We start from the raw sequence: 72,089 nt of genomic DNA on the forward strand, positions 1-72,089 counted from the left end.
AGATGTGGCCACGTGATTCATTCTGGCCAATGAAATGTGAGCAGAAATTATATGTTTCTTCCATGTGGCAGCTTTAAGAGCCAGTGTATGATTTCATGTGCTCCCTTTCCATTTGCTACACTGCTGGATAGGGTTGCTGGTTTAGTCGGGTACCAGAGTGAGCCCCCCAGCCAAACCTCAGTGGTCAGTTAGTTCCAACAAAAAATAACCATTTCTTGTCATAAGCCACTGAGATTTTAGGGTTGTTTATAATCACAGCCTAATCTGCTGGTTCTCACTTGTTCAGATACTCTCATTTATCTTTCCATAGTTATAGCTCTGGTTTCCTTATGGGTTTTATATCTTGGAAAGTATATGCAGTAGCTCACATGAAGTTCCCACTGTATTTTCTAGCTGGACCTCAAGTTTAATGGTACTGTACTGGGTAAATTGTTTTCTTTACAAAAGATTAGTTTGTTTTCTTATTCTAGAAGAGGAAGAAGAAAGAAGGAGGAGGAGGAGGAAGAGGAGGAGGAAGAGATAGGGAAGGGAGGGGAGAGGGGGAAGAAGAAGAAGAGGAGGAAGGAGAAGAAGAAGCCTACCAACAGATTATTAAGAAGGGGTAGTATTTTGTGGAGTCTGACATACTTCATTTTTACATCTGCATCTGCCATAGAAAGAGTTAACTCTTCCTAGTCTTTGTTGTTGGCTTACCAACTTTCAGAGCCTCTTCAATAAACATCTTAAGTTCAGTGAGTCTTTATCATACTACTTTTTTAAAATTACAATTGACATCTGATATTATTTTATATTAGTTTCAGGTATACAGCATAGTGGTTAGGCAATCATATATTTACAAAGTGTTCCCCCTGGTACATAGTTGAAAGGTTAACATAGTTATTACAATATTTTTTAAATGTTTTTATTTATTGATTTTAGAAAGAGGAAGTGAAAGAGAAACAATGAGAGAGAAAAACATCAATTTATTGTTTCACTTATTCTCAAGCAATCATTGCTTGCTTTTTGTATGTGTCCTGACCAGAGATTGAACCTGAAACCTTGGTATATGGGATAATGCTCTAACCAAGTGAGCTACCTGGCCAGGGTGAATATTATTGACTATATTCCCTATGCTGTACTTTACATCCTCATGACTATTTTTTATCTACCAATTTATACTCCTTAATCCTTCATCTTTTTACACCCAGCCCACAATCCCCTCCACCCCACCCCCCAATTCATCAGTTTTTTCTCTTATCTATGAGTCTGTTTCTGTTTTGTTTGGTTGGGGGGGGGGGGGGCGTTGTTCTTCAGATTCCACATGTAAGTGAAATCATATGGTATTTGTTTTTCTCTGTCTGACTGATTTCACTTAGCATAATACCCTCTAGGTCCATCCATGTTGTCACAAATGGTAAGATTTCATTCTATTTTATGGTCGAGTAATATTCCATTGTATATATGTACCACATCTTCTTTATCCAATTGTCTCTTGATGAACACTTAGGTTGCTTCCATGTCTTGGCTATTGTAAATAACACTGCAATAAACATAGGGGTGCATATATCTTGTTAAATTAGTTGTTTGGATTTCTTCAAATAAATACCCAGAAGTGGAATAGCAGGGTCACAAGGTAGTTCTATTTTTAATTTTTGAGGAAACTCCACACTGTTTCCCACAGTGGCTGCTCCAATTTGCGATCCCACCAGCAGTGCATAAGGCTCCCTTTTCTCCACATCCTCCCCACACTTGTTTGTTGTGTCATACTACATTTTAAACTAGATTTCTGTGGACAAGACACCTTACCTTTGGTGAAGTTTTTTTTATTGGTTTTGCTTACCTAATACAACTGAGATGTCATCACCTACTTCATAGGATTGTTATGGGGATTAAATGAGATACAAAATAAAGTCCTTAATCAAAGGGATAGACATGATAATGGCTGCCATTCAATTTCAAATACTTCATAGTTTTCCTAACAATTTCTCCGGTCGAAACATTAGTAAGGAGACTTGCCTGTTTTGAAAGTGTTTTTATTAATGTCCAAGCAATAATCAATATTTTATAAAAAAGTTAAATAGAGCAAACAGCTCATCTTTTTTATATCTGGAAAGTTAAATCCTGTTTTATTTCTAAGCCCTACTGATGACTGGTTTTCTTTGTACTCTTATTGTTGCTCCTGTTACTGTTTCTAATTATTTCAATTTTCTAGGGTAACATTCAATCTCCATAATGAGCATATAGGGTCCTCTAACTACATAAAGTCTCCCCTCCTCCCTCTCACTCTGTATTTCCCATCAATCTGACTCACACTATACACACTGACAACAATAAACTGTTTGTAGCAATGCTCTCACACTCATGGGCTTTTACTCATGCTGTTCTCTCTGAAAATATTTGTCCCACCTTTTCCTGTTTCTAACTCTTACTCACTTTTCAGATCCTTCTACCACATCGTGTTCAGTAGGCAGTGCTTCCAGAATCCACAGGTTGGACTAGTGTCCCTCCTGAGTCCCACTGCCTACCTCTATCCTCAGGAGGCAGTGCAATTTTTTAATGAAGAATGTGTATTTTGGAATCCTCAGCTTGGTATCACCTGGGTCTGCCACTCACTAGCTCTGTGACTGTAATCAAGTCACTTCACCTTTCTTACTTCAGTTACCACCTCTAGAACAACACAACACTATCTGCATCACCAGATTGTATGGATAAAATGCCATCAAACACGTGAATTGCTTAGCATGTGAGCCTGACAATAATAAAAACTGTGAGTACCTTCGGTATTAAGTGCTTATTATATCTAGTAGGTATAAAGAAAGTTAAAATAGTAGATGATAACTTTCATTTTGATTCTCAGTGATAAAGGATTGAAACGTCAGGCCCTGACTGGGTAGCTCAGTTGGTTAGAGTATCATCCCCGTATGCCAAGGTTGTGGGTTCTATCACCAGTCAGGGCACATACAAGAATCAATCAATGAATGTATAAACAAGTGGAACAACAAATGTTTCTCTCTCTCTCTCTCTCTCTCTCTCTCTTAAATATGTTTTTATCAATTTCAGAGGGAGAGACAGAAACATCAATGATGAGAGAGAATCATTGATCAGCTGCCTCCTGCACACCCCACCCCAACTGAGGATCAAGCCCTGCAACCTGGGCCTGTGCCCTGACTGGGAATTGAACCATGACCTCCTGGTTAATGGGTCGATGCTCAACCACTTAGCCACATGGGGCGGGTGCTTGCTCCTGTGCTCTCTCCTTCTCTCTCTCTGTCTCTCTCTCTGTCTCTCTCTCTCTCTCTCTCTCCCCCCCCCCTTCCCTCTCTGTCTCTCCCTTCCTCTTTCTAAAATCAATTTTAAAAATTAAAAAAAAAAAAAAGGATTGGAACTTCAGGAAATAATCTTCCTTAAGGTTGATGGACACTGAAAACAAACTCCCAAGAGAAAACCGCGGCACTATAGAAGTTATACCAGAAACTAGGTTTCCTGGTCAACAGCCCTTCAGTCTTTGTTCAATATATATAGGCCACAGCAGACCATCAGAAGGTTCCGAAAGAGCAAGGAATCTAATGTATTCAGTCCAATGCATGGTGTTTAATCAGGCTACAATGGAGTGTGAGGACCTCTCTCTGCCCTATGTACTGTATGTGACTGAGTAATATAAGGTAACCCCCATTTTGCCAATAAGATATTTTTTTAATATATTTTATTGATTTTTACAGAGAGGAAAGGAGAGGGAGAGAGAGTTAGAAGCATCGATGAGAGAGAAACACCAATCAGCTGCCTCCTGCACAACCCCCACTGGGGATGTGCCCGCAACCAAGGTACATGCCCTTGACCGGAATCAAACCCGGGACCCTTCAGTCCGCAGGCCGATGCTCTGTCCACTGAGCCAAACTGGTTAGGGCCAATAAGATTTTTTAGAAAGTTTTTTACCAACTTGAATAGACACACTTTTAGTTCATATGTCTGCTTATTGAATATGGTTACATATTTTAGTCACATTAATAAATTTAGAAAGAATAATTTGGAAATATTTCTTATTTCTTTCCTCTCTCTCTCTTTCTCTCTCTCTCTCTTTTTTTGCCATTCACAGTTCATGAAACCATTTTGTTTTCTCTTCACATTCACCTTTGTAAACACCATAGCCAATATGGTTCACTTATCTCCCTTTATCAGAGCCCATCATCTTTATTTCTATTTAAATTATTTAAAGCATAGCTCCTCTTGAGCACAATGATACTGACTCTGGAAATTTTATCCCAACCCACAAATAATCATTCACATAACATTAAAATCATTCATCCTATAGCTGTACAGCTGTGCTGGTGACAATACCACACTTGGTTTACCTTTAAAAAATGTATTTACAAAGACAGCAAAACTTGGGGATTATGAAATAATATTCTCAGGAAACAAATTCTTTTTCAAAAAGTCTATAAAATGTTTGTAGCCTCTTTTATTTCCTATTTGTCAGGTGACATCTATAAGCATTGGAAACTAGCTTGAGGTTCAAAGATTGAAGCAAAGTGGCTTCCCTAAGTATAGTGTTTTATTCGAAAAGTAATTAAGAAATTGAGATGTTCTATCCTAAGAACTTTTGTGTAAGGCAAACTCCTTTGCTGAGGATAATTTTGGGGCATACCGGTACAAATCTGTCCTGTCATGGAACTGTCACATGTCACAGGCAGCATGCTCTATCTCAGTGAAGGCGGCAATGCTACCCTCTCTCTCCAACACAGCACATCAGCCTCTGCTTGCATTTCTCAATGCATTGCAACTGTTTCCGTCCCTTTTTCCCACCTGAACAAAAGATATTCCCATGTTGTTATTCTAGAAGATGTAGACATTTCAAAATCAGGTTTAAATATTTCCCTCTGTTGAGGTTTATTTCCTTCCCCTCTACTCCCTCCTGCACTTTCTGCTTTTGCTCAGCCAGTTCCTACCACCTAACCAGCCTCCATTTGTGTGATTACAATGTAGCCTTCCCTGTGGAATCAGGGCCCTATGATAAAAAAACTCTATCATTATAGAGTTTTCTGTGAAACCTTCTGTTAATTAGCTGGGTGGTACTTTTTTAGTAAAATGTACCTCACAACTTTTGACTACGACTTAAAAGTTCCTGGATGATTACCCTGAGTACAAAGCAGTCCTTTGGCTAACGTGATTACGCAACAGCAATATCTTCAACCTCAAGGGCGGGATCAAGGAATCTGATTCTGTTCTGTGTTAAATAATTTTGGGGTTTAATTCCTCATTTTCTATTTCATAACATTTATTCCTTATATCTAACCTAGATAACATTTTTAACCCAAAGGCAGCCCAATTTAATAAAAATGGCCTTGCCTGTTTTCTTTCAATTTTTCAATATTTTTAGGCTCCACATTCATGTAAGTTGCCATTGCTCTTTATTTCCTGTGGAAATACTTGAGATGATAACAGCCTTAAACAAAAATAGAACTGATGAATATTTTGCTTTGTGGAAATGGGTATTATTAACTTTCTCCTCTAGGCAAAAAATAAATAAATAAAAAATAAAAATAAAATCAAGGCCATCCTAGTCATAGAAGTTTCTCAGAGAGACTTTTTTTTTTTATCCTCACCCAAGGATATGTTTATTGATTTTAGAGAGAGAGGAAGGAGAAGAGAGAGACTGAGAAAGAAAGACATTGATGTGAGAGAGAAACATTGATCAGTTGCCTCCCGTATCCACCCAGACTTGGAATGGAACCCACAACCCAGGTATGTGCCCTAACTGGGAATCAAACCCGCAACCTTTTGGCATGGGGGACAATGCTCCAGTCAACTGAGTCACCAGGCCAGGGCTCAGAGAAACAATTTTACTGTAGCTTTGACTTAATCCAGGAAGCCTATCACTAATAAATACAATTTAAAAGCCCGAGGGATAAAAACAAACAAACAAATAAAACAGTCACTTGCTTTCTCTCCCAGGCTTTCCATGTTATTGCCCTGCATGTCCATGGGGACACTGACGACACTTTCTCCACCACCATTCGGATGGAGTAGGCCACCTTGTACTTCGCATGGGTTATCACCTGCTTTGGGATACGAGGCTCTGTACACTCACTTTTACTATTCATTTTTCATTTCAGTTTATGTTCGCTCACAATAGATTTCCTTCAGTTTTGTAGTATTTTCTTCTCCCATTATTGATTTGGTTTGCTTTTCATCTGCTGGCAAGCTCAGCTCTCATAAAAAGAGACAGATCCCTTGACCCAGAGCACAGGCAGGAACTCTTATAACAGCCCTTCCCACCTGTAAGAGGAGCCACTTGGCCCGGGTAGCAGCCCCGAGCACCACAGGCCTCATAAAGGCCTGGAAGTAGCCTCTGCAGAGCAGACCCTCGCCTGTAAGGAGCTGCGCGCGAGCCATCGTCCTGTGTAAACCAGGGCAAAGAGGCAACCATTTGTCTTCTCCTTCAGACCCAGCAATTTTCCCTGTAATAAATGACTTCATTCCGCAGCTGGAGTTACAGAAGTTAAATTTATAGCTAAGTACAATCCTTTACTCATTACACCACCTTCCAGAAGATTCTCTCTTATTAGCAAAAAAAAACCACTTTGGGTCAGCAGTAAAGGTGGGGATGTGCTCATACAAAATTACTAAGAATAAGGGTGACGCCTGCCTGGCCAGTGTGGCTCAGTGGTTGAGCATCCACCTATGAAACAGAAGCTCATGGTTTGATTCCCAGTTATAGCACATGCCTAGGTTGTGGGCTCAATCCCCAGTGTGGGATGTGCAGGAGGCAGCTGATGATTGATTCTCTCTCATCATTGATGTTTCATCTCTCGCTCCCTCTCCCCTTTCCCTCTTCCTCTCTGAAATCAATAAAAATACCCCCCCCCCAAATAAAATAAGGGTAAGAGTCTAATGTTGGAAATTATTAAATCAAAAGTATTCTATTTTTTCTCCTACATTTTAAATAAAATAATAAGACATTTAGTAAGGGTTTTTGTTGTTTTCGCTTTGGGGTTTTGTTTCTTTGCTTGCTTGCTTGTTTTGGTGTTGCCATGCCCAGCTCCTTCATACAAATCAATCCTTGATCCTCTTCTCTTCTTGTTCCACACTTGCCTGTCCATGCTGACCCTATCATTATGGCTCTGAGTGCTAATGACCCCAGCCCTGTACATCCAGCTAGGTTATTCTTACTTGAATCAAACACCTATAAATCCAACTGCTCACTGGACATTTTTTGCCCACAAGTCCCACAGATACTTCACACTCAACATCCTAAACTAATTTTACCAGCTTTTTCCCACAATCAGAATCTCTTCCCCATAACCTTTATTCTTATTAGCAGTACTACCATCTAATCAGTTGTGATGGTTAATTTTGTGTCACCTTGACTGGGCTAAGGGATGCTCAGATATAGCTGGTAAAACCTTATTTCTGGGTGTGTCTTCGGATGTTTCTGGAACTGATTGGCATTTGAATGGGTAGGCTGAGTAAAGAAGGTCACACTCACCACTGTGGGTGGGCATCGTCCAGCATGTTGAGGGCCTAAGGCAGTGATTGCGAACCTATGACACGCGTGTCAGCACTGACACGTGTAGCTATTTCTGATGACACGCGGCCGCTGAGGCGGTCGCATGCCGAGGATGAAACATTTGCGAAATAATGTTTTTTTTCTCAAAGTGACACACTACCCGAGTTATGCTCAGTTTTTTGGCCAAGTTTGACACTCCAAGCTCAAAAGGTTGCCCATCACTGGTCTAAGGAGAACTAAAAGGCAGAGGAGGGGTGAATTGCTCTCTGCTGAGGTAGGCCATCCATCTTCTCCTGCCCTCAGACATCGGTTCTCCTGGTTCTCAGAACTTCGGATTCAGCTGAATTACACACAGCATTCTTGGTTCTCCAGCTTGTAGTCGGCAGATCCTGGGACTTCCCAGCTGACTCAGATGATTAAGGAGGCTAAGGAATCTCACGCTATACATACATAAACAGTCACAAAGAACTGTTCACTTTATTTCCTTAGCATCTCTGACATCCTTCCCCTGCTGACCCATGGCTACTACTCAACTCATGCTCTCATTATCTCTTAACAGACCAGCTGTAATAGTCTGTTATGGACTAAATGATTACATCTTCCTAAAATTCATGTTGAAGCCCTACCCTCTAAAGTGGTTGTTTTTGGAGATGGGACCACTAAGGAAGTAATTAAGGTTGAATGAGGTCATAAGGGTGGGGTCCTGATCTCATAGGATTAGTGTCCTTATAAGAAGAGACATCAGAGAGCTCTCACTGTCTCTCCACATGCACACATTGGAAAGGCTATATGAGGACACAATGGGAAGGTGGCCATATGCAAGCCAGTAAGAGAATCCTTACACAGAATAGAATTGGCCAGCTCCTTGGTCTAAAACTTGTGGCCTCCAGATTGTGAGAAAAATAAATATTCCGTTGTTTGTGAGAAAAATGTTCTGTTGTTTAAGCTACCCAGTCTGTGTTGTTTTGTTATGGTGGCCTGAGCAGACTAATCCAGTCTCCAGTAATGGTCTCCCCCTCTAGTATCACCCAGCATCATGTCCAAATAAGTTGAAGCTCTGTTCCCAGAGTAACCTTTATAAAAATGCCATTTAATCACATTATTCCTTTCCTTAAGAAAAAAACAAATGTATCAATGGCTGCCTCCATTTCCAGAGTCCAAATTCAGTTTTCTTGGTGATCTAGCCTTATCTACTTCCCTCACATCCTTTCTTACCAACTTTCCTTCCCACACATCAACATCTCCATTCATACTAAAAATCCTATAGCTCCCTGAATATGCTTATCCTGTGTTCTTCTATGTTACTCTGACCCTCTGACTTTCCCCAAGTCCTAGGACTACTAAAGATCTATTCTTTTAAAAAAAAAAAAGAAAGTGTGTGTGTGTGTGTGTTTGTGTTTTACTGATTTTTAGAGAGAGAGGAAAGGAGATGGATAGAGATATAGAAAGATTGATGAGAGAGAAACATCATCAATCGGCTGCCCCCTACATGCCCCTTACTGGGGAATGAGCCTGCAACATGGGCATGTGCCCTGACAGGGAATTGAACTGGTGACCTCTTGGCTCTTAGGTCAATGCTCAACCATGGAGCTGCACCAACCAGGCTAAAAATCTATTCTTTAGTCTGGGTTCCATTCTCATTAGACTCTTCCCTGGTCTTCAACATGCAAGGAATTGAACAATCCCCATGCTTCATACAACCATTGCTCCTAATTCATATCTCTAACCAACTCATACTGCTTGGCAGTGTTTATACATGTCTTTCCTGCTAGGTCCTGTGCCACATTTATCATTGCATTTCTAGTGCCTGGCGTGCCTGGCACACAACAGGTACTCAATGTTTGTTTAATTGGAAGAATGGTGCAAAAAGGCTGGAAAAGTATCAGGACAGTATTTTCCCTCCTACTACATCAAAAACATAGGACCTTATTTTATCTAACCTTATCAAAGATGACCTTATCTTACCAAAATTATCTCATCACTCAAATCTGTCAAGATTTGGGTGGGAGGGAGGGGATCTATCTAATAGGTCAGATCCACCAATTCCAAATTCTGTACATTCAACTACGTCACTGATTTCACAAAGGGATTAATAAGTCCTGGTGAGAGCCTGAGAAAGGAAATTAAATGTCTCCCTCTACTTTGAGGTCATTCATTATCTAATTACTTTTACGTTTTACCTGCTTCCTTGTCCACCTAATTCTACTGCCATCCAATCCACTGTAACCTTTTCCCTTAACCATATTGGCCTAAAGGTAAGCCTGAAAATAAGAATGTCCCACCCATTGTGTTATGCTTTAATTGGTAAGGGTCTTGCTTCTTCCCCGTCTCCCTCCCTGACTGATTCTGATATACGCCACTATTTAACCTGCATACTTTTGCATTGATAAAGTTTACTATAAATTCTTTAATACCTTGAAATTGAATTTGTGCTCAAGTTATATTCTATTTCCATTATTTTTACTATATGTGAAATTGAGACTTTGGAACAGATTCTCAGTGATTCCTTATAGAACATGTTTGGTTTTATTCATCGGCCTCTACTGAAGGATATCAAAAAACCATAGACATGAAAGCTATTTTTGTATCTACTATATCCATGTTTCGAAGGACATTTTCCACTGCATCATACCATGTCCTCTTTATGTGAATCTACAGGAAAAATGTTTCAGAGGTTTTAATCTTAGTGATAAGTCTGGAAATTAAAGCAGGTTCCCTATTTGCTTTGTTCCTTAGAAATGTCAAGTTCAACTTGATGTTCTTCTCTAGCATCTCCTCAAAGTGAAAAAGTAAACATCATTGTGCATGTAATCTTATTCCTGGCTTTATTAATTTAGTTTTTCTACCCAACAAAGTTATTTCAAAAATTCAGTTCGCACTTATATATAACATAGCACATGAATCAGGGCGTAATTATGCAAGGTGAATGCCTTGATTAGGTGGTATGCTTCAGTAAAGGTGTTTAAGACTGATTAACCCCATGATAGATAGCTTTGCAGATTATTTTTTTGCATTTGCTAGCTATAACGATAAGTATGGCCTGGCTTACTGAAATTATTTTGATGCAATATTTCTATTAAATTATTTTTATATTCAGGGTATGACTATATAATCCCAAAATTTTTGTCTAGAAAATAAAATTTTCAATTATCTTGGTGTTGGTCCTACTTATTATTACTGATCACTTCCAGAAAAGGCAAACATTGATGTGATTGACCATGGTTTTCTTCACTCTTCACACATACCTGTAAAATGAAAGCCCCATTGTCATGAGTATAAGAATGTTAACTCAGTACCCGGATGCCCAGATTCTAGTCCTGCTGATGACTATAGTGAGGCCTTAATCTCTATGTATTTCCACTTTGTCAAATCTGTAAAACAAAGGTAATGCCTTCTGAGTTCTGCAGATCAATTGAGATAATAGATATAAAAGTGCGTTGAGAAATATGAAGTGTTGTATGATTATTAGAGAATGGCTTTGTGTCAGAAAGTACATAATTACCTTCTCTACATAATACTTTCTATATAAAGCTCCTGACTCCTCTTAAGTAGAGAAGGTTACAGGAAACATAAATATACATCCATGTGCAGGTTCACAAGCTAAAAAAAAAAAAAAGGAAGTGCAGTGCCTTAGCATTTTAGCTATAGAAATAAGGAAGTGGAATGGTTTCCTAGAGAAGCCTGAGATTCAACCAGACAACTTCCACTTTTTTGTGGGTGACTATATTTCCATTGTTTGTATGTATTGTTGTGGCAAAATAGAGATAACATAACTCTTACCATTTTAACACTTTTTAAGTGCACAAAATTCAGTGTGGTTAGGTAGAGTCATACTGCTGTGCAACCATCACTGCTATCTATTTCCAGGACTTGTTCATAATCCCAAACAAACTCTTTACCCATCCTATCTAATAATAGACAAATATGCAAATTGACCGCACCTTTGCTACACCCAAGCCACGCCCACCAGCCAAGCCACGCCCACCAGCCAATCAGGACGAGTATGCAAATTACCCCAACGAAGATGGCGGCTAATTTGCATATCAAGACAGCATCGAAAGAAGCCAAGAGCTGCAGAAGGGAGTAAAGCTTCGAAGAAGCAAGCAAGCCGGGGGGGAGGAGAAGGGAGGAGTGAAGGCAGGGCCGGGGGGAAGGGAAAAGCAGGTGGGCTGGTGGAGAAGGCGGGGCGGGTGACAAGGGAGGAGCAGAGGCGGGGTAGAGTGCAGCAGGAAATCCTATTGCAGGATTTTTCCTGCAACGGAACGTTAGTTAAACAATAACTCTACATTCAATTTCCACTTTTGAAGGTTCCATCTATTGGTCTTTGGCCACACATGGTATTTTTACCCATCACGTAGAGGGTTAAACTTCCTTCTGTATAGACTTCTCATTTTCCCTTTCTTGAACAGTTGCTTCTCATTCAAGTAATGGGTTATTTTTGTCCTATGCTACTAATTTTTTTAATATCTAAACTTAACCTTTTGCACTCGGATGTCGAGTGTGACAGTTATTGAATGTATCAATAATTTGAAATATAAAAAAATCCAAATAAATAAGTTTGTATGAAAAGAAACTCCAGTTTTTTATTCTACTGCCGCGCTTTGTAAAATCTGGGGTATTTAAAAAATTAAATCCCGAGTAGAATAAAGGAATCGAGAAAAAAGCAAGCGAGTGCAAAGGGTTAAATGTGTTTTTTGCTTGGGTTGATGTTTTGGACATGAGTGAAAATGTAGCATCAGAATTCAGTCCTTAGGTTGGCCCTTTAATATGCCCAGCTGGTACACTAATTAACCTCATGACCTGGACTACCAGCACCCCCGGAGGCACTGGCCTTGCTTACTCTGCTTTGACTTTGGTTCTGTCCACTCTCAAGTACATGTGATCTGGGTCACATGAAGGACCAAGTGAAACACTGTGGGCAAATCAATACAAACCCACTTGAAACATAAGTTCGTTTATAAAGACTAATGCATTAAACAGAGATGAATCAATTTCAGGAACAGTCTACTCCTGTATTATTTACTCTTGTGCAGCATGAGCTGACAGATAAAAGTTACCTATTAAATGTTTGTTGAAACAAGTTCAGAATAAAACTTTTCTTTTGGACAGATTTGACAGTAATGTCTGAATGTATAAAAAACTAAGAACTATCAGGTAAATGTGATGGGGAAGAAGTGTTTACTATGCCCTAGCCAGTTGGCTCAGTTGGTTGGAGCACCTTTCTGTACACCAAAAGGGAGCGGTTTTGATTTCAGGTCAGGGCACATACCCCGGTTGTGGGTTTGATCCCTGGTCAGGGCACGTGTGGTTTTTACTATGATGTTATTATATGCCAGATAATGGGGTGTCTTAATATTTATGTTTTAATGTAATTCTTACATTAACCCAGAAAGGTAGGCAATAGTAATCATGTCCAGTTCTTGGAGAGGCTAAATTTGTTTAAGCTCATAGACTAGTAAGGGATAAACCTAGAATTCAAACCCAGACATAGTTCACTCCAATTCTCATCTATTTTTCCTTTTTATATTGAGACCACTGAAACCATTCTAAGTATAAACTGACAGTATGCTATTTAATCTCTTTTTCTTCTTTGAAATGGGTAGTTGAACATTGAGCCCTAGACTGAAATCTATGTGATGAAATAGGTAGAAAAATTAGAGAAATGGTTGGTGAATTAGAAAATTCAGAAATCTCCTAGCTGGAGTGGCTCAGTGGTTGAGCATCAACCTATAATTCAGGAGGTCATGGTTTGATTCCCAGTCAGGGCCCATGCTCAGGTTACAAGCTCGACCCCTAGTAGCGGGCATGCAGGAGGCAACTGATCAATGATTCTTTCTCATCACTGATGTTCCTATCTCTCTCCCTCTTCCTTCCTCTCTGAAATCAATACAAATATTTAAAAATAAAATAAAATACCGAAATGATCTGAGATACTCCAATCAAGTACCACTCAGACATCCTTCTGAGCCTCTGACTTCAGGCTTGATATATTTCACTACAACATTCTAGGAAGTGGTACCATTTATTAACATTTAATATTGTTCTGCACCCTTTGTTGGTGTTTTTCAAGACTTACTTCAATGTAGCTGATAAATATCTTCCATATTCTAGGGAGAAACAATCCCTGAGGCTCTGGAATTTATAATGGAAGACTATTAACAAGATTTCCTGAGACCCAACCTGTAATAATAACATTGTCATAATTTAGATACACTGGCTTCAAAAAGAGGCTGGTGATTAAAAATAATTTTAGCACATATAATATAGAATATGGGCATAAAGTATATTAAGAAACAAGTGAGTTTAAGCTTTTACATCATATGTTTTAGAAAACCATTATTTAAAATATATATGTTAATTGAAGAAACAGAAGACTCTATTAAGTACCTATTGAAAATGTCTGGAGTTACCTGACAGTAGAAAATATAACATTGAACATAGAACCCTAAAAATTTATAGACTTAAAGACATGAATATATTTGCTCACAACGTTTTACCAAGAATTAATCAGTATGCTCGTGGTTTCATACAAGACAAATATTCATGCAATTTTTTAAAATAATCTTTGTATTTATAAGGAAAATCTGTGGATGTGCAGTTAGGGGTGTGTCAAATATAACTTACCTTTCATTGTATTTTCACCTGCCAGAACTATAAAGAAAGACTAATCAGCCCTGACCGGTTTGGCTCAGTGGATAGAGCGTCGGCCTGAGGACTCAAGGGTCCCAGGTTCGATTCCGGTCAAGGGCATGTACCTTGGTTGCAGGCACATCCCCAGTAGGAGGTGTGCAGGAGGCAGCTGATCAATGTTTCTCTCTCATCGATGTTTCTAACTCTCTATTCCTCTCCCTTCCTCTCTGTAAAAAATCAATAAAATATATTTAAAAAAAAAAAAGACTAATCAGCCACAGCCCTTTTGAAAAGATCTATCATTGTGCCCTGCTTGCTCTTGCAAAATCTTTTCCTCATAAATGTTTCTTTTAACTTATAAATCTGGAATTCTTCCTTATCAGAGAGGAAATGCCTTTGTTCCATTAAGGATTTTACCCCCTGGCCAGTGTTCTCAGTGGTTAGAGCATGGCCTGAGCATGGAAGCATCAAGTGTTCAATTCCCCGTCGAGGGCATGTATCTGGGTTGCAGGTTTGGGTTGCATGTTTGACCCTGGTGGGGTTGGGGCAGGAGTCAACCAACTGATATGTCTCTCTCACATTGATGTTTCTCTCTCTCTCTCTCCTCCTCCCTCCTCCCTTCCACTCTTTCTACAAATCAATGGAAAAAAACATCCTTGTTAACAACAACAACAACAAAATTCTGAGATTTTAAACACATTTTGCCCCATTCATTATAACCCGTACCTCTATCTGTGCTTGGCATGGAGTGGACCACTGAGGACCTCACAGCCACTGCCCTAGCCAGTTGGTTCAGTTGGTTGGAGCATCTTTCTGTACACCAAAAGGTAGCGGTTTTGATTTCAGGTCAGGGCACATAACCCTGCAGCATTTCACAGCTCAGTGGATTACACAATCACTACGCACAAGGAACCATGGAGAATCACTCCGCAGTGGCTGCAATAGCAACCTTTGTCTCAAACAGAGGATCTCAAAATTTCAGCAATAGAGCAGACGGGGCTACCAACCTGATATTGGATGCCCCTCTCCCATCACATTCCAAACACATAGAAACATTGCATTCAGACACACTTGAAAGAAAAAGGGAAACTCCTAGGTGCCAGAGAGAACTTCAAATGGAGCAGTAAAAATACAACCCAAAAACACAAGGACTCAGGAAAACAGCACACACCAAAAGAGGCCCTAGGGCACAGGGCTTTGTTGTGCTAAGACAGCAAACGTGATCCTTGCCATGCAATACAGTAGCTACAGCTGATCCCTACGCACACCTGCCCGTACATACTACGAAAGAGAAGGCAAAAGAACTCCCCTCTCCCACTAAAGGACACACCAGAGAAGTTTTTCGCCAGCCCACAGATCAGGTGCATAAAGTCTTATGAGAAACCAAAATGCCATTGACTGCACCAAGACTGTCCACATTTTTATCACCCGTTGTCTCAGTTATTTCACAACGCTATAACAAAATTAACACAGACTGGGTGACTCAAATAGCAAATACTTATATCTCCCGGTTCTGCAGGCTGGAAGTCCAAGATCAAGGTACCAGCAAGTTCGGTGTCTGATGAGAGTCACTTCCTGGTTCACAGACAGCCATCTTCTCGCTGTGTCCTCATGTCATGAAGAGTGAGAAAGCAAGCTCTCTGCCTCTTTCATAAAGGCACTAATGTCATTCATGAGGGCCCCAACCTCATAATTTAACTATTTCCAAAAGGCCCCATTTCCAAATACCATCACATTGGGGTGGTGTTAGAATTTCAATGTGTGAATTTGTGGGGACACAAACATTCAATCCATAACACTCATATGATTCCAAGCTGAGAAATTAACATAAAATGGGTGCCCACTCAGTGAAAACCCTGGGACCGTGGCATAAACAATCACAAACACTCTTTTTATTTTAAATTAAATTTATTGTGGTGACATTGCTTATGACAAGCACTCTTCAGAGATGCTCACAAACCACGCACACTGAACGCCCACAGACAATACAGTCCTTGCTAAACATGAGCTCACCAACAAAAAGAGGCTATAAACTGAGACAGTCTAAAATAAAACTATAAAGGAAGGAACTGAAACCATAAAGAACAAATGGAACAGTAAGGGGGGAAATAGGCAGATTGGAAAGTAATCATATAGAATTTATAAAAATGAAAAATTATGGTTGGATGCCTTAGTTTGAGTTTTCCCAGAAGCAGACTCTCACACAAAAATGCCAGACCTGGCAGTTTATTAGAGAAGTGCATGGAACGACAGGAAAGTAAAAAAGTGATACCAGCAGGGGAAGGCAGCCAATAAAGGACATGCTGCTAAGCCAGCTTCCAAAGCAGGCTGCTCAGCTCAATCACATGCAGAACCTCTAAAATGTGGTGCAAAACGTAAGTCTGAGAATTATCCCATCTGAGTGGTGAGGAAGTTGGGTATTTAAACAGCAATTTTGGAGTTATGTAAAGTGGTCTGGGGGAAGGGGTGCTTACTTTCAATATTTCCAGCTTGCTGATCCAAAAAAAGGAATACTGGCAGTTGAAAGTCTGCCAAAAAAATTGAAAGGTCCTAGGGAGAGCATGGGCCACTGACACTGCACTTAGGTAAGGAGCAGATGGGAACACAGCTAAAGATGGACATTATAACCTGGAAAAACACACCGAAGGAAATACCCTAGAATGAAACAGGAAAATAAAGATAAAATGGGTGGAAGAGAAACTAAAAGATTTAGAGGCAAAAATGAGAAAGACATTATTCATGAAATAATTGTCTGAAAGAAAGTATAGAGAGAAAATGGGAGAGGCAACGTATATATTATATAAATTATATATTTGTAAGTTTATAAATATACTATAGGCCTGGTGCACAGATTTGTGCACCGGTGGTCCCTTGGCCTGGCCTGTACCCTCTCGCAATCCAGGACCCCTTGGGGGATGTTGGATAGCTGGTTTGGACCCGATCCCACAAGCCCGATCCAGACAGGAGGGAGCCCAATCTTGTGTGTTGAGTGTCTGTCTCCTGGTGGTCAGTGCGCATCATAGCCACTGGTCAACTGGTTGTTCGGTCATTCAGTCACTTAGGCTTTTATATATATAGATTTTATCTATAACTATATATTTATATAAATAAGTGTTATAAGTACCTGAGAATTAGTTTTGATGAAAGACATGAATCAACAAATTGAAGAATCAAGTTCTCTAAGGTAAATAAAAATAAGTCCAGACGCAACAAAGTGGGGGAAGGGGAAGTATTAAAGTAACCAGAGGAGGGTTGGCGGGGGAGGATAAAAGATCAACCAAAGGACTTGTATGCATGCATATAAGCACAACCAACAGATGCAAGACACTGGGGGCGGGGGATGAGGGCAAGTGCCGGGAGGTAGGGGAGGCCAGGGGGAGGTCATTGGGGGGAAAAAAAAAGAGAGATATATGTACTACTATTTGTAATACCTTAAACAATAAAATTAAAAAATTAAAAAATAATTTTAAAAAAGTAACCAGAGGAAATAGCAGAAATATGTACACACAAAGTAATAACAATAAGAGGAATAGCAAACTTCTCATTAGCAACAATATAGGCCAAAAAAAATAAAAGATATAATACATCAAAGTGCTCAGGGAAAATAACATAGAATACTCAGTTTAACTCATTCAAGAATGAGGTAGCATAAAGACATTTAATATTTCTTATTACTTATTATTGATTTCAGAGAAGAAAGGGGAGGAAGAGAGAGATAGCAACATAAATGATTAGAGAGAACCATTGATCGGCTCCTTCCTGCATGCCCCCCAATGAGGATCAAGCCCACAACCTGGGCATGTGCCCCAACTGGAATCGAATCATGACCTCCTGGTTCATAGGTAGAAGCTCAACCACTGAGCCATGCCAGTCAGGCAAAAGCTGAATCTTTTATAAACAATTCCTGAATTGTAAAAAGTGAGCAAGCTTCTCACTTCCTTTTATAAAACTAGTATTGTTTTAATATCAAAATTGATAAAGGACAGAGTAAGAAAGGAAAACTATAGTTCAATCTCATTTCTTAAAATAGATCTAAAATTCCTAATGAAATATTAGAAGATTTAATTTTCCACTGTATTTTAAACAGTGGTAACAAGTATGGTGTACTTGAAGAATACATGAATCATTTAGGATTAGAAAAATCTATTAAAGTTATTTAACACAAAAAAAGAGGAATAATTATCAGATCTTCTTAACAATTTCAGGAAAATAATTACTAAAATTGTACCGAAACCGGTTTGGCTCAGTGGATAGAGCGTCGGCCTGCGGACTCAAGGGTCCCAGGTTCGATTCCGGTCAAGGGCATGTACCTTGGTTGCGGGCACATCCCCATGTAGGGGGTGTGCAAGAGGCAGCTGATCGATGTTTCTCTCTCATCGATGTTTCTTGGTCTCTATCCCCAGTGGGGGGGGTGCAAGAGGCAGCTAATCGATGTTTCTAACTCTCTATCCCTCTCCCTTCCTCACTGTAAAAAGATCAATAAAATCATATATTAAAAAATAAAAATAATTACTAAAATTGTAGATTCATTCATGATAAAATCAAACAATTTAGCAAATTAGGAATGAATTGGTCCTTCCTTAACATGATAAAGTATATCTTTAAAAAAACACACAAAACTATAGCTAACATCATACTTACAGTAAAATGTCAGCAGAAGCTTTTTTTTTAATTGTCAGGAAAAAAAAAGATGAAATGGTGATTTCACAGTTTCTTTTTCAGGAAATTCTACATCAAAAGATGAAAAAAATATTGGAGAACATGGAATTTGATCTTGGCATCTACTACTATCAATGCAAGAGGATGAATGGCTACATGAGACATCATCAGTGTCTTTGTATTGGAGAGTATCTTGCTAAACTACTAATGGGGAGATGAGGGCTTGGGCCAACGGAAGCCAAGATAATGAAAATAGGTAGCTCCGCACCTCTTGTTTAAAATTATGAATATTTGGGTCTCAGAAAATGAGACTGGGAGAGAGGAGAGGATGGGAGAGCATTATGGCTAGAGGTCAACACCCATATTTAGAAAGGAGCAAAGGATCTTTGGGCCAGGTGTTCTTAACATTCCATTCTAAGATATTTGACCTTTCTTGATTAAGTCTCTGCCATTATAGAATACTAGAGGCCCGGTGCACGGACTCATGCACCAGTGGGCTCCCTCGGCGTGGCCTATGAGGATTGGGCCGAAACTGGCTGTCCAACGTTGCCTGCTGCTCCTGCCTGCAGCTCCCACTCATCCTGGCCCCACTGCACCAGCCGCAGGCTCACACCCAGTCAGTCCTGATCAGGAGAGGCTTGCACCACTGCAGCAGTGCTTGCCAGCCATGAACCCTGCGACTGGCACCCATTGGTCAGCTGATCGGAGCTCCCCCTGTAGGAGCGCACTGACCACCAGCTCCTGCGTTGAGCATCTGCCCCCTGGTGGTCAGTGTGCGTCATAGTGACTGGTCGACTGGTCATTCAGTTGTAATGGTCACTTAGGCTTTTATATATATAGATAGATTCAGTAGGACTTCTACTTATGGTAATGCTTTCTGGGATTGATATTTTTAAGTAGAACTTAAGAGAAAAGAATAAATTCCCTACCTGGCTCAACATGATGCAGAGAAGAGAAAACATTAAGAACATTTTCAAATATAAAATAACTCAGCAGAGAAAGGAGCCCAGACCAGACAGACCATGATAACCTAAGACCCCTGAGAAGACACAAAAATCTGACACATTATAGATCAGCTGATATGGCTCAGGGGTTGAGCATGGACCCATGAACCAAGAGGTCACCGGTTCAATTCCCAGTCAGGGCACATACCCGGGTTGCTGCGGGTTCCATCCCCAGTGGGGAACATGCTGGAGGCAGCCAGTTGATGTTTCTATCTTTCTGCCCCTCTCATTTCCTCTCCCTCTAAAAAAGAGAATCAATAAAAACACTTTTTAAAAAATCTGACATGTTACATAGCAAGGAACATGGTCTAAGGGTTCCAGCAATTTTAGGGAAACATTAAGGATCTAGAAAACCATGGTGCTGTAGCAGCAAAAGGTTCTAGAAAACAATTGCAAAGTGAATATAAAAAAAAACTTACAATCCAATTCCTACTGATTGTGAGGTTGATTACTTACATAATCTGTTGCTTGGTTACATGCACACCACGAAAAGGGAAATTTTTGAAATGTGTTTAAAAGATTTCACTGTAAACACTAGAATTCATTTATAGAGAAAGTTCTTTTCTCTTATGCTTTTGAAATATATCATCTGAGGGGAAACTATCTAGAGAATATGAAAGATGAAAAGGGAAAACAATTTCTTTTGGGACTTCTAATTTCTCAGCGACTAAATATTTTATACAAGATATACCTGTGCAGTCCAACTAATGTCAAAGTATAAATTAGTTATCTTCAAAAGTGAATTCCACAGTAATCATTTTGCTTGAATATAAATAACTTAAGGATATTAATATGAATTACAAATAGTTCTCATTATGGTCAGAAGAGACTATTATTATGTTGCTATTTTTAGCATTCAAATCCATAATTCTATAAAATCTTATATAAAAAAAGGCTAATATGCAAATTGAACGGCAGAACGACTGCTTGCTAAGACACACACTGACCACCAGGGGGAAGACACTCAATGCAGGAGCTTCCCCCTGGTAGTCAGTGTGCCCCCACAGCAGGAGCCCCTCCTGCCTCCGTGGCAGTGCTAAGGACCCCTCGGGGGATATTCCCCTGCCTAAGCCGGCAGTTGGACATCCCTCAAGGGGCCCTGGACTGTGAGAGGGCGCAGGCTGGGCTGAGGGACTCCCCCCACCCCACTGCACGAATATCGTGCACCAGGCCTCTAGTTAGATTATAACAGTAGAAGTATCTGCTCTATTTAAATCAACTTTAGCAATATAAATATTCTAGAGTTATAGCAAGTGTTTAAATGAACTGCTTTTTAAATTATTGTCCAAATATGGAGGATATGCTGGTTCCATATATTGTGTTCCTATTATTTATGAAATCTGATCATTTACTAATATAACTTTTTCCTTTATACTTTGCTTAACTTCTCTGTCAACGTTGCATTGTGTTTTGTTTTGTTGTTGTGTGTGTGTGCAATAAACAGTATTGCTACATCAATAAGCCCATTTCTTATTATCCTCTATATATATAAAAGGCAGTCACCGTTAAGGCGGAATGATCGAAATGACCAGAACAACCAGTCGCTATGACACGCACTGACCACCAAGGGGCAAATGCTCAATGCAGAAGCTGCCCCCTGATGGTCAGTGCTCTCCCACAGCGGGAGCGGCACTCAGCCAGAAGCCGGGTTCATGGATGGTGAGCGCAGTGGCGGTGATGGGAACCTCTCCTGCCTCCACAACAGTGTTAAGAAGCGGTGAGCCAAGTGGTAAGGAGCGAGCAGGTGGGGTGGTTAGGAGTGAGGGGGTCCCGGATTGCAAGAGGGCGCAGGCTGGGCTGAGGGACTCCCCCACCCCCCTGCACAAATTCAGTGCATCGGGCCTCTAGTACTTTTATAATATAAAATAAAATGTTTAGTTTTTTTAGCCTAATTTTCTGGTATGTTGTTGCAGTTTTATTCCAGAACATTCCTAATAGAGCTGGAAAAAAATTTCTTCCATTAACACAGCTAATAAAAGTTATCTCATTCCTCCTATCACATGTAAACCACTAAGTCACAGTTTCTGTACTAAAGTTTTTTCCACTAAAAATGGACATTCCATGCAGCAAGGAAGCACATAAAATAAATACCTTATGATGATGAGTGAAGTGACTTTTATATAAATGTCTTAAATGCATTACTGTGATTTTTTAGTAAAGCAAGCAACCAGCACTTTCTTCTAGTGTAAATATTTCAGGAATTTGTTCCCTTTCTCATTTCTCCTGCATTAAGTCAACTGAGTAGCACATTAAAGACTTCCCAGACTGCAATCACTAATAAAGGATGATAATCTTGATGTTGCAAAATGCTCCTGACTCAGTGTTCATGATGGGTGGAAAATCCAAATATCAATTTAAATCTCAATAAATTCATCATTGCCACTAAACCATGATATTTTCTACACTTTTTCATTGAATACATCATCTCATAGTTCCAATCCTCCTGACAACTAATCCCTCTGTGGCGACTTTACAAGATAGACCTTGAATGGCATCTCTTCCTACCAGCAGTTACACAGAAAATACTGAAAAAAACTCAAGAGTTATTGGACTTCCCACAAGAATGTGTGTCAAATTAAACTAATTTGGAAAAACAAAACAACAACAAAAGAATGTACCTAGAGGAATACAGGTTTCAGCTGACTTTAGGCAAAGACTTTGCTTCCAGGTATTTCCAAATCCCATTCCCCACCACTTTGCCTAGATGCCCTCAGGTTGACACTGCAGTTTGAGCTCCTTATCTAAGGCCAGTAATCATGGTGTCATACAATCCACTTTGCGTCTGCCTTCCTCCTTAGTGGAGCAGGCAAACAAATGCATTTCTCCCGGAACTGGATCAGACAACCCTTTCAAAATAACTAGATGAATCATGCCTACTTCATATCCTGAACAAATCTAGGTCTACTTCCAACAGTCTATCAACAATAACCAGAAAATCATGAGCCCTCCTGTTAACTGTTTCAATCCCAGAGGATAATTTAAATTCCATGCCAATGAAATAGACACAATAAAACAACAACATTTATATCTCTAGCTCTGTAGCCTTTATCTACTCAAAATATTTAGAAGAACTCATAAATTAATCTTTAAAAAAGGATAACGTGTTACTTAAGGTTTTTGTTTTTTTTTTTTTCTTAAGCTCTAAGCTCTTTCACCTTTATTTGGATAGAAGTACTGGAAAAGTAACAATATCTTGAATTTTCCAATACCTATTCCTTTTCTCAGTTTGGGGATTCATACAACAGAAAAATAAAACCTATGTAAATGAAGAAGAATATAGAAAACCAATATAATTACTGTGATTGTATATTAAATCTATCTCTGATTTTCACAGCAAAAAAACAAAAAAAAAAACAACCCATGAGGTATATAACAGAATGTGTTATATAACCCTCCTTGTCTGATTGAAAGAATCAAAGGAAGCATATCAGTTCTTACTGGTAAGAAGAAAATCTTTTCCTGGTACTAAATTCCAAAGAAAAGCCTTACAGATCTATATTCAAAGAGATTTTGAAGTATACACAGGACAATATCAATAGTCATTGACAATTTCTTAGTAAACTTTTATAGGCCTCAGTTTTTAGTAACTTAAGAGAAACAAGGGCTTGAACTTGCTTAGGAATGAAGAAGAAAGAATAGTAAGAATTAGTAGTGACTATTTAGAAATAGGATTTGAAAAAGGAGACATTGCAATTGCCCTTCCTCTGATCCATCCTTAAATACTCACCTTGCCCCAGTCTGTACCCTTTCTCTAGGCCAGTGTTACTCAGACTGTGGTCCATGAACTGACTGTCAGTCTCAAACTGTTATCAGTATGCAAAAAAGCCAGTTCTGAAATTAAGAGTAGAAATTTCACAGAATTATTTTATGAGGGTTGAATCTAATAATTTAAAATTTAAGCTTGTCCTTTTGATGTCTTTTTTACTACTTTTATTTCTCTAGTAACTAATTGTTATTGTATTTTATAAAAGCATCCTGCAGTGAACTGAAAATTTAGGAAACAAAACTAGTCCTTCTCCACAGATAGAAATGCCACTCGAGATAAACCTCTGGTTCTCCAGCTTCAGTTGCCATTTACCATCCTCATGACCCTACCATATCTGCACACTAACTTGGTCACTTATTCAAAGCTTTCTTTAAAGAAAAGCCCTTTTTACAAAATAAATTTATTTTAAAATAATACTATATTATCACCATAAGCACTTTATCTAAACCTTTTTTTTTTTTTTGAGAAGGATAATATATTTACTCAAATGTATAAATTCCAGTCTGACTTTGTAAACAGGAAATAACTATAAATGCAAATACTATGAAAACAAAGAAATGCTACCCAATTAAAAAATGAATAACGATCTTCAAGCAATGACAGAGCTAATTGATTTGCAAAAGTGCACACATGAAAATAAGAAGAAAAAACTTATTTTCATTCTAATCAGTCAATTGAAAACGAATACTGTATTCAGCTCAATATTTCATAGTTCAAAACAAAGATGAGCTGAATATCCAAAAGGTATTTAATGATCTTCTCAAGAAAAGTTGGATACTGAGAATTAATTCCTAATCAAAATGATATAGGTGTTGCCCAGCCATTGTGTGGTTCAATGGTTGAGCATTGACCTATGAGCCAGGAGGTCATGGTATAGGAGGCAGCCAGTCGATGATTGTCTCTCATCATTGATGTTTCTATCGCTCCCTCTCACTTCCTCTCTCTGAAATCAATAAAAACGTATTTTTTAAAGCAAGTGTTTTAAAATTACTTTCCCCAATAACCTTCTGAATGGAATTCCAAGTTTTCTGAGTGGGTCAGGAAGTTTGGTAAAAGTCAGACAGTGATCTCCAAAGGGTTTCTTTCCCCTGAGTCATTGCCATCTGGTTTGAGAAAATATTTATGAAGACCTGCTATCAAGTGACCTCCTCATAATATTGAAAATGTTTTAACCAGTTCTTCAGATGACATTTCTGAGAAACTACAAGTTTTTCAATAAGCATTGTCAGCCGAATGAATTTAGTGTCAGAACTTGTCCCTAGGATCCTGAGTTTATCATGTCTTATGCATGGAAAATATAACACCTACCATTTATTACACTCAATATGGCCAGGCCTTTTGCTTGGTAGATACAGATAGAGATCTGGCATCTGTATATAATCTCAATTTATGTATATATTATATATAATGAGATTTTACACATCGATATATGAAATGAGATTATATATTATATATTTAATGATATTACATAATATACCATATATATATGTAATGTATATAAAATCTCATTTTATTCTCTCTCACTGCAAATTCTGGTCTCAGAGAGATGTACTAAGCTCATTCATTCAATAATCGACCAACATTTGTTGATTACTTACTGTATGCCAGCCATCATTCTAGGCATTGAGATAGCAAAGACAAACAGAATAAACTTAGTCAGGTCACTTATGTGCTAGCAATGGCTGGGGCAAGAATAAACAGTATAATTTCTGATAGTGACAAGCTATGAAGGAAGTACCAGAGATGTGTTTAGGGGAAGTGAGTTATGTACCAGATAAGTATTAGGAGCTGGTGGGGGAGAGGTGTAGGGCTTGTTTAGTAGGGTTTAGTCTGAGAAGGGACATTTGAGCAGAGATCTGAAAGGCATAAGAAACAGCTATTGCAAAGTCCTTAAGACCAGAACAAGCTTGGCACGTTCAGGGAAAACAGAGAAATTGGAATGGGGAACAATTATATTCAATATCAAACAAGGCCTTTAGCTATGCTTAAGTGTTTGGAAGTTATACTCTGCAATGAAAAGAAAAATCGGAGGGTTTTAATTAGGAGAGCAACATTAACCTGATTTCATTTCAAAGATATCGTGCCGGGTGCTCTATGAAGAATAGTGTCTAAATGGCAAAAGAAGGAAAGGACACAAAGTTTGAAGCTTGTACATTAGCCCAGCAAAAAGTGATGGTGGCCTGGACTGCAGTGGTAGTGGAGAGAAGTAGATGGATTTGGGGATAGAGTTGGCAGGACTTGCTGCTGAGTGTGGGAAGATTCATGGTGAGTGAGAAGCAGCAGGAAAGACTCCTTGGTTTGGTATGAGATTTCCTCTGGTTTCATAGCTAGTAAGTGACAGAGCTCAATTTAAACCCAAAGTCTGGTTCCAGAGCTACTCTTCTCCCCATTCTTTATTTTGGTGGCTGCTGAATTGAAACCCAAGGCTACAGTCTCCCGTCTTCCCCAACCACTTTATCCCAAGCTCCCAGCGTTGGACCCTGGTGTAGCCTGAGCTGTCCTCAAGCCCTGGCCCTCAAGTCTGAGGTTACAGATTCTCAGAGCAACCAGAGAGGAAGATGTCTGGGCTGTTGTTTGAGGACATGCAAAGGGAACAACCACTGAAGGCCTGGTGTCTGAGAAACCTCCACCCTTTCCTGTCCCCATTCTTATTTTCTTAAAATTTTCACTTCGTAAAACCCTCCTCTTTTGAGGTTCCCTGACAGATACTCCCACCTCCGTGGGTGCCCATGTACCATGCAAAGCCATCTTATTATCCCAGGGGCAGCTAGGAGCTTACCTACCACTTTGGTGAACACTGTTCTAGGCAAGTCCTTCCACCTGATGGGAAAGAGACAAAGGAGAAGCAGCAGAAAGTGGTATTAGGGAAGTCAGAGGAGTAGAGTGTTTCAAAAATAGTTTCTAGTGTCAACCAGGACGGAGAGCTCTAGTGGTAAGAGAAAGAAAGATATCATTGAATTTGGGTGCTGGGGGAAAGCTTCATGAGGTTACACAGACAAAATTGTATGATAGTGGAGTGAGAGCCTAAAGAAAGGAGAAATAATGGATACATAAGCATACAGGGTGGGGCAAAAGTAGGCTTACAGCTGTGGGTATGCAAAACTCAGAGTTTATCCTTGTACTATTATTTATTAATGATTGTATTATGTTTCATACAAACAACTGTGGACCTACTTTTGCTCCATCTTGTATATTAGACTTTCAGGCAATCTGAGAGAATAAGTACAAAAAAGGAAGGTATATCGGTAGCTTAAGGGGAAAAGCAGGACTAAGAAGAATAATTTTAATACATGACAGCACTTTTAAAATGTTATGCAAATGTAAGGGTTATTAATATTTGACCTTATCACATGTTGCCTTTTACTTATTTTTACCTCAATGCCCTTTTTCTCTGAGAAAATTTTAAGTGAAATAATAAATCATGTTTAATACTTACTATTATCAACACACTGTCCTACACAGAGAGATCAGTGAAAACTTGATTACTAAAATATAAGTTCAAAATATATGGAAGTGTCCAGAGCATTGTCATGCATACATACATGTTTCCCAATTAATTTTCTTACAATAGATACTAAGTCTTATGTTTCTTTGTATTTGTCATAATACATACCCAGAGCCTGGAACATAGTAGGTACTCAATTAATATTTCTTGGTAGATTTTATTTATTTATATGAGTTATCCTCCAGCTTCTTCCTTCAGGTGGCAAATTGTCTTGTGGCAAATTGTCTTTTGGCAACAATCAAAATTACAATGTAATACATTAAACTGCATTCAAATATATGGATTATTTCACCCCTTTCCCAATGAAATCCAGATGTGCTACTTCACCGATGAAACCAGCCCTTTATCAAAGTTCCATTAATCTCCTGAAGGTACCACTGTGCTCATTAACTAAATGTCAGGTAGGCACAGAAGCTACTTTGGATTTCACTTAATAAACCGGGACAATTTAAAGTAATTACTTATATCTTGTGAAAAGAAGCCAATGTGTAGCCAGTTTAACCTGCTGGAGACCTGTGGGAGAAAGAACCCATAAAGCGAGGGGGGCTGGGAATAGCAGCTTTATTCCCTTTGCCAAGGCTTTCAAGTCAAGTAATTATTTACCCTGAAAAGGTACAGGGTTGACTTTAGGGAAACCTTTAATAATAATTTCAAATGTTTGTGGAATACTTAAAAATGTTAAAGTGCCCAATTTACTGCCTAGATTTAGTTTATTTATCCGAAAACTTATTTTAGTAACTACCCGAATTAGAGTCTCCCTTTTAATCCAATTTCCCACATTAATGTGATTTACTTTCCAGAATTATGAACAGTGCTTTATGCCACTTGCAAGAGCAAAGAAATAAATTATTAAATGTATGACTTTGCACACAGTAATTTTCAATATATGGATTATCATTTGTACTTATTTTAACTCTGCACACTTATACATTATTTAGTATACTTTAAAATGCTTTCAAGAAAGGACTAAAATTAGACCACTTTTGTCAATATAATAGACTAATTATAATAGATAATTAGGAAAATTATAGATGCTTCTATATTGTTATACAGTAAAAAATAATTTATATGATATTAATTACTATAAAATGAGTTTATTTCACAACTTACAAAGCTACCATAATTAAAGAACAAGTAGATCCAATTTTTAAGTCCTTAGATTCTATAATCCATATTATCTGAAGGCCAAATGATGTATTTCCCTCGTCTGAAAATGATATCATCTACCAACATATTAGGTTAATAAGCTACTCAAAGAAAGTGAAAGATAATCAATATCTACTGAACACTTAACATATCCAGATACTTTTCATATAAGTCTATTTAAACCTTCACAACAAATGTCTAAGGTGAATACATTCCTTATTTTGCAGATGAGGAAAATGCATTTTCAGAGCATAAGTTGATTCACCCAGAGCAAACACTAGAGGAGCCTTGACTGGTGTCTGAAGACGTGTGCTCATCACCAATGTCCAGACATCTCCCTCACCCAAAGGTCTTCGGTTAAACTAACAAAAAAAGCAAAATAATGTTTCCACTATAATCAAAATGTCCATATTCCCTACGAAAATATGACCTCAAATGGTCCCTTATAAATATCTTTAAGGTTTTATTTTTTTATTGTTTATAGTAATACAAATAGTAGTACATATGTCTCCTTTTTCCCCCATTAACTTCTCCCCGGTCTCCCCCCTCCCACCGATGCCCTCCCCCTCTCCCCCCAGTATCTATGTCCATTGGTTATGCTTATATGCATGCATACAAGTCCTTTGGTTGATCTCTTACTGCTCCCCCGCTCCCAACCCTCCCCTTCCTTCCCACTGTAGTTTGACAGTCTGTTCATCTTTAAGGTTTTGTTTATTTTCCGTTTTTCTCTAAAAGAGTCACAAAACTTACCTTCTACCTGCACTAGTTGCCTCATTTATTCCACATTCAGTGAGCATATAGTAAAGGCCCATTCAAATTGGGGTGCTTCCAAGGACCAATAAGATACCGTTGCTCCCACAAAAATGCTTTGGTAACTAGGAACAACAGGCAAACAGATGGTATAAAATAAGGACTTTGATATTCACAGAGTAATAGGGATCACATCAGAGGCGGCCTAAACCAGACTGGTGTGGGCAAGGTCTCTTCAAACAGGGAAGCCTATGCTGATTCCTAAAGGAAGAGATCAGCCAAGTGACAAATTAGAGAAGGCATCTCAGGAAGCCGGAATATCATACCCGCAGCACTAACGTGAGAAAGCGTGGTATATTCTGGTAATGGAAAATATTTCAGTACTGCTGGAGCATAGAGAATAGGTGGAGTAAAGGAGAGAGGGGGGTGGTAGTAAGCGACACTCGGCAGCTAAGTCAGGACCAGTTCCTAAGGTACAGTAAACCTTCTGGAAGGCGATGCAGACACATGAAAGGATTTCATTCAACCAGGGGAAATGACTGAGTTTATATTTTACGTAGTTCATGCTGGGGAGAGTGTGAGGAATGGACTAGATAGGAGAACAGTTCAAAGACCGCCACAATATCCAAGATGAGAAAATAAGGTCTTTGACTACATTTGTGGCTGCAGGGATGGAGGTAAATTCCAGACATGGAAAACATGAACTTGGAAAAAGCTTCGTGAGGGTGAGAAAAAGCTCAAAAAGGAATCTGAAATTGTTCCCAAAATGACCTGCACCAGTAAGTTGACAGTAGTGCCATTCATCAAAAAAGAGTGACCATTAAAGAAAGAGCAGTCTTGAGGGGAAGCCCATGGGTTCATAATTAAACATGTGATTTTGAGATGGATATGAGACATCCCCGTGGAGCTGTTTAGCAGGTCTTGCTTGAGTGGAGGAGAGAGGTCAGGGCACTTAAACACAGATTCCACTTTGTTTATCATTTTTAAAGCCATGGATGTGAATAAGAACATGTTAGTTAGGTGCTCTTACTCCCTGGAGAAGGTGGGAGGTGGAGTGAGAAGAGAGAACCACAGAACGCCAATATTTAAGGTGTGGTCAGCAGCAGAAGAGCCAGGATAAGCAAACAGGGAGCAATGGACACCCAGGAGAATGTGGTGTCATAGAAACCATGGGAGGACAGCTTGCCAAAGGAGGACGTGGCCAGCAGTGTGTAACACTTCAGAGAGCATCCGTCAGATCAATATCGAGCCAAACACAATGGATTTAGCAGCAGACATGATGTTGACGAATACTGTGAGAGCTGGGTCAGTAGAGTTGTGGGAATGGAAGTCTGACTAACACTCTCATCTGATAGAATTTCCTGAATGAAACAAAGAAATAATCCATAACTCTTATTTGCTAAAGGTTTTGTGCCAACTATAAAGTTTAAGTTTTTTTCTTTTGTTTTTGAAATATAGCATTATTATATTTTTATTTTTTATTTTTAATGATCTTAGAGAGAGGGAGGGAAAGACACACACACACAGAGAGAGAGAGAGAGAGAGAGAGAGAGAGAGAGAGAGAGAGAGAGAGAGATATCAATGTAAGAGAGAAACATCGATCTGTTGCCTCCTGCACATGCCTGACTGGGAATTGAACCAGAAACCTTTTGGTGTATAAGACGACACTCCAACTGACTGAGCCACACCAGCCAGAGCAAAGTTTAAACTTTCTTCAAGCACCTTCATTTAATTGGCAATTAAATAAGCAAAGTATATATGCCCTTTCCTTAATTGCAGCTTTCATAATCTATTCACTTTCATGTACAAACAGGCTCATCTGTTAAAGCTGGGCTTACATGCAAAAATTAATGTTAACTCAAACCAGTTCACACAGATTAGCATAGGGAGTATGGTTAGAAGAAACCTAGAACATGATTCCAATTCTGGTAATTTGCAGATACAGGACAGGGATTCATTAAAAGCTAAGTCCTAAAATATTCTGTTTTCTTCCTTATGTAAATACAAATTAGAAGATTATTTTAGCCGAAACCGGTTTGGCTCAGTGGATAGAGGGTCGGCCTGCGGACTGAAGGGTCCCGGGTTCGATTCCTGGTCAAGGGCATGTGCCTTGGTTGCGGGCAAATCCCCAGTGGGGGTTGTGCAGGAGGCAGCTGATCGATGTTTCTCTATCATCGATGTTTCTGGCTCTCTATCCCTCTCTCTTCCTCTCTGTGAAAAATCAATAAAATATTTTTTTTTAAAAAAAGAGATTATTTTAATAGAATTCACTGTTGTTGTTTTTTTTTGTGTTTTTTTTTTTTTAAATAGTGGTACTAGAAGTTAGAATTAACCCCTAATCTATAGTTACTCATATTACATTAGGTTTTTACTGGTAGAGTTTTCTTTCAGAAATGTGATTTATCAACAAACATGCCTAAATCTGAGTAATAATGATTCTCATCTCCATTATTTTTTAAAATATATTTTATTGATTTTTTTTTTTTTTTTTACAGAGAGGAAGGGAGAGGGATAGAGAGTTAGAAACATTGATGAGAGAGAAACATCGATCAGCTGCCTCCTGCACACCTCCTACTAGGGATGTGTCTGCCACCAAGGTACATGCCCTTGACCAGAATCAAACCTGGGACCTTTCAGTTTGCAGGCCGATGCTCCATCCACTGAGCCAAACCAATCAGGGGTCCATTATTTTTTTTAAAAGGTATCTTCCTCTTTCTCCGTTTACTTATCTAATTTATTAAACAATGAGGGCAAGTGGAGTTAATTTTTCTTGCCTTAATAATGTTCAAATACAGTGTTTAAATTGTAGCCTGTTTATAAATTTCAATAATATTGTAAATACATGTACAGTATATAAGGCAAAAATATATGTAATATGTGTGTAAGCGTGTGTGCAAAGTGTTGCAAAAAAAGTGTTTTGAATGAAGTTTTTCCTGCGGGGGAAGCGGGGAGGTTAAGAGCGAGAGAGAAAGGCAGAGGAGAAACTCTCCTCTCTGCCTGATTCCGGGTGTTATTTAGCGAGAATGAGATGTCTGGAGCTGCTAAGCCCATTAATTTGGTCTTGTGATGGCAGAGCAGTAAAAAGGAAAGAGCCTGGGTCTGGGATGACACTGCGGAGCTATTCAACCAACCAGGACCTGCTCCCTCGACTTCTTGTTAGGTATGATAGTGACCCTAATGGTTAAACGCATTTTTAAATAGGGTGTTTGTTCCCTTTCAATCCAGAGGACTGATTTTATACACAACACACACATTCACAGTGCATTATGTTCTGCAAGACTCTACATTTGGTTCTCTAAGATAGAATTTCCTTTATAACTTATTCATTTATAACTTATTAATAAATAAAGGAGGTTTTAGCCACACCATTTAGATGCATCATTTAGTCAAAACTGATCTGTTGTAAAAGTCTGGAAAAGGTTACCTTGCTCAAACACAAAAGTAGCAAAAGCTATTCTGATGAAAATTAGGATTGAAAACAGGCTCCATAAAATAATAATAATAATAATAATAATAATTAGTAGGAAACAATCAAGTTTGGATTATTAAAAATAAACATGATTTTTGGCCACAGTACAATTAAGCTATGACATTTTTAAAAGAAACAGTTATAACTAATAGCAAAAGACACATCAAGTTTTAAGGCTCTGTGTCCAGGGAATATTAAAATAAGAAAAAAAGTTACGTTAAAATCTTTCAATTAAATCAACACAATTGTGCATGATTTTTGACCCACCATTATAAATTATAATACCCTAAGAGAAATACATCATATTAACTCCAGTAAAGAGGAGAATATGGAATTGCATTAAGAATAAATACATTTTGTTCCTTATTCAGAGATTTCAATTAATTTTGAAATTTCCTTTCTACTTTGGAATTTGAATAAATTATAATTTCCCTTTAAAGGGGGAATTTGAATGCTCTTTCTGGACTTGATTCTTGTGAGGAAAATTATCTTTTAGTACAGTGAAAATGACGAAAAACTTGGAGAGGAGGTAGAAAGGAAACCCATGGAATCATAATGATCTCACAAAAGAAAGCTAGGTTGAGTCCAACAAAGTCACGTTAGGGATTAGGAAAGCAGATTTCCAACAGTCAAAGATGGGTACAATTAAAAATGAGAAATAGTGTAAGAGAACAGAATACTCTCAATATTGGAATTATTTGCGATTGTAGTATTAGAACTTGAATGAGGAAGAAAAGCAAGCTGTGTGCAAAGCTCTCTGGTGTGCTCAGATTTAAAAGGGCAGGAGCTGGAGATGAAAGCACGGACACGGCCAAGGGTGATGAGAGAAGAGCACCGACCTGAAACAGGCTCAGAGAGTTTGATGCACAGAGGCCTCTGAAGCACATCCCTGAAAGCAAAAAGGTCTGTGGCTCAGCAGTGAAGCACAGAAAGAAAGGGATAGGGCCATGGCTGGCTCTAGTAGAGAAAACTCAGAACCATTGTGCTTCCATTTTGTTTCCATCTTCACCATCAGGAGACTTCACTCTGGAAAGAGGAGAGCCTGCTGGCTGAGAGAAACCAAGGCCCCATTTGGGGGACATAATGAGAGCTTGCTCTGCTTGTCACCCCAGGGTGGAGTCTCTGATGCCCCAGGAGAACACTTCCCAGAGACCCCAGAGGCTTACAGATGATGGAGCACCATCCTTGGGCATTTTTTAGTAACCATGGCGACAGGCACAGAAGGGCCTAAGCTACCCGGCGAGGGCTCTTATTTTGTTTTGCTTTGTTTTAATAGAGGCTACTACTCTGGTATATAAGAATATTATATTTAAGGTAAATTCTGACGTCAGCAAAACATCCTTCTTTTTCAAGAGGGAAGGAAAGTTAGTAAGATTAACCACAGGCCAAGTGCTTTATAGCACGCTCCAGGAAAATTTAAGATTTTCGGTATGATTATTGAGAAAATAATTCAGCAATTACATGGAAATAACCTAAATTTAATAAAGTCACTACATGCTGGGTGTTTTTATAATTGATTTTGAGAGAGAGAGAGAGAGAGAGAGAGAGAGAGAGAGAGAGAGAGAGAGAAACATTGATTTGTTGTTCCACTTATTTTTTTAAATTCAGTCTCCATAGAGACTGTTAAAAATTACCAAAGCCAACTATATTTCAAGTTGTCATGCTGGGTATTGGGCAAAGTTTTCAATTAGCAATAATCATGACTCTGATAAACCTCATTGGTTATGATATTTATGCCTTCCTTGGTTGCCTCCTGTATGGGCCCTGACTGGAGACCAAACCCACAACATTGGTGTATGGGGACGAAGCCCTAACCAACTAAGTACCCGGCCAAGGCTCTTTCTTTGCTGTGTTGTGTTGTGTGGTGTGTGTTGTGTTGTGTTGTGTTGTGTTTTAATAGAGGGTACTACTCTGATATATAAGAATATTTAAGGTGAATTCTGATATCAGCAAAACCACATAGAATTCTCTCTTTCAAACCTAAGATTTGATGATGCTTCGAAAGTGCCTTTTGTTTTCTTTCATCACTTCATTCTTGGCAAACTTTTATTATTTCAGAAACATATAGTAAATTACTTCTAATTAAACTGCTATTCAAAATAATTGTAGAAATGGACATGTTGATCAATGTCAATGTTACGTTAAGTGAATGCTATTACATATGAGCAACACATATAACTAACCACTTTCTAAAATTTACCTTAAAACATAGGTCATACTTTATTTTTAAAATGTATCTTTAATGTCCCTTTTTTCCCCCCATTGACCTCCTCCACCCCGCTCCTGCCCCCTCCCCAGACCTTCACTGAACTATTGTCTGTGTCCATGGGTTATACATATTTCATATAAATTCTTTGGTTAATCTCTTCCTGCCCTACCCTGTTTCCTCTGAAATACATCAGTCTGTTGCATGCTTCAATGTCTCTGGATCTATTTTGTTCATCTGTTTATTTTGTTCATTAGATTCCACATATAAGTGAGATCATGTGATACATGTCTTTCTCTGACTGGTTTATTTCACTTAGCATAATACTTTCCAGGTCTCAAAAAGTAATATCCTTTTTTATAGCTGCATAGTATTCCATTGTATAAATTTACCACAGCTTTTTTATGTACTCATCAACTGATGAGCACTTGGGCTGTTTTCATATCTTAGCTATTGTAAATAAGGCCGCTATAAACATAGGGGTGCATATATTCTTTCTGATTGGTATTTCAGGCTTCTTAGGATATATTCATAGAATTGGAATCACTGGGTCAAATGGAAGCCAGCACTTACTGTTTGTTGGTTTATTGATGATAGCCATTCTGGTAGGTATGAAGTGGTACTTCATTGTAGTTTTAATTTGCATCTCTCTGAAAATTAGTGACATTGAGCATGTCTCTTGGCCTTCTGTATGTCCTCTGTGGAGAAGTGTCTATTCAGGTCTTCTGCCCATTTTTTAAATTAGGTTGTCTTCCTTTTGTTGAGTTGTATGAGTACTTTATATATTTTGGAAAGTAACCCCTTATCACATATATCATTGGCAAATATGTTCTCCCATGCTGTGGGTTTCCTTTTCATTTTGATGCTGGATTCCTTGGCTGTGCAGAGCTTTTTAGTTTGATGTAGTCCCATTTGTTTACTTTTTCCTTTGTTTCTCTGTGAAAATTCTGATATGTGAGATGTCTGATATTTTGCTGCCTACGTTTTCTTCTAGGATTTTTATGGTTTCACAACTCACATGCCTTTTACACATTTTGAGTTTATTCTTGTGTATGGTGTAAGTTGGTGTTCCAGTTTCATTTTTTTGCAGGTACCTGCCCAATTTTCCCAACACCATTTATTGAAGAGACTGTCTTCACTCCATTGTATGATCTTGCAAAGGCCATACTTTAAATTTTCACCTTATGCCTAATGGAAAAGAGGGTCAGTTGTAGAAATACATTGCCTAAATTCAGTTCTACTTTTTATTGTACCTGGGGCAAATTACTTAACCTATCTGAACTTTATTTTCTTATCTATAAAATGGGGGTAATAGCCCTGGACAGTGCTGCTAAATGATTAGAGCATCAGTCTGTGCACCAAAGGGTTGTGGGTTCCATTCCTGGTCAAGGGCACGGTTCAAACCTGGTCCCGGTAGAGGTACAAGGGCAGCTAATCAATATGTCTCTCACATCAATATTTCTGTCTCTCTTTCTCTCCCCCTCTTTCTCCCTCTTTCCCTCCCTTCCACTCTCCCTAAAAAAATAATCAATGGAAAAATATTCTTAGGTGAGGATTTTAAAAAAATGGAGATAATAATATCTATCTCAAAGGGAAGTATTAATTTAAACAATATATATAAAGCACAAATATTTAAAATCCTTAGTAAATATCATTGTTGATGCCATTAATGGTGGTAATACTTTCAAATTAATTTCATTTGCAAGCCAATCAAAAACTTTCTGCATGAAAATGGTCTTTTCCATCTCTATTGGGTAAGATTTTGTTTGCAAGCAATAGCCCACCTGACTACAAGTGGCTTGGTCAATGTGAGTTTGTTTTCTTCATGTAACAAGGTCAGCCGTGCTGGTTTTGAATTGGTCCATAGTTCACCACGTCATGGCTTTGGGTCAGCATTGCCACGGTTCCCTTGAGCTTTCCCTCATGGCCACAGGATAAGCCACTGCAGCTGCTCCAAACAGGAAGGAAACAGGAACAGGCACTCATCAGAGGCCTCTCGCCCATGATCTGGCAGGAAAATCATTCTCAGACATCCTCCCTCCTGTCCTGCAGCCTTTTCCTTAGGTCATCTTGTGGGGCACATGGCTGTCCCTGGCCACAGAGGCTGTGAATGGGGTACCTGCCATTTTCAGCCACAAGAGTGGGAAAGGGATCTGCAACAAGGAAAAACGTAAACGAGTGTTGGCCACCTTATTTTACCTTTGTTTTTCCTTTTCATGATCAAGCAGATAGATTTTTTTCAAAGGCTCAATTCAGATGCCTAAGCCCAAATATAATAATACCCTACCTCACTCCACACAAATGTTTATTGTCAGAGCTAAATACATAAATAAATACACCACTCCCATCTCCCCAATGCAGAAAGACAGGTAATTGTTAACCAATTTAGAAATTACAAATGTCCTCCCTGCCCCCCCCCTCCCCCCCCCCCCTGCCCCCAAATTGGGCAGCACTGAGGATTGCTTCTGGCCTGATGACTCACTCTTTTGTCCCTTGTGTTTCACACTTTCTTTCCCAGAAATCCTTCTGATCTCATCTCCCTGATTTCTTCCTCTTCCATTAGCTGGATCAAATATCTTTCAAAATATCACCTTCCTCTTTAGCAATGCAACAGGAACAGAATGACATAAGGGATTGAGTGAGTGTGTGTGTGTGTGTGTGTGTGTGTGTGTGTGCGCGCGCGCGCGCGCACGCACCATGTACAGAATGTGGGCAGAGAAACTAGATTTGCCTTTGAACTTCACCCTCTTAACCTTCAAACATAGAATAAAAAAATCCATCCACAGCTTTCTGATTATTCCCAGGCTTGGGTCTCTTTCCATCCTCCCCCACACCTGTCACTCCCTGGCCGATGCACTCCCTGCTGCCCACCTCCTCAAAAAAGAAAAAAGTCAGGATTCTGAAAAGATCTCCATCTGCTGAAGAAGAAAAAGAGAAATGATCAGAACTAGAAGCCCCCTCCCTCTCTACAGCACCCCGAGCTGCAGGTTATGGTGGAAACCTCTTTTGCTTTCACAGAAGCATTTTGTTCCTTCTCCCTCATTGTAGGACTCGCCTAACCAGCTGCCCTGGGCCAGTCTTGTTCCAGAAAGATAACAAAGACTCCCAAACACACAGCAGGGCCTCACCCACAGCCAGTATGGGCCAGTAAAATGGAGTTGAGTTGGAGAAGTCAATGCTTGTGTACCACTGAAGAAATAGAATCAAAATTGTTCTACGCCGGGCAAAAGCAATATAAAATAAAATTCTAGTGGGATAAATGGTGGGTTCCCTCTGCATCAGATAAGGATGCTGAGGCTTGGCAGGCACATCAGAGAAAGCCCACATTGCAGGGTAGGGAGCTCTAAACTAGCAGCAGAGTGGCCAACCTCCAGGAAGATGGGCATCTTTAGGAAGATGTAGGACTTCCAGAACCTGCAGGTTTTATTCTGAGTGACGGGGTCCTCAATCTTCAAAGGCCCTTCACACATATGACATATCTAACAGAGAAGTAAGATGGACAGGTCACCTGAAATACTGCCCAGGGAAGAAGTGTTGATAAACTGGTTGGGGATATATTACCCAGAAGAGAAAGGCATTTAAACTTACCAAGGCCCCTAGCACTGCTAACGCAGTAAGGACTGTTTCTGGTGTCCTACTTTCTGAGTTCAAATTCTGCTGGTGTTGATTTTGGATAAAGTCCCTGCCAGCTCTGTGAGAACTGGGTGCAATAGAGGACCCATGTGCATGCACAGAACCTGCCCATATTAGCTGTGAGAGTCAGCTTCTGTTACTGAGCTCCTCCCACCTTGATTCAGATAACACTGCAACTTTTCACAAGGGCCCGAGGTTATAAAGAAGCCTTTTTAAGGAGAGCCAGATACCATTTTCAGGAAAAGTCACCTGATCATCTGTGGATTGCATAATAAATAGGTGGTCCTCAGAACTCAATTTGAGAAATGGCGATAAAGCTTTCCATTAGGAGATAATCCTACTAAAATTTAAAAATTTTTGGCTAAATGGGGATTTGTAATGTTCTGTGGAAAGTCTCAAGTGTCTCTGATAACACTGAATAAATGTAATAACAATGACTCCTTGCATTTATGAGCTGCTTCTTAGCTATCAAGTGCTTACACATGTGTTGTTTTATTTAATGTCTGCTGGATTATCAGTAAGTCCTACCTGCTGGAGATGGCCACCAGTCTACTGTAACAGAAGTTTCTGGCTGTGGGTCTTGGTTCCTTATAGGGTTGGCTTGGAAAGTTAACTTTGTTATTGTTACTTTTATTGTGGTGATTCTGTAGGCAGCTGCCATTCTCCAACAATCCCCTTTGTCCCTCGTGGATCAGGGCACACCCACAAAATATTACCATTTATATATTATAAAATAATATAAATGCCCTGAAACAGAGGCTTTTAAACATATTTGTCATAGATGTTCCAACTGTGGCTTGTCAAGTACCTGCATCAGAAACATTTTTATGTAAAAACGCAAACATGCAGAGATCAAAATTCCATCTTGGCATAGTAAATCCACATTTCTGAGCATGAGGACTATACATCCATGGTTTAAACAAGCACCCTAGACAACCCTTAGACACGCTAACAACTAAGCACAATTGTTTTAATGTCTAAAGAACTCACTAAAAAGTTAAATTCTGCCCAGCTGCTTGTTGGGCAAATGGCATATATATAAAATGCAGGCATATTATGAGGACTCAGATGTGTGGACCAGTCACTAACCCAGCAAAAATCACACCAAATCAGCCCTGGGGAACCCAGGGCCAGGGAGAAAGTGAGGTACTTACAAGGCATAAAGTTTAAGGGGTAGCCAAAAGTCTCAGTAATCAAGATAAATAATATTTTTAAAATTTTTAAATTGATTTTACAGAGAGGAAGGCAGAGGTAGGTGTGTGTGTGTGTGTGTGTGTGTGTGCATGTGTGTGTGTGTCTGTGTGTGTGTAAGAGAGAGAGAGAGAGAGAGAAGAGAGAGAGAGATAAACATTGATGTGAGAGAGAAATATCAATGGGTTACCTCCCACACCCAGACTGGGGATAACCTGGCAACCTAGGCATATGCCCTGACTGAGAATCAAACCTGCCACCTTTTTAAAAATATATATATTTTATTGATTTTTTACAGAGAGGAAAGGAGAGGGACAGAGAGTTAGAAACATGGATGAGAGAGAAACATTGACCAGCTGCCTCCTGCACCCGCAACCAAGGTACATGCCCTTGACTGGAATCGAACCTGGGACCCTTCAGTCCTTAGGCCCATGCTCTTTCCACTGAGCCAAACCGGTCAGGGCAAACCTGCCACCTTTTAATGTACAGGATGGTACTTCAACCAACTGAGCCACACTTCAAGGGCAAAATAAGTAATATCTTAAATAAAAACTTTTAAATGAAATTTAATGCAAAAAAAAAAAAATCCAAGATGAACAAAGTGTCAAAATTTTAAATAAATCAGTATTACTCCATTTTTCCTTTTTCCTCAGGCTCAGATATGGCTGAGCATGGAGCTGAGGATGGCTCTTTGCTCTCTAAGTCAGCACACTGGCTAGTTGGTCCTTGTCCTGCCTTTTATTATATCTAAAGGTGGAGCCTGGGACAAGGGGAGTGCCAACTTCTCCTCATGTTGTGGTTAAGAGGGTTTAAGGTCAAAAACCTAATTTCATTAACTTGGACCCATTGTTTTTTTCCTTTGAAAATAAAGGTTAGATGGAGTTCTGTGGTCCTTAACCAAACAGAATTTTATTCCAGTGACAAAATTAATTTGCCTAAGACATATAGGCTCATAAGAAGCCTTACTGGCTGCTGACGTTCCATTTAAGGGACTCAGCAGCAATTTGGATGGCCAAACAGGCCCCTCTGTGGGGTGTCCCTCTGCCTCAGATGCTGCTTTCTGATAGACTCTTCTGGGAGTGTAAAATTTTAAATCCTTTCTAAACATCAATGATTGGCATAATTGGTGTAATTATAGGTATCTAAAAGGCAGAAAATGCCTATGTAACAGCTGCCAATAGATGGTTTCAGGAAACATGCAGTCACTTGTGGAGAGCCAGGCTCGGGTATAAACGCTGGGGTAATATTACTTCCAGATGGACCAACTTGAATCAGAGATGGCACAGAGATAGAGAGAAGAGAGCTCTCTCCGCTGGGACTGAGCCATGCAGGAACCCAGCGGCAGGGAGTGTGCGGGAGGAGGGCCTCCCCTGACTGTCTGGTGAGAGTGTGCAGGTCAGAGAACCACAGTGAGCTCCATCCACTTAGGCTAGGGGGGACTAGAAAGAAATAGCTTCAGTTATCTTTCCTCAGGCTTATTTTTAAATGTCCCCCAGTTTGTAAGGCCTCCGTTCATGGTAGCAAAATGGAAAAAGCAATTGGCAGTCCCCACTTGCAAAGGTCTGTCTTTTCATAAATGGCCATGGAAGGAAATGGGAATACCTTGGATTTCTCTACTCCCTAAATATGTGGGGCTAGGTTTCATTCATAAAATGCTTGTGGGCTTTGGAGAAGTTCTTTAAGCCAGTTTTGTTAGTAATAGGCATTGGAACCTGCAACTTTTGAACATTGCCCTTAATACCCTCCCACTGTTAGAGAACATGTGGGTTTGGAAGGGGAAGAGGAATTATTTGGGAGAAGTTGAAACAACTTAGAGGAATCGCTCCTCCCGCAGATTCCCCAGGCCAGCTACCAGTTAGCCTGCCAAAATGGTGACCAAATGCTAACCTGCAGCTAAAGAATTCTCCTCCCACATTTCCTAAAGGTTTTCACTTCATTAGGTCAAATTACTCCTCTTCCCTTTTCTCTCTCTCCCTCTCTTCAGCAGAACTTCTATACGTGAATGGCTTTATTGAACTTAACTAGCATCTTCCTTTTAAAATGTAAATATGTCGCCCTAGCTGGTTTGACTCAGTGGATAGAGCATCAGCCTGTGGACTGAAGGGTCCCGGGTTCGATTCCGGTCAAGGGCACATGCCCAGGTTGCAGGCTTGATCCCCAGTGGGGTTTGTGCAGGGGCGAAACATCATTGATGTTTCTATCTCTCTCTCCCTCTCCCTTCCTCTCTGAAATCAATAAAAATATATTTAAAAAATGTAAATATGTCTACTAGTCAAGAAACTGAGGATCATTTAATTAAAAAGCTTCAAGCCTATTGGTGTTCTTCTAACACCTCTCTAACAGCAGTCCTAAAGGAAAGACACTGGGTTTCATTTTGTTTTGAGGAGACAGGAGTTTTATTTACAATTTTTATCATAATAGTTAATGTGGGAGAATGGACTGCTTTCCAGGGTTAGGTGAAGGGGGATTTGGTAGGATCCATCTAGAGAAAGGGTCAAAAGGCCTCTAAAGTGTGGTGTGTTTTTTTGTGTTTTTTTTTTTTTGTAATCTAAAAAGTTTAAAATTTTACGCTATTCTTCAGCAGACACTTTTCATCCAGCAGACATCGTAGAAGAATGACAGAAAGACGATCCCGGACGGACCCACTGCACGCATTCCCTTGATTGTGAAACACCGGCACTTCCTGTTCAGATAATTTACAATTTTAAACATTGACGACACATTTGCATTTCAAACAAATACAAGTGGGTCAAGGCCGCCATCCTCCAACTGCCCTGTTACTGAAATCTGTGACGGTTTCTCTTCCACAGCACAGTCTCCTTTTATACCAGTGGAGAGGAGAATGGGAGGAAGGCCATCATCATGAATAAGGTTCATTGCACTCCCAACAGGACTTCCAACCTGAGTTATTTTCCCAGAGAAACAGAGAAATACCTGTCTCTGCTGGTAGAGGACTGGTAGTTACTGGCTTGACTGGGTTATGTGACAATGCCAGGGTTCCTGCAGTGGAAGTTCCGTTCATTGTTCATTTGGCTGCATCGGCAACTTCTCCATTAGGCAAGATCCCATCAGCAAACCAAACTCACCTCTGCTCTCTGGGCTGAGCCATTTCTGCTCCAGAGTGCTCTAAAACTCCCACAGGCACCCGCACAGTGGGAGGTGGAGAGCTCAGTGACTCTATGATCATACCCTAAAACAGCAGTGTTTTTTTTGTTTTGTTTTCGTCTTTTTAAGCAAAAATTTTAATGTAAAATCGATGAAAGAGGAACTGTTCAGGTCGTGTGTTTATGTGTGGATTTTCTTCGAGCACCTCTGTCTAAAGGAACGAGTAGTGAATCTTGGACTTTATGATGACTAGATAAGAAGAACTCTCTCTCTCTTATATCTAAAGCAGCCTTATGTTCAGCCCAAAATATATTTTGCCATTTGGTACAAGGATATTCCACCAGTAGAACATAGTGGAGCAGGAAAAAATGAATAAATAAAGCATCTAATGACATTGTAGTATAATGCCATAACTTTCTAGCCACTTCCAATTGTTGTTCTCCAGTGAATATGAACTGGTCATTGCTAGTCTTCGAGGCTCTGTGATTGCTAGACCAAATTAATGGGTTTAGCAGCTCCAGGCATCCCATCCCAGAATCAGGATGGGAGGAGAATTTCTCTTCTTCCCTTTTCTCTCTCTCCCTCTCTTCAGCAGAACAACTCAACTGCCTAAGCACATGACCAAAGAGAATGCCAATCTCCCTTCTTAAGAGCAACCCTCCTCTCTGGGAGAAGCCCCCGAACTTGACCACCACTTCACTTCAGAATGGGGTGAGGATGTGCTGCTCCCCTCAAGGATATTTCAGGACCCTGACTGTCTTCCATCCTTTCCCAGTTGTCTGCTCATTTGGATTTGGGCAAGGGAGGGGGTGGGTGGGGCGGGATTAGAGGGTGGAATTGATTACATCAGGGTCAATTTTGCTCTGGATTGGAGTAGGGGTTTCGTCTGGCCCCTGATATTGGGCACTCTCTTTAGAGTAGGGTCTGCTTAACCACTGCTGTTTATATCTCTAGACCTTAGTGCCAAAATTAAGGCTAGAGGGGGGAAAAAGTTGTTATGTTAAATAGAAAGAAACCAAACTGTTTTAAGTAAGGATATTGTGGATGGTGGGGGAGGAGGGGTAGATGTTCCTTGGTCCTTGAGCTTACACCCTGAGGCCAAAGAATGTGAGAGGAAGTACAACAGCTTTCAGACCTCAGGAGCAAATGTAAAAAAGAGGGATGGGACAGTGAAGAATACGCTCAGCTAATCAGTGGGTAAATACTCACTTCTGTGTCACGTGCCTACTTCTGGAAGTAGGCACGTGACACAGAAGCAGCCAATGTAATGCCTGACTCATGACTGGAGAGGTCAGGGGGCATGCAAAATTCGATCCTAAAAGGGAATTTGAAGAATAAAGGCTGGAGAAAAAAATTCAAGAATTTGGTATTGGGAGAAAGTCAAGACACATAGGAAAACCAAGAGAATACATGATCAACATTAATACCTACATGGTCTTGATGCTAAATTAGGCAACCACTAGAGTCTTGGATTTTTAATTATATTTCTCCCAGAACTCGCATGAAATTTCTAGGTCCCTTATAGTCATGTGTTTCTTTGCAATAAAGCCCCTTGATTTCAGTTTACTTCAGTGAGTCTGTTTCTTGCGATCACAGAGCCTAACACTAGTAAAGCCAATAACAAGTAATGAGAACATCCTGGTGGGTTCTGATGAAAAAAAAGAACAAGACCAAAGACAATTGATCTCTGTCCTCAAGTTCATTTCAGTAGTGTTAAAATCCCTATATGCTATGTCACCATGTAGGGGTCAAGACTATTTCTGTAATTGCTGTTTTTTAACTCATGTAGGTAAGCAGAGACTTGGGATAAGATAATCATCTCAGAATGATTTGCAGATGTCCCCATTTACATGCTAATATCTATTTACACTCTTAGGGTGGGCTTGGGGGGGGGTGGTGTAAAATTATTATTTCAAAGTTTCATTTAATTTTTAATCTTAGTTCACTTAGACCTGTGGCTAATTTCCCCCCATATTTTACACCTAACCAGCTCCAAGGTGGGAAAGCTGTCGCAAGCCTTCATCTATAACACCAGGACCCAGCAATTCCACATCTAGGAACTACTCAAGAAAAACGCTCACATGTTTAAACAGACACGTAGGAAAATGCATTGTTATTACAATAAAAATGGAAAATCTTCTTAGCCAGCATTTCTTTAATTTACTTGAACAAGATACTTGTTCACTTTACACCTAGTAATAATCTCGAAAGACACTATTTGGGAAAAGGCCTTGGGCGACACTATTTGAGAAATGCAAAGTACTTTTCACCCTCAGCAACACCTTTCCCCCAACCCCCCCTCCCCCCCAGGGTCTTTTGTTTTGTTTCGTCTTGGTTTTGCTCCAACTTTTGGATTCATTGGGTGCTCACCCAAAAATGAAATAAAAACGGTTAGCAAATTCCCAAATGTACTTACACCCCTCTTTCAAAAACAGGCTTCTGGACCTACTTCTGCCAAGTGTTGGAACAAAGTATAATGTGTTTGGAGACTACAATCCCACAGGATCCCAGGAACTTCAGATAAATTATTCAAAGTCTCTGGGGATTGGCAAACAAGAGAGATAAAAGGCCCACATTGAGAGTGTGGGAAAGGGGAAGGAAAAAGCAGAGGCTGAGACCGAAGGTCAGGCATTCCAGAAGAGACTGTTTTCACAGGTTTAGGTGTTTGGAGCTGGGGAAGTTAGGACAAGCACTGGTAAGAAAGTGACAATTAACCACATATACAAGGGGAGCTAATTGGTCGTTAAACGGGGCCTGGCAGCTCAGCTCTTCCAAAAGCAGTTACACGCACCATACACTTTAGCCAATCATCACACTCCACTGCTGGGCATTCACTGCCCAGAGAGCCGACTATAAAGATAAAGTGTTTTCGTTTGCCTACTGCCTTTCAACTGCCTGTTGTGTCAGGAAATTGCACATTTATTATATGTTTAAGAACTAGTCCAAAGAATTACATATTTGTGGGGAAAAATCTAAGGAACCAACAGGCTAATGATGATACTTCATTTGTTTCTCCTCTTAAAGGTAAAAACACACACACACAAAAACACACACAAAAAAACCAACCCTCAAATGGAATATCATTTGAATGTCTTTTGTGTGATGCAAAGCAAGTTTGTGTACTGGTGCACAAATGAGTTGCAACTTTGTCTTTAAACAAAAAGTCTGCAGGGCAAAAGAAGGCCCTACATGCAGCTTCTTGCCCTGACTTGACTGAGGCCTGGCCTGTTTGGCAGCACTCCATAAACCAATTGCCCTGAATTGAAACTGTCAGAAGAAAATAAAATGGGCTAAATTTATCATCACCTGTATCCACTGACATACACACACGGAGGTGCATTGCTAACTAAGACACAAACCAAAACGCAGCAGCCTGGTCAAACAGCCTCCTGGGAAATGCCGTTTGGTGATGTGAGCCTTTTTCTTCTTCTTCTTTTTAACACTGAGAAGGAAAACAACACATGCAGGAAACCATAAAACCCTTCAAGTTAACTGTAGCTAACGGTCACTCTCATTAGGATGTAATGGGTAGGTTGTAGCCCTCCCTATGAAGGTTGAATGTGCTCCTCTGAATAATTTCCAATTTTCTCACGTGCTGGGATCTCTGTCTCTTGAACAACAAGCAGAAGTTCCACTCACTTCCAAAACTAGTGCCTGAGTTCATCTTTTATATTAGAATACATTTGTTGAACTGGAAGATATATATATAGGCATATATGTACATTTCAACCAAGTTAATCACTTGTACATAAGGGCATCCTTGGGAAATGGATAGGAAGTGGGAGGGCTGAGGGAAGTGAGGACTGGCAATCCTGGCCTACGGGCCTAAGGCTTTGGTTAAATCAGTATCTCTATTTGGGAAGTGAAGACATCTATTTCTGCAAACCCCTACTAGGGCTCAACAGAATGGATTCCAGTGCCTTTTCACTCACTTCTGACCTTGTGACCTCAGATCAGTTATTGAATTGGGCAGTGGCAGTGGGCAGTGATTCTGCCCCTTCAGTGAGCATTGGAAATATATGGGGAAGGGGCTTATCAGGGCCCCACCCCCAGAGTCTGTGATAGTCTTTATAATCTTTGCTGCTAACAAGAATCTCTAGGTAACTGATGCAAGAGTTCATGTTTCAGACTGGGAGACACAGATTCTAGGGACTTACTGTCCAGAACTGAGTAGCTTCCATGTTGCTTCCCTTGTGCGAGGCTTGTACACGTGTATTACCTTTTTGCAACAATCCATGAGGTAAGGAACCAGTATTTCATGAGCCCATACAGTAGGCCAGGCAGTAGGCCAGGTATTCTCCATATGTAATTTCACTGGAGTCTCACAACAGCTTTACATGTTAGAAAGCATTCTTTCCACTTAACATTTTAGAACACGGAGGCTTAAAGAGGCTAAGAAATTTTACCAACATCCTTCACAGCTAGTTGGCCTAAGAGATACTTTCCAACTAGGAAAGATAATACCACAGCTAAGATAACACAGGCAGCATAATATGCAAAAGTATTTTGGAAGCTGTTAAGGTGCCTTTGAAACAATAAAGTCAACAAATAAGAATTAAACATTCATTATATGCAAGGCAACAGGGAAGGCAAATTTGGGGAAATAAGATATTTAAGGCCTAGTTCCTGTCCTCTAAGAATTCTAGTCTCATGAGAGAGTCCAGCTTGGCTATATTAGAATTTGGAGAACTGGGAAGACGGGCTAAAATCATTGTGTGCAGGGTTTTAAATGGCAGGCAGCATGTGAATTTTGTGCAAAGGGGAGTTTAGTAGATTTTTTAGCAGTCTGACTCCATCCAGATGCCTGGAGATGCTTCTCTCCCCCAGAACCTCTCCACTTTAGCTTTTAAATGATAGCCAGAGTAGAGATCCAGAAATGTATATGGAGATAATTTTTCAGAATGAATTAGAGGGGTATGGGTCAACAAACATTAATATTTAACCCTCAATTGTTAACCCTCAAAAATATTGTGTAGGCCTTAAAGGAGAAAAAAAGGGCCTAAAGTTAATACCACCAGATAAAAACCATGAATAACAACATACCACCTTAAGACATCCAAATGGATAAAATAGATTTGAATTCCTAGCAGATGCTTAGGTGTTGTTTTTTTTTTTTAAATCTAGATCTTTCCAAATGCCTCCTTGGGAGCCTTAAATTATTTTAAATTTATGATTAAACACTCTGACCCATAGCATTACCCAAACCGTGTTTTCTAATTCATGAGCACTCTATAAACACAGGAAATACAGTACTCACAAATGTTGATGTCCACTTCCCAACCCCTTGCTTTCTCATTTTCTTCAGAATCCTTTCATGCCTCTAGCACCCCACCCCCACAGTGAGCACAAATCAAGGACGCCCTCCACATCCGCTTACATGCTCTTTATTTTTTGCTTGGCACTTATAGGTATTCAATTAGGAACTGACAAACCTTGCGTAAGCAACGATTACTGATTCACATTTCTGATGGTGCACAGGGCCAGAAGCAATGTCCTTAAAAGAAGAATGGGTTGATATTCTCAAAAGAGAATCTCAACTTTGTTCTTTTCTATTGATCCAAATTATCTGAAAGAAAAAGTCATACTAAACTGTTTGGTTTCTCAGGTTTATTATGCCTTGTACCACCTAACACGTGAGTATCTCTTATGAATGAAAATTGACTCAGAGGAAGAAAAGTACAAAAATGTTTCTTACATTTACTCTGTCACCTCCTAGGACAGACACGCACATTTAAGCTTTTATTTTGAAAGCAACATTATCAAAATCATTAAAGAAAATATTTAAAGCATCCACCCTTACATGGAAAGTCAATGGGAAAATAAACATAGTTCTAGCAAGAGAACCTTACAAAATAAAATATACTTCATATAGGCTTATTTATGTCAAGGTTTTGATACCTAGATCTGAAAAAACTAAACAATCATACTATCAGTACAATGAACAAAATTAAATTGAAGCACTTTATAGAAGAGTTTTTTCTCCTTTTGCAAAGATCTTTGAAGAGACTTAAGACACCATGTTGTTTTAAGGTCTCTGAAAAACAACAAGATACTACAATTGCAGAACACAAATACAATTAAAACGCAATATATTAGCAAATACGCAAAATAAAAATTTGGAAACTAGTAGCTGTAATAGTCTTTAAAAGGTGAAATTATATTGAAACATGACAATTATATTATTTTGGAGGGGCTTATTATTGCTTTTCATTGACCCCAAAAAAATTGCTCATTTTGGACCACACGCTCCAAAAATGTTGTCTTCTAGCTGAGCACGCCGGGACAGACACTCCCTTACCTATAAGCAATCCCGGATGACTAAAGGCTTATTTCCAAAGACTCCTTTTAACCCCTCCTCTCCAGTGCTGAAAAATTGTAAGAAATATAAAGCACACATTTTTAATTAACAAACGTTTGGAAAATGAAGAGGGGTTTTGTGAATGGCAATTGTTAACCCTCAAAATAAATAATAGTGCTACTTAGTAAGTTGCAGGTTCCAAACCAAATACTAACGAGCCTCAGGAAATCCAAGGCATGCCCGTCTCAATAATACTGGTGGGCCTGATGCTTATAAAAAGTGTAAGTCTCCACTAGCTCAGTGTGTGCTACACACAGATTCGGAGGGGGAGAGCTCTCCTCCTTGCCCTCAGGGAGCCAGCTTCTCCCAGGTCATCCTTATTGTTGCATTTCACCTACATTAATAACCACGTTGGGCGTGACACAAAAATGGAGATTTTAGCACCACATGAACCTTTCTGCTTTTGAGGAAAAAATAAATCATTCAACTTTCACATTTCTTAATTGGTAATAGCTTCCTCCTCCACAATATATTAATAATTTAACAGGCTTATTTGTTCTTAATCTGTGGAAAATAATTCTAGCCCTGCTAGGTGGTGACCATGGGCAAGTCAAGGAGAAAGCAGCTTTAGGAACATAAAAGTTAAGAAAAGATCAGCCAGCCAGTTTCATCTTCAAAGAATTGTCCACGTTGCCCCTCCCCCCTTTTAAAATTTCAAGACAAAGGGCGATTTAAAAAATGTGGTGAACTCAGAAAATTCCTAGAAAGCGTGTAGAGTTGACACATATTCAGCCGATGCCATCATTTCAGGGTCAAGGCCTGCCACATTGGGCCGAGAGGAACCACATATTTATTCCTCAGTAAGATGGCATTTAATGGTCTCCTCTCTGAGAGCTCACTGGTTTCAATGCTAAGGCAGATGGTGAAGTTTCCACACACTGTAGGGCGCTCCTAATCTTCGGCTTCAGGCATAAGAATGACAAAAGTCAAGATTTAGGGTTCAGTTCCAGCTGATTTTATTTCCTTCTCAAAAAAAGTTATTTACAGAAGGTATATATCAACAATCTGACAGGCAGTGAACTTGACATGATTAGCTGGCATGATTTTTCTTTTCTTTCCCCCCAAACATTGTTTTTGTGGCCTTAAATTTTAAGACAAATATTCTACACGGCATATTGCACAGGATGGATGGCAAAAAAAAAAAAAAAAAGTTTAAAAACAAAAACCCTTAACGGAACTGCCTTAAAAGGCAGACGTCCTAGTGCCTGTCATGTTATATTAAACATACATACACACAATCTTTTTGCTTATTATAATACAGACTTAAATGTACAAAGATGTTTTCCACTTTTTTTCAATCTTTAAACACAACAGCTATAAACCTGAACACATATGCTATCATCATGCCATAAGACTAAAACAATTATATTTAGCGACAAGTAGAAAGGATTAAATAGTCAAATACAAGAATGAAAAACGCAGTACATAGTGTCGCGAACTCAAATCGGCATTTAGATAGATCCAGTGGTTTAAACGGCACGTTTTTGCTTATAAAAAAAGTGCAAAAAAGATGTGGTTTACAAATTAAAGCTACAGGATCCCTTTTTGCTGTAAATGCACCAGTTTTAAAGCCTTTGCACAGAACAGTATTTTGTTTACAAAAATGTGTTTTTCTTAAAAGCGTACAGTGTTTGGCTAATTCTCCTCCCCTTTTCATAAGACTGGGGTGGAAGGGTGAATACTGGTGGCAGGTTAAGGGATACTGTCACTTTAAGAAGCCTGCAGATTGAAGTGTAAACATGGAGAAATTAGGGGCTGATTTTTTTAAAACTGTGAGATATTAACCAGCCGCCCTATTATAAAATCAGGAAATCCAAACAGCGATTTACACCGATTAACACCCCCTTTATATATTTTTTACAAAAATACACTGAGAAAATAATCAAACGTTTTCATCTCTCTTGTCTTTTTTTGTTTTTTAAAAGTGTCAAAAGTCTACATTTAAATATAAAAAATTAAAAGTTAAAACTCTAGCCCTTCAGTGAAGGAGACGTAAAATGGCGTGGGTAACAACAACTACAAAAAAGAAAAAAGGAAAAAAGAAAGAACGAAAGAAAAAAAATAGAAAAAGGAAGGAATAAGTAAAATAAGAAAGAAAAAAAAAGGGACAAAAATAAGAAAAAAAAATGTTTGGCCAGTATAAATACGTCCACATATAAAATGGCATCTGATTACATTTACAAGAAAAAGAAATACGAGGATGGAGCATCGGTGAGGGAAAAAAACACGTCTTCTCATTTACACCTAAGAAGGAATAAACACATACACACTGAGAAAAAATTTGGTCCTGAATTGTTTTTTTTAAAGTCCAGCACAGATTTGAGTTGCGTTTGAATCCTTTAAACAGTTAAGAATGAAAAAAAGCTGGTGATAATTTTGTTGTAGGAATCAAACAGAGCGCCATCTATCTGCTTCTTATATTATCCTACACTATTTCAAAAACTGCTCAACAGTCTCATACAGAAATCTTTAAAAGATAGACAGGAGAACATGCTATAGTAACCCCACCAGTGAAATAATCCAACACCATCACGATTCCAATTAAGAGAAGAAAAAAACCTTTTTCCCTCCCCCGAAACCACTCGCCCTCCACCGCCCGGGACCGCATCCGACAGCCGCCTCTCCTCCCGCGCCGCGCCGCGCGGGAGGTCCCCTAGCTGGTTTCATCCACGTGGAAGGCGGGGGGCCCCCGAGCCGCCGCCACCTTCTCCCCAACGTGCAAATCCGTCTCAGTTTGTTACTCGCCCCCCTTTTCCAGTTCTTGTCCTCGGCGCCCCCGCCCCTGCTTCTTCCAGCCAGGTTCTCGGGTCACTTCCGAGCGCCGGTGCCTCCACGTCTCCTCCGGCTGCAGGGGCAAAGCGGGGGGCGGGGGGGGGGCGCGGAGAGGAAAAAAGACGGGCACGGGCCAGCGTGGAGTCTCAGTCCTGGCTCTGGAACCAGCGCGGCCCCCAAACATCTGCCATCGGTCAAACTCGCCTCCCCGCGCCTTGTCTTCTTCAGGAAAAGGGGGGGAGGGGGAGAGGGGGGGCGCGGGGTGCATAGGACAAAGTCCCCAGAGGCGCGCTGGATATTTTTACCGCCCCCCCCCCCCGCGCCCCAACCCCTCTCTTGACCAAGAAACAAAACGACAAAAAAAAAAATAAAATCCCTAAAGGGGGCGAAGAGAGAGGGGCGAGATTCCTTCAGTCTCCAGAAAATTCCCAAACTCGGCTTCTCGCGGAGGCGCAGACAGACCAGTCCGGAAGCCCGGAGGGAGGGGGATGGGGGGGTCTCTTCACGCAAAGGGGAGGACATTCAAAGGAGCTTTTTTTTTTTTTTTTTTTTTTTTTGCCATCACAACAACATCCACAACAACAATAAAAGGGCGCCCGTCGCCCGCAGCTCCACCGCGTTCCCGGAGGGGTGGGGGATGGGAGCGTGGGTCCCCGATATCGCCGTGCGCTCGCTCTCCTCTTCGGCGACCCCCGAGGCGGGCAAACCGGCCGCGCGCTCATCACTTTCTTTTCTTTCTTTCTTTCTTTTTTTTTTTCTTCCTTTTTCCTTTTTCTTGTTTCCCTCCCCTTTTTTTTCTCTTTCTACTCTCTCTCTGTCCACCTTTTCTCCCTCGGTCACCCCGGCCCACCTCCTCCAGCGCGCGCCGCTAGTAGGTGAAGACCAGGTTGGAGATGCTGGACTCGAGCCAGTCCCCCGAGATCATCTCGCTGACCTCGGGCGTGCAGTAGTCCGGGAACTCGAAGTGCGAGCCCGAGCCCGGCTCCAGGGTGAAGTCCAGGTCCCGGTCCAGCGCCGACGACGAGCTGAAACTGCCCAGGGACATGCTCTCAAAGTTTGAGCTGGGGTTCAGGTCGAGCAGGTCGTCCTCGAACTCGTCGTCGGAGGCCGAGGAGCCCGCGGAGGAGGCCGAGGAGGAGTGGGACGAGGCCGACGAGGACGCGTGCGAGGGCGCGCTGGACGGCGCGGGCGAGGCGGCGCGCAGGCTGGCGTAGCCGCGGTGGTCGGCGGGCGAGCGGCCGGCGGCGGGCGACGAGGCGGCGCTGCTGCGGCCGCTGAGGCTCGGCCCGTCGGGCGGGCAGCCCGGGCCCCCCTCCTCGTACAGGCCCAGGGGGTCGCTGGGGTCGGCGGCCGCGCCCACGCCCGCGGGCGACGCCGCCGCGCTCAGGCCGCCGAACAGGTAGACCCGCTTCACCTTCTTCTCGGCCGGGGGCTTGCCCGGGGCGGCGGCGAGCGAGGCGGGGGCCGAGGCCGCCGCCGAGGCCGCGGCGCCGGGAGTCCGCGCCTTGTACAGCGAGTGGTGGTCGGCGGCCGCGGCGCCCAGGGGCAGCAGGGCGGCAGCCCCCGCCTGCTCCGCGGCGAAGGACGAGGCGGCCGCCGCCTTCCCGCCGCCCGTCAGGATGAGCTTGGCGTGCGGCTTGCTGCCCCCGCCGCCAGCCACCTTGGAGCCGCAGCTCTTTTTCTGCGCGGGTTTGGAGTTGGCGCCGCCGCCGCTCGCGCCGCCGCCTCCGCCCCCCGCGCCGCCGCTCCCGCCGCCGCCCCCGTGGCCGCCCCCGCCGCTGCCACCGACCTTATCGCCCTTCTCCCCCGGCTTGGAGGCGGCGGCGGCCGAGGAGCTGGCGTTGGCGTTGCCGGACTTCACCTTCTTCCTGGGCCGGTACTTGTAGTCGGGGTAGTCAGCCATGTGCTTGAGGCGCAGCCGCTCCGCCTCCCGAATGAAAGGAATCTTGTCGGTGTCTTTGAGCAGCTTCCAGCGTTTGCCCAGCCGCTTGGAGATCTCGGCGTTGTGCATGTCGGGCGACTGTTCCATGATCTTGCGCCGCTCGATCTGCGACCACACCATGAAGGCATTCATGGGCCGCTTGATGTGCCCGCTGGGCGTCTTGCACCAGCTCGGGTCGTCGGCCTTGCCGCCCGTGGAGGCGGTGGAGCCGGGCGTGGGGGACGAGGCGATGCCCAGCTCGAGGCCGGCGCCCGAGTCCGAGCTCTCGCCGGCCAGCAGCGCTTCCGTGTTCTCGGCGTTGTTGGTTTGCTGCACCATGGCCCCGGCTCGGCGAGCGCCCACGCGCGCTCACAGCCTCGCGGCGGCTGCAGCACGATCGCCGGGCCCTCCCGGCCGAGCGCACGCCGAGCGGGAGGACGCTCGCGGCGGCCGAGCGGGCCCCTCCACTCCCGGTCGGGGCGGAGGTGGGCGAGAGGAAAGTCTCCAAAAGCTGAGGGGAAGGAGTCCTGCGCCTCTTGCAGAGGAGTTATAGTTCCCAGGCTGGTGAGTCTCTCCCTCCCTCTTTCTCTCTCTCGCCGCGCCGCAGTTTGCTCTGTCTCTTGGCTCTGAGTCTGGAGACCGTGCTAAAGTGGAGAGGAGTTTCTTGAATGCTGCTTGCTGAAGCTTCCAATGCAAGTTTCTCGCCGCCTCCCAGGCAAGTCTTTTTTTTTTTTTTTCCTTCCCCTGAAGCAGTTGATTCCAGTTCACTAGCGCTCTCAGGAGCTCAGGAAAGCGACATCGTCTGTATCACTTAGTGCCTTTCTTACAATGCAAAGCAAAAGAGACTGGCTCCAGGACTCTGTGGGCGGAATCGGCACTAAGGAGTTTGTGTAATTATTTTGTTGCAAGGTAGGAAGCCAGAAAGCCTTCATGCAACAGACTGGCATGAATAAATGTATGTTTTCCCCTCCCTTCTGCAAGAAGGGAGCTGGTGATGGTAGAGTTCCTCCAGTGCAGACTCCTAAAGAGCGTGCAAGAACTAGAGACCCTGGAGCGAATCCGGCCTCTTCCCCTCACACACTGTTTCTCTTGCTGCAGCTTAGAGCAGACCCCAATTCCGCCTCGCGCCTCTTTATCCTTTCACAGTCTTGGCCCGGGCCAATCAGCCGCTGTAACCAACGCTTCCTCGTGCCAAGCCCCTCCCCCGGGCTTCCCATTGGCTTGGAACCCGATGCAATAATAATCTCCGCGTGCAATGAGAAGCTCCAAATCTGACCTCATTCCAATTTACAGAGCAAACTTTTTAAAAGGGCTAGAAGTACAGCTGAGATTTCTGCTGCCTCTTTTTTGCTTTTGCTGTGTGTGTGTGTGTGTGTGTGTGTGCGTGTGTGTGCGCGCGCGCGTGCGTGTATGCGTGTGTGTGTGTGTGTGTGTGTGTGTGTGTGTGTGTGTGTGAAGAGGATGTTAATGCATGAAATTATTAAAGGGAGAGACGGAAATGTATTCTAACCATTATGTTAGATAACAAGGGGCTGGGAGTGGGGTGGGGGTAAGGGTGAAACACTGTAAATGGAAGCTTTCTGCTTAAAAGCCAAGTGATTATTTTTATTAGTTCTTTTCACTATTGGAATAAAGAATCTAGTCTCTAGTGCAAAATCTGTTCCTAGGCTCCTTCATAAAGCCAACGATGTAAAAGGGGAGGGAGAGCTTCAACAGTAAATCAATGGATATTGAAAACCATTAAGAAAGTGGTACCTAGACACCTGTCATCACAATTACTTTAACTCTAGGTACAGCACAGATGCTGATGTATTGTGTAAATCCCTTCAGAGTAATTTTTGTGCTGTTTGTGGACGGCAAAAAAGAGGAATTTCTGCAGTAATTACTTGCTCTCTTAACCAAACAGGGGTTATTTAATGATTTAAACACCTATAAATCCTGGATAGCCCAAACAGAGGAGCTTTTCCTTGGAGCACACCAGGCAGTGTGCTATAATTAATTCAATGGGAGAATTTCTATAGAGTTATAGGATGATAACGGCGAGTAAAGGATGGGAATCTATTGTACTTTCTAAATATTTGTTTCCACATTTTCAAAATTAAACATTACATCACTCCCTGTCCTCTCCCCCAAACCCTCCTACATATATTTTTCCTGTTTATCCCTCCTATATATTTGTTACTTGAATCAAAAGGAACTAAAAGGCCAGGGCAAAGAGCAACTGTAGAAGAAGGTGGTAACCGGTAGCGGAAGAGAATGGAGCCTTTGGATTTGTATCAGACCTGGCTCTTGGTCCTTCTTACTGGTTTTGTAACCCTGGGGATGTGACCAAGTCTGTTTTCCTCATCTGATACTGGGACACTAGGAGCTACTTTACATAGGGTTGGTGTGAGGGTTCAATGAGTTTGATGTATAGTAAGCCCTCAGTGAATGCTATTATCCTTCCCTTGATAATTCAAATGCTTGAGATACTCCTCCACATAGAAGCAGCCTATTGTTCAAGAGACTAAAAGATGGCCACTGATGTGAAAAAATAATCACAGATCATGGATGTGAACCATCCAAGGACAATAGTGGCAATCCTGTGGTCTCAACGATTTTAAAAGAAAGGGACTTTGTGAAAGCACTGTGAGCAATGTGGCAAAGAAAAGGTGCTTACTTAGTCAGAACACATGTTAATGTGGCCACAGAAATTACCTTTGTTCCAAAGTGTGAAAATTAGAATTCTAGTAAAAATTGGTCCTCCCTAACACCATTAACAGTGAACTGTTTTTTACAGGCCAGTGATGGGTGGTTGGGGAGGGCCAACTCAACATAATTAAGTCAGCTTTCGATTCAGACCAAACTAGTGCTAGGCAGCAAATTTCTATTTATCTTGTCAAACTTTTAAAGTATGTAGGCTGGCGAGAGGCCCAGATTGTCAGATTTAGAATTTTACTGGAAAGTACACCCTTTGGAGACATGTGAGTGGATCTCTAAGGATCAACCACAAGTAAGAATGTTTTTGTGGGTAAAGGCAAACAATTTTTGACTATTAGTTATCCACGTTATATGCTTTTTCTTTTAGAAGGAGAAACAGATCTTTAAAAAAAAAAATACCCACAGACACTCTTTTTGCATATAACAAAGTTGGTGTGTTATCATGCACTTAAATTTCTTTGGTATGCACACCAAAATGCACCCGTAAATATTATCAATCTGACATTAAAGTTGCTCTAAGAGGACTGTTTTTTGTAAAACCAATACTGTCACTAAAATAAAAAACATTAAATACTTTATTTTGGAATTTGTACCAACAAATGATTTGAGAGTAGCTCTTTCGTGAAAATTCAGTCAAGGTGAGTATCAATGTAATGGTTTATATTTCTAAAGCCATTTATGCTTCCACCACTGAATATGAAAAGTGGAAGTTAATCAAAGCAGTCATAGTAATTTTGTTTATGTTTAAAGCACAAAATTTTTTTAAAAGTATGTACCCCCCCAAAACAACAACAACAACAAAAAGCCCCTGGCCTATTTCTGTTGTTCAATGTATTTTCTGTATTGCAACAAATCCAACAAATGTTTAAAAACACCATTGTCACATGCCACTAAGGAAGAAAACCTGCCAATGAAACTGTGACACCCCTCAGTCGTAGGACATAGACCTATTTCAGAGATTTTGAAAATGAAAATGTTCTTAGAATGGAACTTTTGTTATTATTTTATTTAATATTTTAATTAGTATTAGTCATTTCTAATAACTTTGTAAGATTATTATAGTATATATGAATGCTTAGACTTCTGAAGTAGGTTTGTTCTTATGTTAGTAATTCTCTTAAAATGTAAGAAAACATGTGGTAAACAACCTTTTATTAAAGTCAACCTTTCTGGCCAACTGACTAAGTATGTGCACACTGCAATGTATTAGGCCTCTGACTAATAAATAATGAGAAAAGATTGCTGGGTTCTCATTACTTAATTACACGTGCTTTATAACCAGTTCTCCATTATTGACATTTCCCCCCCCAAATACAGATATTTGGTGGCCCCTACTAAATCAGTACTCAGTGTTCCCTCTGCTGGCTTTGCAGTACATGAAGTAATTCTTGATAATGCTGCTCTTTAAGTCATATTAACAGTAAACAAAGATAATTTTGCAAAACAATTTTTTTTCTGTTTTAGGATAATAGGCTATCTTTGTTAGCAATGATATTAGACATTTCAAATTTTGAATTAAGGGAAATATTTTATCTTATTTATTTTCCATTAAGTAATGGAATTCTATTTGAGATGTAGTGTGATATCTGCTAATTCATTTCTTCTGCTCTCATACACCTGCACAACATAAAATCTCACAACATCCATAAAATAGTATGGGGTATAAATGGAAATAAGATTCTATCCCATTCTATCCTACTGCTTAATATATTCCTATAGTATAGAGGGGGGTGGGGTGGGACCTGAAGGGAAATTAGTTTAACAAATCTGGATGTTCAGATTTGCCTTGCCTTGGTTATAGAAACTATGATTGTAAGAGCTGGGCTAACCTGACAAATATTCAGGTCAAATATAAATAAGGGGGTTTAAAAAAAAATATATATATATATATATGGGAAAAAAAACCCTGTCTTTGTTACTTTAGCAGACGGGGAAGAAGAAACCCTGGGAAATTTGATGTCATTGACCTTTGTCAACTGAAAGGCCCCCAGACTTTTCAGTTCCACATTTTCTGGAAAAGGACTCTCCATCCCAGGCTGACTTCTCAATCAAGTAGACAAACAGAACTTACAATTCATCCTTTTGGGTTGATGAAGTTGTACTGGAACTGGACTTCCTTTTTGTGGGTTGCATCGAAAAAGAGTAATCAAAATAAGATGGAAGTATTTCTTACTTGCAAAATATCAAAATAGGATTCTGGAGTAAAATAAAACCCATGATATATTTTTACTCTTAGAATAAACTAAGAGATAAGAACCGTGCATTTTCTAATAATTTTTTTTACCATTTTTCTCTCCCCTCCTAACTAGCCACTAGCATCTGATGGGCTTAAATAGCACTTCCTACCAATGCCAACTCATTTTCCTTTCCTCTCGATTTTCTGATGAGAGCAAGGAGAAAACGAGTGTTTGTGTGGGTCCCGTAGACTGGAAGCATGAGCAGGAGCCTTAGCTCCATTTCACAAGGCCCAGGCCGGGCACACCCGCGGGGAGCCAGGGTTTGCTCTGCCTCCAGCCGGCTCCCAACTTGGGGAGGATTCGCCGCCAGGTGGCATCGCTGAGCCTCCCTGCGCCCTGGAGGAGACCTGGGAAAACGTGGGGGATCCAGACTTCTTTCTTTTCCCCCTTCCTCCGCTCCCTTCCTCTTATCATCCTCCACTCCTCTATCTCCTTTAGCAGTTTAAACAACCAGCGGTTAATAGGGTGTGACGGTGAATTGTAATGATTTTTTTTTCCATAAATCAAAGTTTAGAGCAACCGATCGCCGCCTCCTGCTCACTTGTCAGAAGCTCCCCGATTTGGGGGAAGCCTGGTCGGCTACCATTTGGATCGAGCGACTGAACACGGGAGATTATCAATGTACCGCGTCGGTATCTTGCCGAAGCGAGAGCGAGTCAGAACGCGGTTTCCCCGCCAGCAGCCCTGGGTTCCCGAGAGCCCTGCAGGGAAGCGGCGCGCCCGCCTCCGGGCCTGGCAGAGGCCCCTCCTCCCGCCAACATGGTTCCGCGGCCCGGACGCCGGCCCAGCGCGGCGCGCAGCGGCGCAGGCCCGCTCCTCCCGCCCCGAGCTCCGAGCGGGTTCGGCGGGACGAGCGGCGCTCAGCCTGGTCCCGCCGCGGCGGCCGAACCTCGCCTTTCGATTCCAGTGTTTCCCATCCTGGTCACTGGAATCGACTCCGGCTGTCCTTTTGGGAGGAAAGTCTTTCCTACTGTGAACACGTTTCAGGCTCTCCTGTCTGCAGCACTAACACCCGCCCTCCGTGGAGGCTTTACGACCGGGCAAGAAGCTGGAGACACGCGCACACGCAGCCCCAGGGCAGGCACCCCCGCGTCGTCACGAGCTCTTGGACCCCTTTCCGCTGCAGCCGCCGCGGCTGGCCGGGGGTCGCTCCCGGGGCGCTCGGCTCCTCCATCCCCCACGCCCTCCCGAAGCCGGCTTAGCCCTGGGCGGCGGTGCCCGGTTCCGTCACTGACCCGAACGGCCAGCTTCTCGGCCCCCTCCCGCTCGGTGCGTCCTGAGCGCGGTGCGTCCGCCCCCCCTTCCCGCCCCCCACGTCCCGGCCACCAGGCTGCATTCGGACCCTCGCTGGGCACCCTCCCCGGGCGTGTGGCTGCCTGGCTTTTCAGGAGGGCAAAGTGGGGGTGGGGTGGGGGGGGGGGGGAGGTGCGGGGGTCGAGGGCAGGAAAAAGCCACGGGTGGAGGGGATTGAGGGGGTTGCACCCAAATCCTCTAGCGCCCCTTCCCGGGGTCTTCATAAGGGTAAGCGTGGCGAGTGCCCTCCCTTGCCCCATGCTCCTGTGAGGAAGGCAGGGTGGGGTGGGGAGTCCGCAAGGGACTCGGAGGCGCCCCAAGGTACCAGGGGCTCTCGGGGGTGCACCCGACGCTCCAGTGATTGGACTCTGGTTTCAGGTCTGAGAGGAGGGAGCTTATGGCAGGTAAATAGAGGCTGCGCCCCAGGCGTGGTTCCTCAGAAGCAAAGCTTTATGGAGGGGTTCGGCTCGCAGTGCTCCCCCCGCCCCCGCAACATTCGTGAGTCTCTGTCTTTCTGCCCGCCCCACCCCGGGGCGTCCCCAAGCCGTCCCAGTGACCCCAGCACGCAGTGTGGATGCGAGCACCCCTCCCTCCACCCCCACGGGATCTCCTCCGCCAACTCAACAGCCGAGCAGAAGCGATTCCAGTTGGAGCCCGGTGGCGGGACGCGGCTGATTTCACTTTTGGAAAAGCCCTCACACAGGAGCAGCCCTGAGCCCACGTCCACACACTGGTTGACCTACAATTGGAGGGTGTGCGAGGGCGGGCCGGGGCGGCGCGTCTGCGGGGAGGAAAACCCGCTGGAGAGTGGGCAGAGGAAGCAAAGCAAAATGTCAGATAAGAAGAGAGGAGAGGGAGGAAGAAAGGCGCTTGAATGCAGAGAGGGAGGTGGGAAGGCGCGGAGGATGCACCGGCTGCCAGGTGACTTGGGGGCCAAGGAGAAAAGAGGCGGGCGCGTGGCGGGCACCGGATCTCCAGGCCCCCAGCCCATCCCTCCCGGGATCCCGGCGCGGCCAGACACCGCGTGTGGCGGAGACGGCGCGGAGCTGGGGCGCGGGGGTGGTGCAGGGAGGGGCTGGGCGGGAGCGGGGCACGGGGACCAAAGAACTCAGCGCCCCAGACCGCACCCGGCGTGCTGCACACCTGGCATCCAGGACTCGCCATCTGCTAGGAGCTCCCCGCCGCTCCGGCCAGGGGTGTGGGCTTGGAGGGAGATAAGGACACTGCCAGCGGAGGGGATGGCTTCTGTCAACCGTCGCAATGAACTCTGTGAAGGTTTAAGGTGCTCCTACTGGGTGCTGAGCGCAGCCTCCAGCTGCTGGGCTCAGGAACCGCACCGGCACCGACTCTGATTGCACCCTCAAACTAGGAAATAGTCCTGTGTATATCGTTGTATAATAAATTAACTATGGGAACAATCTACGCAAATTCGCCGTGCCCAGGAGGGTGGTTGAAGCAGGCTGGGTTCGGGAGAAGCTGGGTCTGGCTGAGCAAGGTACAGACCGACTGGGCGGTGGGTGATTTTCCACTGCTTCCTGACGCAGGAATGACCACCCTCCTTCCTGTCCCACATTCTCACAACACAGAGATCCAAATGAACAATAACAATTTAAAATGTAGTTTAGTGATATACTTCATCTGGGCTGGAACGATTTGCAAATAACTGAAAGCTGTCCTTAAACATTCAAATCATTAATTTCACAAATGTCAGACCTGGAACACTGCCTTATTGAAACAAGTGCTTTGTAATGTTACTTGTTGTTGTTGTTAATCCTCACGGGAGGATATTTTTTCCATTGATTTTTAGAGAGAGTGGGAGGGATGGAGGAGGGCGAGAGAGAGAGAGAGAGAGAGAGAGAGAGAGAGAGAGAGAGAGAGAGAGAGAAACATCGATGTGACACATGGATTGGAATTGGAACTCACAGGCTGATGCTCTAACCACTGACCAACAAATCAGGGCTGTAATGTACCTTTATACTATTCTGAGAGAAAATTCATGAATGTAACTTACTATGCATTGTTATGAGAACAACGCACCATTGTTTTAAATCGCCATAATGCTCAAACTACAATATAAAGGGGAAATACAAGTTACAAAATTAATAATAAAGTAATATACATTTCAAATGTGCATGCTCAGGCTATATTTCACTGAAACATCCAAAATATTGTCTAAAATGTTCAACATTCTCCCTAGGGAGTACTACTGCCCAGATGTGAATTATGCATTATGAGTTCCAGGCAAGTACTAAGTAATGGGAATGCTATTTGATATTCTAAATTCTTAAATTCGCAGTGGATGTGGTATTCTTGCCTTGATGTGGACCCTTCCCCCATTGACTCTGGATTTGGTCAGGTGACTTGCTCCGGCTAATAGCACATTGGCAAGCATGACCAGGCAGAGGCTTGATAAGTACCACGTATGCAGGTTTGTGCACCTGAAACCTTGAGAACATGGGGTTGGAAAAAAGCCAGTCTAACTTAGTGGAAGATGAAAAGCTTTACGGGGAGAGCCGAGATGCCTTGCCAACTGGAGGGTCGCAGGCATGTGACATGCTATCTTGGACTTCAGTAGGAGCATCAGTTGGGGACAGCCACCTGATTGATCCCAGATGAGTCCAGCAGAAGAATCACTCAGATTGACAACCAACAGAACTATGAGAATAATGCACCATCGTTTTAAATCACTATGTTTTGGGTGGTTTGTTGCATAGTAATAGAGGATGGAGAAGTGTTATTTACAATGCCATGTGATAGATGCCAAAATAAAAATCCACCCAAGACGGTTATCTTTGCTTACTGACTCCAGATCTTCATTATGAGTTCAATAAAAAAATACTCATCTATGCCTCTGGTGGATGTAAGAGTGAATTGGACTTCAGTAACCCCAAACATCTTATCTACTCTAGTTGCAAGTTGCGCTTCTTTCCATTTCCCAGATGTCCCTGAAATTCCTTCTCTCCTCAGGAGGCCTGCAGCTCACCAGCATTGTCATGTTTCCTGTCTGTCTCTCCTTCTGCTGTCTGTGGCCTTTCTTGGCCAGCTCTTTTCTCTTCACTTTTTTTGTTTTTATTTTTCCTTCTTCCTGGTCTCATTTCTCTCCATTTTTCTGCTATTGCAGCAACACTTATTTACTTATGGCCAGTAAACACATCAACCATATTAAGCCTTCAATAATTTGTTTTGTTAGTGTATCTTGGCTTTTTTTGTTTGTTTGTTTTCCATTGCTTCTGCTTGTAAATTTATTTCAGTCAAGTGTTGGGGTGGGATGACTATCAACTCTCTAGACTCTTTAAAAGTGTGGTGTTCACATACAGCTTGTAATTCTAATGTCATGGGATGGTGTATTATTAGTCAAGGTTCTCCAGAGAAACAGAACCAGCAGGAGATAGGTAGATAGATCTCAATTATGGAGAGAAGTCCCAAGATTTTCAATCAGCAAGCTGGAGAGCCAATAGTGTGGTTTGATGGGATGAGGCCCAGCCACATTAGGGAGGGCAATCTGCCTTCTCAGTCTATTGATTTAATTGTTAATCTCATGAAAAACACCTTCACAGAAACACTCAGAATACTATTTAAAAAATTATCTGAGCAACTGTGGCCCAGTCAGATTGACATGTAAAATTATAACACATATTTTCCAAATTAAAATGCAGACTATCCAACAAGATACTGTATTGAGCTACTCTCAATACATAATAGCTTACAGTACTGGTCTTAATAGTAGCTTTTCTAGTAGGTTCAAGTAGGTTTTAGCATGGGCGGGAGGGGCTGGAGAGAGGGAAAGAGCAGATCACTTTGAGAAGGGGAGGTTTGAATGTAGTGGTCTCAGCTGAAGGGTGATAGATGAGAAAAGGAAAAACTAAAGGCTAAAATGTGTTGCCTTCTTTAAACATATAGCTTTAATTCTTGAGACTGGAAAGTCCCTGTTCTTAATATGCTGGATGGTATCAGTAAAATCACTTAAAATTTAAGGTAAGATATAGCTTAGCTCAGAATTGATATAGCTATCCTTTTCATGTACACGCTTCAAGGGTGAAATGAAAAAGAAAAAAAAAAAAGATCCCTAAAACTCCACACCGTGTAATTAAAGGATATGTGCACTAACCTTCCTTAAGAAGTAATTTTATTATGATAAACATTGCCTATAATATCTAGTAGTCTATACAACAGTTTCTAGATTTGAGTCCAGCAACTCTCCAAACTAGGCTGAATGGTTCCATTTCTAAACATGTGACCTTCACAGTTGCATGAAAAGGAAACTGTAGAGAAATCTTACTCATTCTTAAATGTCTCTTCCTGAAAGTGACACACATGATTTGTGCTCACAGCCCACTGGATATAACTAGGCACATGGCCCTATGTGAAGGCTTGGAAATATGGCTCTACTCTGCCCAGGAAACAAGGAAAATGGGTATGGGTCAATCCTAGAAATCTGTTCATATTACTTATGGAATTGACATACCTCATCTACATGTGCTATAAAGTGGATTTATTTTAAGTGAATCCTATTTTCCTTTCAGCTGCATGTAGAAATTGGTGATGTTCTACCAGGAAAAATTTTTACCTTGTCTAATACTGTAGGATATTGTTCTTTTTAAAAATGACATTAAAGCTTAAAACAATCATTAGAGACATGAACACTTCTGCTTTTGAGGGTGATGTGGTAGCAGCAGAAAGTATCACAAGCAGAAAAAAGATTACAAATGTCACATTTTACAAGATATTGCATTTAAAAGATAGTTCTAGCATATAAGACTAGAAGAAATAAATTTAGAGAGAGAAGCTAAAACTGCTAGCCATCTTCTCGCCTGGCAGCATTTGCTGAGTCTGGACACAGGTTGTCATAGGAAAATAAAAAGGAAAAATAGAATATTTTATATCCATGTTGGTCAGCATGGATAGACTGGAATCTACAGGATCATCAGGGAGCTATTTCCCCACAGGATATTTGCTGAGTGCTACAAAGACACAGAGAAATCAGTTGTAGACCAACTCATGCTAGAGAAAAGGGCATGTGTGTGTGTGTGTGTGTGTGTGTGTGTGTGTGTGTTGCTTACCAATGGGGATATGTTCTGAGAAATGCAATTTTGTCATTATGCAAGTGTCATAGAGTGCAATTACAAAAGCCTAGATAGTATAGCCTACTACACACCTAGGACATATATATATACCAGAGGCCTGATGCAAGGGGCTCCAAGGGCCAAGGCAGCAGCCCCCGCTGCCTCCTCGGCCCTTGCAACCCTGGCTTCATCTGGAAGGTCATCCGGAATGTTGTCCAGAAGGTCATTCGGCTGTCTGGTCTAATTAGCATATTATGCTTTTATTATTATAAATTGGAGGCCTGGTGCACGAAATTCGTACATGGGGTGGGTGTGTCCCTCACCCCAGCCTGCACCCTGTTCAATATGGGACATCCCTCTCAAAATCCAGGACTGCTGGCTCCCAACCGCTCTTCTGCCTGCCTGCTTGATTGCACTTAACCGCTTCGGCCTGCCAGCATGATCACCCCCTAACCAGTCCCCTGCCAGCCTGATTGATGCCTAAATGCTCCACTGCCAGCCTGATTGCCCCTAACTGCCCTCCCCTGCCAGCCTGGTCACCCCTAACTGTCCTCCCCTATAGGCCTGGTTGCTCCCAACTGCCCTCCCCTGCAAGCCAGGTCCACCACAACTGCCCTCCCCTGCAGGCCTGGTTGCTCCCAACTCCCTGCCCCTGCTGTCCTGCCCTGCAGGCTTGGTCACCCCCAACTGCCCTCCATTTCAAGCCTGGTCCCTCCCAACTGCCCTCCCCTGCTGGCCTTGATTGCCCACAACTGCCCTCCCCTACCAGCCACCTTGTGGTGGCCATTTTGTGTCCACATGGGGCGGCCATCTTTGACCACATGGGGGCGGCCATCTTGTGTGTTGGAGTGATGGTCAATTTGCATATCACCTCTTTATTATATAGGATTATTATAGACTAGAGGCCCGGTGCATGAAATTTGTGCTTGAGGAGGGTGTGTGTGTCCCTCAGCCCAGCCAGCACCCTCTCCAATCTGGGACATACCTCTCCCAATCCAGGACTGCTGGCTCCCAACCACTCACCTGCCTGCCTGCCTGATTGCCTCTAACCGCTTCTGCCTGCCAGCCTGATCACCCCCTAACCACTCCCCTGCCAGCCTGTCTGATGCCTAACTGCTCCCCTGCCAGCCCAATTGCCCCTAACTGCCCTCCCCTGCTGACCTGGTTGCCCCTAACTGTCCTCCCCTTCAGGCCTGGTCAACTCCAACTGCCCTCTCCTGCAGGCCTGGTCCCCCTGCCCTCTCCTGCAGGCCTGGTCCCCCCCGCCCCCAACTGCCTTCCCCTTCAGGCCTGGTCCCTCCCAACTGCCCTCCCATATAGGCCTGGTCCCCCCCGCCCAACTGCCCTCCCCTGCAGGCTTGGTCCCTCCCAACTGCCTTCCCCTGCAGGCCTGGTCCCCCCCAACTGCCTTCCCCTTCAGGCCTGGTCCCTCCCAACTGCCCTCCCCTGCAGGCCTGGTCGCCCACAACTGCCCTCCCCTGCAGGCTTGGTCACCCCCAACTGCCCTCCCTTTCAGGCCTGGTCCCCCCCAAGTACCCTCCCCATAGGCCTGGATCCCCTCTCCCCCAAACTGTCCTCCCCTGCAGGCTTGGTCACCCCTAACTGCCCTCCCCTGCTGGCCTGTTCAACCCCAACTGCCCTCCCCTGCAGGCCTGGTTGCCCTAACTGCCTTCCCCTGCTGGCCCTGTCACCCCTAACTGCCCTCCCCTGTTCGCTTGGTCACCTCTGACTGCTCTCCCCTTCTGACATGGTTGCCCACAACTGCCCTCCCTTGCAGGCTTGGTCCCTCCCAACTGCCCTCCCCTGCTGGCCTGATCGCCCACAACTGCCCTCCCCTGCCAGCCACCTTGTGGTGGCCATTTTGTGTCCACATGGGGCAGCCATCTTTGACCACATGGGGCAGCCATCTTGTGTGTTGGAGTTATGGTCAATTTGCATATTACCTCTTTATTATATAGGATTATTATAGACTAGAGGCCTGGTGCACAAAATTCGTGCTTGAGGAGGGTGTGTGTGTCCCTCAGCCCAGCCAGCACCCTCTCCAATCTGGGACATACCTCTCCCAATCCAGGACTGCTGGCTCCCAACCACTCACCTGCCTGATTGCCTCTAACCACTTCTGCCTGCCAGCCTGATCACCCCCTAACCACTCCCCTGCCAGCCTGACCGATGCCTAACTGCTCTCCTGCCAGCCCAATTGCCCCTAACTGCCCTCCCCTGCTGGCCTGGTCGCCCCTAACTGTCCTCCCCTGCAGGCCTGTTCAACCCCAACTGCCCTCCCCTGCAGGCCTGGTTGCCCCTAACTGCCCTCCCCTGCCGGCTTGGTCACCCCTAACTGCCCTCCCCTGCTTGCTTGGTCACCCCTGACTGCTCTCCCCTTCTGACCTGGTCGCCCCCAACTGCCCTCCCCTGCTGGCCATCTTGTGTCGGGGATCTTTGGCCACATGGGGGTGGCCATCTTGTGTGTTGGAGTGATGGTCAATTTGCATATTACCTCTTTATTATATAGGATAGATTATTGCTCTAGGCTTCAAAAATCACTATACTGAATACGGTAGCCAACTGTAACACAATGGTATTTGTGTATCTAAGCCAGTGATGGCGAACCTATGACACGCGTGTCAGCACTGACACGCATAGCCATTTCTGATGACATGCGGCCGCATGCCGAGGATAAAACATTTGCTGCTCCTGAGGATGAAACATTTGCGACTAGAGTCTTGGAGTTAGTTTTTTCCTCAAAGTGACACACTACCCGAGTTATGCTCAGTTTTTTGGCGAAGTTTGACACACCAAGCTCAAAAGGTTGCCCATCACTGATCTAAGCATATCTTAACATAGTAAAACTACAGTAAAAATATGGTAGACAGTGCTTTTCATACAATTGGCAGCACAATAGATGTCTTTACACCAACATTACTGTAAACACGAGTAATGGGTTTTGTTAGGACTTTACAGTGGTACTAGGTGATAGGAAATTTTCAGCTCCATTTTAATCATATGGGACTTTTTTTTCAAATTAAAAAGACCTGAATTAAGAGGAATACTTTGTTTTTGGATTGGTAAAGATGTTGATTTTTCAAAAATTGATTTATAGTTTAAATGTAATTCCAAACAAAATTTCAGTTTTTTGTTTATTTTGTAGATATAGTCAAGCTGATTCAAAATTGATGTGATATAGCTAAGCTGATTATAAAATTAAATGGAAATGCAGATACCTATTAGTCAAAAACATCCTGAAGAAGAAAAACAAAGGTGGAGAATTCATTACACTTCCAGATTTTAAGAACTCCAGTTATTAACACAGTGTAATATTGGTGTAAGATTAGACAAATTATAGACCAAATGAACACAAAAGAGTCAAAAATAGACTCACATCAATAGAATTACTCGATTTACAATAAAACAGCACTCCAGCCGAAACCGGTTTGGCTCAGTGGATAGAGCGTCGGCCTGCAGACTGAAAGGTCCCAGGTTCGATTCCAGTCAAGGGCATGTACCTTGGTTGCGGGCACATCCCCACTAGGGGGTGTGCAGGAGGCAGCTGATCGATGTTTCTCTCTCATCGATGTTTCTAACTCTCTATCCCTCTCCCTTCCTCTCTGTAAAAAATCAATAAAATATTAAAACACACACACTCACACACAAAAAAAAACCCAACAGCACTCCAATTTTGTTAGGAAAGGGAAGTGGACTTATTGCTTTCTTCCCCTCATCCCCCCCCCCAGCCTCCAACATATGGTGTCAGGGCAATTGTATATCCACAAGGAAAAAATAAAAAAGAACCTTGACCTCTAATTCATACCATATACAAAAATTAATTTATCATATATCACAGTCATAAATATGCAGAGAAAACTTAGGAGGATATATTTATGACCTTGAAGTAGGCAAATATTTCTTACATAGGACACAAAAACACTAAGCAGAGAAGAAACCAAACACTAGTACAAAATATTTATGATACATCAATCTGATAGATGACCCACAAGAATAACTAAAATTAAAATAGTAACAAAGTAAGAAGAGATATGGACCATCTGAAATTCTCATATATTTGGTGGGTACATACATTGGTATAATCACTACTTACTAATCTAATATGTCTAGCAAACTTACCCATAGATATATACTCAAGAGAAATGAGTGTATATATGCTCACCAAAGAGCACATACAAGAATGTTCATGCCCCAAACCTGGCAGCAATCCAAATGTCCATTAACAGAAGAATAGATAAGTATCTTATGAAATTTTTACCTGATGAAATACTGCACAGAAACAAAAGAGCAGAAAAGAAGTTAGCCCAAAAGAGTATGTGTTGTATGATTTCCATTTGCATGAAGTTAGCTCAAGAACAGGCAAATCCAATTGTTAGTGATAGTTAGAGACATGGTTATCTGTCCATGAGGGCTTGACTGGAAATGGCCATGACAGAACTTTCTAGAATACTTGAAATGTTCACTATATTAATCTGAGTAATGCTTGCATGCGTGCACACCTGTATAAAAATTTATCAAGCAGTACACTAAAGATCAGTGCTGTTTTTGCCTCGAATGTATGTATACCTCAAGAAAAAGATGAATCAGAGAAAGACAAAGATATTTAAAGGAAACCTACTTTTCAATACTTAAAAGCAGGAGTCAGCAAACATTATCTGTAAAGGGCCAGACAGCAAATAGTTCAGGCTTGTAGGTTCTGTCATGACTACTTAACTCTGCTGCTATATTTTACTGTCTTGCAAAAGCAGAGATAGACAGTAAATAAACAATGACCATGGCTGTGTTCAAATAAACTTTATTTACAAAAATAGTGCTGGCCTGATTGGGCCTGCCAGCCATGGTTTACCAACTCCTGCTTTAAAGCATTAGCAAAGATGTCACCTATAGTTAAAATATCACAAAATAGAATTCCTTTCTTCTATAATATGAGGTGATTGTAGTAAGGCCTCTTCTAGCCCAAGTACAGCATGATTGCTTTTGAAATACTGGAAGTAGGGTGTGTGTGTGTGTGTGTGTGTGTGTGTGTGTGTGTGCAGAAATAAAGGGGTGCCAGTAATCATACCAAAATAGTATAAATTACCTCTCCCACCTTTCTCTTTTTCTATACCTTCATCCTTCTCCTTATTGAATCAGGAATGGATTTTCACGCAACATTAACAAATACTTGTGGGACATTCATTACACAGTACACACAAGACTTTCGTGGTCACCCAGCCTAGAGGTAATGATGGTGTAATAGGTCGTATATAGTGGAAATAAAATTAGATATGGTTCCTGCCCTCAAGGACCTGTATGATGAAAGAGTCAGAAATTAAGTAAATACAGATAGAAGTAACTATGTAAGTGTTGTAAAGAAAAATAAATTGGCATGTGAGAAGGAATAAAAGGGGCATAATTTAAAAATGGAGTTGGTCAGGGCAGACTTCTCTGGGGCTGAATCATTAAAAGTGAGACCTAAGGAATGAATAGAAGCTGGCTAGGTGAAGAAAGGTACGGTATGTGGGAGGCAGGGAGAGAACAGCAGGCAGAAGGAACAGAATGTGCCAAGGCAGGAGAAAGGAAAGCTTAGCATGTGAAACTAGTGAGGCTAGAATGTAATGAGCATGAAAAAAAGAGTGGCACAGAAGAAAAAGGAGTGGTGAGTAAAACCCAGACTGTACAGGGTACTAGTTTATATTAAGGAGTTTAGATGTTTTTGTTGTTGTTGTTAATCCTCACCCTAGGATATTTTTCCATTAATTTTTGGAGAGAGTGGAAGGGAGGAGGAGAGACACACAGAGAGAGAAACATTGATGTGAGAGAGAAACATCGATTGGTTGCCTACCACACGAGCCGGGGATCAAGCCTGCAAGCGAGGTACACGCCCTTGACCAAAATCAAACCCTTCAGTCTGAAGGCTGACACTCTATCAACTGAGCCAAACTGGCTAGGGCTAGATTTTGTTTTAAATGCCATGGGAAGTCATGGACTGATTTTAAACAAGTGAATGGCATGGCCTGAGTAACATTTTAAAAACATCACTCTAATTACTGTGTAGAGAATTCATAGAGAAAGCAATATTATCTTTTGAAGAATACTGTGGTGTCCCCACTCCCCTCCCCCCCCCTCTACCCCCTGGAGATGATGATAGTTTGGGCAGCAATGAAGGAAAGAAATGAATGGTTTGGGGATACATTTTGGAGGTAAAACTGATAGAACTTAGTAATGGACTGTTTTAGGGAAATGAGGGGGAAAAAGACCTGAGAAGAGTAGGGAAGTACAAAATGATCATTTAGGAAAGTAATCAACTGAGTTTTCTGGAGATACCTAGTTAGGTTGCCAAGCAATGTTTAGGTCGGATGTTGGCTTTTCATTGACACCAGTGAGTTCAGTTGTGTGTTTTCTCCAGTTTGGGTGCAAGAACAAAAAAATGATCGGGTTCATCTGGGGTTGGGGTTTGATGTGTTTGCCAGGGGAGAAAGAAGCATGGCAATTACTATAGTATTTTCAAAGGAGTTATTCTACTGAGGGATTGTGAGAATCTAAACAAATAGAGAAGTCAAGGAAAGGGGCTGATGGGGAGAGTGGGACTGACAGGGTTGTGGAATGGAAGTCATAATAAGGTAGAAGATGGTGGGAGAGTGGAGTGATGGACTGAATATGTTGAAAGTAAAAGAGTTTTATTTGAGCATGGGATGTCTGATTTTAGATTTTCCAGTTGTTTATTTTTTAAAATATATATTTTTTTATTTTAAAATATATTTTATTGATTTCAGAGTGGAAGAGAGAGGGAGAGAGAAATAGAAACATTAATGATAAGAGAGATTGCCTCCTGCATGCCCCACAATGGGGATCAAGCCCACAACCCCGGCATGTGCACTGACCAGGAATCAAACCATGACCTTCTGGTTCGTAGAGTTCAATGAACCAACAGCTCAGCATTTGGGACAGGTCATCCAATATATGTTGAAATTGTCTAATATGATGACAGGAGGTAAGTTGGACTTGAAGACTGGAAGCCAGTGTTGAAATTGAAAGTCAATGAAGAGAAGTGACAGCAGTTGACAGCAATAAGGAGGAAAGTGCGATTTTACTGAATGATATGAGTCTCAAAGGACAGGGGAGCCATACAAGGGGGGGGCAGGCAAACATTGACGACCCAACTACCAAACCTGAGGTGAGAATAAGCAGTTTCCACTTAAGAGGCCTATAGGAGCAA

The 72,089-nt window shown here is 41.9% G+C and overlaps 1 protein-coding gene and 1 non-coding gene across 2 annotated transcripts; both read right to left on the reverse strand.

The window, feature by feature from the left end:
* Positions 1 to 34,020: 34,020 nt before the first annotated feature.
* LOC114233223 (U4 spliceosomal RNA) lies at positions 34,021 to 34,160 on the reverse strand. Its single transcript, XR_003619365.2, has one exon. It is a non-coding gene; the product is annotated as a U4 spliceosomal RNA (small nuclear RNA).
* A 15,677-nt stretch (positions 34,161 to 49,837) lies between these two features.
* On the reverse strand, positions 49,838 to 54,687 carry SOX4 (SRY-box transcription factor 4). Its single transcript, XM_054721431.1, has one exon. It carries the CDS (start codon positions 53,935 to 53,937, stop codon positions 52,546 to 52,548), a length of 1,392 nt encoding a protein of 463 aa, XP_054577406.1. The 5' UTR covers positions 53,938 to 54,687; the 3' UTR covers positions 49,838 to 52,545.
* Positions 54,688 to 72,089: the final 17,402 nt, after the last annotated feature.

The sequence above is a fragment of the Eptesicus fuscus genome, chromosome 9 (assembly GCF_027574615.1).
Source record: "Eptesicus fuscus isolate TK198812 chromosome 9, DD_ASM_mEF_20220401, whole genome shotgun sequence".
NCBI lineage: Eukaryota > Metazoa > Chordata > Mammalia > Chiroptera > Vespertilionidae > Eptesicus > Eptesicus fuscus.

Coding starts and splice junctions, on each gene's coding strand:
- SOX4 (XM_054721431.1), bottom strand. CDS start 53,937: ATGGTGCAGCAAACCAACAACGCCGAGAACACGGAAGCGCTGCTGGCC.